Source organism: Oncorhynchus gorbuscha, linkage group LG08 (genome assembly GCF_021184085.1).
Source record: "Oncorhynchus gorbuscha isolate QuinsamMale2020 ecotype Even-year linkage group LG08, OgorEven_v1.0, whole genome shotgun sequence".
NCBI lineage: Eukaryota > Metazoa > Chordata > Actinopteri > Salmoniformes > Salmonidae > Oncorhynchus > Oncorhynchus gorbuscha.
In genome coordinates, this window is record NC_060180.1 from 22009728 (window position 1) to 22081816 (window position 72089).

At 41.3% G+C, this 72089-nt stretch overlaps 4 protein-coding genes across 5 annotated transcripts in view; 3 read left to right on the forward strand and 1 right to left on the reverse strand.

The window, feature by feature from the left end:
• vsx1 (visual system homeobox 1 homolog, chx10-like) overlaps positions 1-429 on the forward strand; it is a 2691-nt gene extending 2262 nt beyond the window's left edge. The window contains exon 5 of one of the 2 annotated variants that reach the window (XM_046357895.1): positions 1-429. This exon is cut by the window's left edge and continues 531 nt beyond it. The gene's annotated coding sequence lies outside the window, so the exon portion shown is untranslated. The other variant, XM_046357896.1, reaches the window with a different exon arrangement.
• A 20343-nt stretch (positions 430-20772) lies between these two features.
• acss1 (acyl-CoA synthetase short chain family member 1) lies at positions 20773-41371 on the forward strand. Its single transcript, XM_046358834.1, has 14 exons — positions 20773-21260; positions 21500-21596; positions 23130-23329; positions 25028-25203; positions 25668-25820; positions 26657-26804; positions 27670-27807; positions 28281-28373; positions 29313-29425; positions 33116-33242; positions 38571-38698; positions 38864-38927; positions 39550-39671; positions 40014-41371. Exons 1-14 carry the CDS (start codon positions 20900-20902, stop codon positions 40191-40193), a joined length of 2100 nt encoding a protein of 699 aa, XP_046214790.1. The 5' UTR covers positions 20773-20899; the 3' UTR covers positions 40194-41371.
• A 12768-nt stretch (positions 41372-54139) lies between these two features.
• Positions 54140-62721, forward strand: LOC124041347 (adipocyte plasma membrane associated protein). Its single transcript, XM_046358835.1, has 9 exons — positions 54140-54417; positions 55618-55734; positions 56651-56766; positions 57442-57534; positions 58001-58120; positions 58384-58558; positions 58807-58941; positions 59918-60110; positions 61820-62721. Exons 1-9 carry the CDS (start codon positions 54326-54328, stop codon positions 62027-62029), a joined length of 1251 nt encoding a protein of 416 aa, XP_046214791.1. The 5' UTR covers positions 54140-54325; the 3' UTR covers positions 62030-62721.
• Positions 62722-63808: 1087 nt separating this feature from the next.
• On the reverse strand, positions 63809-66193 carry LOC124040797 (cystatin-F-like). The gene is made up of 4 exons (XM_046357897.1): positions 66088-66193; positions 64914-65077; positions 64625-64747; positions 63809-64403 (listed from the first exon to the last, which is right to left on the reverse strand). Exons 1-4 carry the CDS (start codon positions 66125-66127, stop codon positions 64317-64319), a joined length of 414 nt encoding a protein of 137 aa, XP_046213853.1. The 5' UTR covers positions 66128-66193; the 3' UTR covers positions 63809-64316.
• Between the last annotated feature and the right edge of the window lie 5896 nt (positions 66194-72089).

Genomic DNA, 72089 nt, shown 5'->3' on the forward strand with positions numbered 1-72089 from the left:
TGTTTTATAACATTGTCTGGTTTTAAATAAGATACTATTTAATGTTTTATTCCTTTCTATACTTGTGTTACATTTTTTGTGGTATTGAAATAATATTTCAAGAAAGAAGAGAAAGGACCACCAGAAATACACATACACAAACACATTTCTCTGAAAACAATTACTGAAAATTACCAACCTTACATCTTATTTCATATTTTTGAATGTTGATGGTTAGGGTGTAAGCCCCACCGCCTGCATTTTGTATAAAACATCAACCAAAATACACAGATCATCGTTATCAATGGGCGAAATTAAGCACTTTAGTTGTGTTGATAGTGAATGTCATGCTGCATTCAGAGGCCAATTTCACTGTAATGACAGCGAAAATAAGAACAGCAATATCATGAAAACAGTCAAATAAATAAAACATTTTTTTAAATTATGTCTTTCTTTGAGTTGTTCGTATACCTTCATTCACTTGATGTACCATTTAAATGGGTTTAAAAAAGACACACGCTGATGCAATAAGGTACTAACTATAGCGTACACTGATATAACTAACTTCTATGAAATAAATTACATTCCAAAAGGTAGACTTTGCGTGTGCACTTAAAATGTTTTCTAGCACACATCTATGACACCTGCTACCGTTGCTATGTTGGTACACTTACCACTAACACACAGTTCCACATTGTTGCTTTTTTCCCATTTATTATTTATAGTCAAAAGTAAATATTGAATGTTGGGAAATTCTGACAGAAGAGGACAACCAACAGAATCAGTGTATCGATGAGGCTGTATAGTGGAGCGGGTCGATCGCTTCAAGTTCCTCGGAGTCCACATCACTGAGAAATTAACATGGTCCACACAAACACACACACAGAGAGACAGCGCATCTTTCAACTCAGGAGATGAGATTTCCTGTTGACCGAAAAACATCGTTTTTTTAGAAGAAAACAGAGATGGAGATAGGCCGACACAGTTGGTTCTCTCACCGCCTTATTCGCCCCAAAAATGTTAAGACTACATTAAATATTTAACATAAATCAAAATGACTCTTAAAAAAAAACAACTATTTAGTTCACGACATGGGTATCAAAACACAATGTTTTGCCAATGTTGAAAATGTAGGCTATTTATCTTTTTTTGTAATACAATAAAAGTATTAAAAAGATTCCAAAAACAAAATAGCACCCTGACCAATTTTGAAGATTGAAAGGCACATGATATTTCCTGTACATTGAACGTGTAACCTTTTAACCTCTAACAAGCAAACCAGACGGCGGTTGTTCAGTTGAAGCGCCGTAACAGCCCTGGATGCCTCATTGTATATGTATGGGCATAAGAGTAGCAGAAGACGATGATGATTGAAAGAGTTATGATGGTAATGGGAGCATCCTTGCAGTGGCTCTATTTAACGCACACTGTCCCAGGTTGAGCAGGTCACGGTCATTCCCACTAAGCACGGACCGACGCCTGGTCCTGTCCAGACATCTTTTTGGGGATGGGGTCCGAGCGATGAAATCTGAATCATAGGCGTTTATGTTTGGTTCAAATTGGGTCAGGTCTGGATGGGCCATGATTTCAACATCCACATCAACACAACCTCACATTTAATTCGTGCAAATATGTACAAAAAGTATTTCAGCAGATATGGGATATGGTCAGTTTTGTGTTTTTTTGAGTGTGGCTAATTCATGTGAAAATATATTTTTTTATAGTACAGTATAATGTACTATACTATATATACCCTCCTTTACTCTCATGCACTCTACTCTACTGAACAAAACTGTACTGTACTGTACTGAATTAAATTATACTGTATTGTAATCAAATCAAAATCCAATCAAAGTTTATCTGTCGTGTATACAGTTTAGCAGATGTTATAGCCGGTGCAGAGAAATGCTTATGTCACTAGCTCCTAACAATGCAGGAAAATGTTCAGCAAATACACAAATAATACATATATTTCTCTTAGTAATTTTTATTGTAACAACAAATCTTGGAATGTCGGAACAATTCCATTTAACCCAAATAGCTCTGTAACAGCACTGTAACATTAATAGATGCAATCTATACCTATACATACAGTGGGGCAAAAAAAGATTTAGTCAGCCACCAATTGTGCAAGTTCTCCCACTTAAAAAGATGAGAGAGGCCTGTAATTTTCATCATAGGTACACTTCAACTATGACAAACAAAATTATTTAAAAAATCCAGAAAATCACATTGTATCATTTTAAATTAATTTATTTGCAAATTATGGTGGAAAATAAGTATTTGGTCAATAACAAAGTTTATCTCAATACTTTGTTATATACCCTTTGTTGGCAATGGCAGAGGTCAAACATTTTCTGTAAGTCTTCACAAGGTTTTCACCCACTGTTGCTGGTATTTTGGCCCATTCCTCCATGCAGATCTCCTCTAGAGCAGTGATGTTTTGGGGCTGTTGCTGGGCAACACGGACTTTCAACTCTCTCCAAAGATTTTCTATGGGGTTGAGATCTGGAGACTGGCTAGGCCACTCCAGGACCTTGAAATGCTTCTTACGAAGCCACTCCTTCATTGCCCGGGTGGTGTGTTTGGGATCATTGTCATGATGAAACACCCAGCCACGTTTCATCTTCAATGCCCTTGCTGATGGTAGGCTTTGTTACTTTGGTCCCAGCTCTCTGCATGTCATTCACTAGGTCCTTCCGTGTGGTTCTGGGATTTTTGCTCACCGGTCTTGTGATCATTTTTTTGGTCCCAGCTCTCTGCATGTCATTCACTAGGTCCTCCCGTGTGGTTCTGGGATTTTTGCTCACCGGTCTTGTGATCATTTTGACCCCACGGGGTGAGATCTTGCGTGGAGCCCCAGATCGAGGGAGATTATCAGTGGTCTTGTATGTCTTCCATTTCCTAATAATTGCTCCCACAGTTGATTTCTTCAAACCAAGCTGCTTACCTATTGCAGATTCCGTCTTCCCAGCCTGGTGCAGGTCTACAATTTTGTTTCTGGTGTCCTTTGACAGCTCTTTGGTCTTGGCCATAGAGGAGTTTGGAGTGTGACTGTTTGAGGTTGTGAACAGGTGTCTTTTATACTGATAATAAGTTCAAACAAGTGCCATTAATACAAGGTAACGAGTGGAGGACAGAGGAGCCTCTTAAAGAAGAAGTTACAGGTCTGTGAGAGCCAGAAATCTTGCTTGTTTGTAGGTGACCAAATACTTATTTTCCACCATAATTTGCAAATAAAATTCATTAAAAATCCTACAATGTGATTTTCTGGATTTTATTTCTCATTTTGTATGTCATAGTTGAAGTGTACCTATGATGAAAATTACAGGCCTCTCTCATCTTTTTAAGTGGGAGAACTTGCACAATTGGTGACTGACTAAATACTTTTTTGCCCCACTGTATATACACCGGAATTGACACAAGATATACTAAGTATGATATGTACAGCAGTAAGTATATTAGAGTGAGCTATGTCAAGAATCCAGTATATAAAGAAATATGCAGTGCGTATAAACAGTGTAACTAAAAGGCAATGTACAGTATTAGAAAAAAATAGAATGAGCGAGAATACATTATTTAAACACACAGTACAAAACCCAATGGCAAAATTGATAGAATTGCAGGAATTTAGCTTCCAGACCAGAGTCCTGAATATAAATATACTGTATACAGTCAGGTCCATAAGTTTTTGAACAGTGACACAATTTGCATCATTTTGGCTCTGTACGCCACCACAATGGATTGGAAAGGAAACAATAAAGATGTGCTTTAAGTGTAGACTTGCATCTTTAATTCAAATGTTTAGTCAATGTTATGTAATTTGACAAACTAACATAATCATCAATTAAATTGCTAGTTTTAATAATTGGTTGCAAATTATTTGTGGTCAATGACTGCCTGAAGTCTGGAACCGATAGACATCACCAGATGCTGGGTTTCTTCCCTGGCGATGCTCTGCCAGGCCTTTACTGCAGCTGTCTTCAGTTCCTGCTTGTTCTTGGACCGTTTTGCTTTCAGTTTTGCCTTCAGCAAGTAAAATGTATGCTCAATTGGATTCAGGTCAGGTGATTGACTTGGTCATTGCAGAACATTTCACTTCTTTGCCTAAAAAAAGTATTGGGTTGCTTTCGCAGTATGCTTCGGGTCATTGTCCAGCTGCACTGTGAAGCTCCGTCCAATTAGTTTTGAAGCATTTGGCTGTATCTGAGCAGATAAATAGTATTGAACACTTCGGAATTTAAAAAATAAATCTAGTCTTCCTGCTTTTGAGGCTTGCCAATGGTTTAGATATTGTGGTAAACCCTCTGTATTTGCCCTAGTGAAGTCTTCTCTTGATAGTTGACTTTGACACAGATACGCCTACTTCCTGGAGGGTGTTCTTGATCTGGCCAATGTGCAGTTGTAAACCGTAGTCCGGCTTTTTTATGGCGGTTTTGGAGCAGTGGCTTCTTCCTTGATGAGTGGTCTTTCAGGTTATGTCGATATAGGACTCGTTTTACTGTGGATATAAGTACTTTTGTACCTGTTTCCTCCAGCATCTTCACAAGGTCCTTTGCTGTTGTTCTGGGATTGACTTGCACTTTTCACACCGAAGTTAATTCATCTGTAGGAGACAGAACGCATCTCCTTCCTGAGCGGTATGACGGCTGCGTGGTCCCATGGTGTTTATACTTGCGTACTATTGTTTGTGCAGATGAACGTGGTACCTTCAAGTGTTTGGAAATTTTTCCCAAGGATGAACCAGACTTGTGGAGGTCTACAATTTTCGTTCTGAGGTCTTGGCTGATTTCTTTTGATTTTCGCATGATGTCAAGCAAAGAGGCACTGAGTTTGAAACAATTGTTGGAAAAAGTACTTGTGTGAGGCACAAAGTAGATGTCCTAACCGAATTGCCAAAACTATAGTTTGTTAACAAGAAATGTTTTGGAGTGGTTGAAAAACGAGTTTTAATGACTCCAACCTAAGTGTATGTAAACTTCCAACTTCAACTGTATATTTTCCACACTATGAGGTTGGAATAATTCTGTGAAATTGTGAAAATGATGGTAATGCCCTTTTAGTTGAAGAGATATTTGAAAAGACCACCTGAAATGTCAGCCTGTTTTGGCGGGATGGAGTTTTGACATCACCATTTGGTATATTTGTTAATAGACCAATAAGAAAGAGAGTTCCAAACCTCTCTGCCAATAAAAGCTAGTTTTCAGTCCCCCCCCCCCCCCCCCACCAGACCACTTCTAGACAGAAGTAGCAAAATTTTTGCTTGAGAAATTGCTCTTTGCTAAAAAGCTACTTCTGTTCCTTTTTGGTCATTTTAATTGAAAACAATTACAGTAAGGTGCTTAATTCTTTTCCAGAAATGATTTGATATTGAGATAAAACGTATGCATTGGATCTTTCAAGTGACCAGTGTTCAATGACTCTATGTACATAGGGCAGCAGTCTCTAAGGTGCTTGGTAGAGTATCGGATTGTAGCCGGCTAGTGACAGTGCCTAAGTTTCAGGGCAAGGTACTGGGCGGAGGCCAGCTAGTGAATTAAACTCTCCTGTACTGTACTCTACTTGACTCCACTGAATGACACTATATGACACTCTACACTCTATTGTACCATACTCTACTGCAGTGGTTTTCAAAGTGGGGTCTGCATTAATCTGTTGTTGCACCTTAAATTAAATGCATTTTGGACAAGGGATCTGTGGAAGGTGAGTGTGCAGTACAATACAGTATATGCTTTGGACACTTACAAGAAAGCCCGCTACAACCTCCGACGAGCAATCAAAAATGGAAAATGTCAATATAGGACAAAGACAGAATCATAATACATCGGCTCCGACACTCATCGGATGTGAAAGGGTTTGCAGACTATTACGGATTAGAAAGGGAAACCTAGCCGTGAGTTGCCCAGTGACGCAAACCTTCCAGTCAAGCCGAATGTCTTCTATGCTCGTTTCGAGGCAAACAACACTGAGCCAGGTATGAGAGCCCCTGCAGTTCCGGGCGAATGTGTGATCTCGCTCTCCGTGGCCGATGTAAGACTTCTAAATACGATAACACTCGCAAGGCCACTGGGCTAGACGGAATACCAGGGCACATTCTCAGTTCATATGCAGACCAGCTGACAAATGTCTTCATGGACATTTTCAATATTTCCTTGTCCCAGTCTGTAATCCCAACATGTTTCAAGCAGACCACCATTGTCCCTGTTCATAAGAACTCAAATGTAACCTATTGTCCCGTAGCACTCACATCTGGAACCATGAAATGCTTTGAAAGGCTGACCATGGCACACATCAACAACATCATCCCAGACACCATGGACCCACTCCAATTCGCATACTGCCCCAACAGATCCACAGACAACGCTATCTCTATTGCACTGCACACTGCTCTCTCCCACCTGGACAAGAGGACTAGAGTGCCTTGCGAAAGTATTCGGCCCCCTTGAACTTTGCGACCTTTTGCCACATTTCAGGCTTCAAACATAAAGATATAAAACTGTATTTTTTTGTGAAGAATCAACAACAAGTGGGACACAATCATGAAGTGGAACGACATTTATTGGATATTTCAAACTTTTTTAACAAATCAAAAACTGAAAAATTGGGCATGCAAAATTATTCAGCCCCTTTACTTTCAGTGCAGCAAACTCTCTCCAGAAGTTCAGTGAGGATCTCTGAATGATCCAATGTTGACCTAAATGACTAATGATGATAAATACAATCCACCTGTGTGTAATCAAGTCTCCGTATAAATGCACCTGCACTATGATAGTCTCAGAGGTCCGTTAAAAGTGCAGAGAGCATCATGAAGAACAAGGAACACACCAGGCAGGTCCGAGATACTGTTGTGAAGAAGTATAAAGCCAGATTTGGATACAAAAAGATTTCCCAAGCTTTAAACATCCCAAGGAGCACTGTGCAAGCGATAATATTGAAATGGAAGGAGTATCAGACCACTGCAAATCTACCAAAACCTGGCCGTCCCTCTAAACTTTCAGCTCATACAAGGAGAAGACTGATCAGAGATGCAGCCAAGAGGCCCATGATCACTCTGGATGAACTGCAGAGATCTACAGCTGAGGTGGGAGACTCTGTCCATAGGACAACAATCAGTCTTATATTGCACAAATCTGGCCTTTATGGAAGAGTGGCAAGAAGAAAGCCATTTCTTAAAGATATCCATAAAAAGTGTCGTTTAAAGTTTGCCACAAGCCACCTGGGAGACACACCAAACATGTGGAAGAAGGTGCTCTGGTCAGATGAAACCAAAATTGAACTTTTTGGCAACAATGCAAAACGTTATGTTTGGCGTAAAAGCAACACAGCTCATCACCCTGAACAGACCTATCCCCACTGTCAAACATGGTGGTGGAAGCATCATGGTTTGGGCCTGCTTTTCTTCAGCAGGGACAGGGAAGATGGTTAAAATTGATGGGAAGAAGGATGGAGCCAAATACAGGACCATTCTGGAAGAAAACTTGATGGAGTCTGCAAAAGACCTGAGACTGGGACGGAGATTTGTCTTCCAACAAGATAATGATCCAAAACATAAAGCAAAATCTACAATGGAATGGTTCTAAAATAAACATATCCAGGTGTTAGAATGGCCAAGTCAAAGTCCAGACCTGAATCCAATCGAGAATCTTTGGAAAGAACTGAAAACTGCTGTTCACAAATGCTCTCCATCTCACTGAGCTCGAGCTGTTTTGCAAGGCGGAATGGGAAAAAATTTCAGTCTCTCGATGTGCAAAACTGATAGAGACATACCCCAAGTGACTTACAGCTGTAATCGCAGCAAAATGTGGCGCTACAAAGTATTAACTTAAGGGGGCTGAATAATTTTGCACGCCCAATTTTTTCGTTTTTGATTTGTTAAAAAAGTTTAAAATATCCAATAAATGTCGTTCCACTTCATGATTGTGTCCCACTTGTTGTTGATTCTTCACAATAAAATACAGTTTTATATCTTTATGTTTGAAGCCTGAAATGTGGCAAAAGGTCGCAAAGTTCAAGGGGGCCGAATACTTTCACAAGGCACTGTACCTATGTGAAATTGTAGTTCATTGACTACAGGTCAGCATTCAACACCATAGTCCCCTCCCTTTGTAACTAGATCCTGGACTTTCTGACGGGCCTCCCCAGGTGGTGAGGGTAGGTGACAACACATCTGCTACACTGATCTTCAACACGGGGGTCCCTCAGGGGTATGTGGTTGGTCCCCTACTGTACTCCCTGTTCACCCACAACTGTTTGGCCACGCACGACTCCAAAACCATCATCATGTTTGCTGATGACACGACAGTGGTAGACCTGATCACCGACGACAATGAAACATCCTACAGGAAGGAGGTCAGAGAGCTGGCAGTGTGGTGCCAGATCAACAACCTCTCCCTCAGCATCAGCAAGACAAAGGAGCTGATCGTGGGCTACAGGAAATCGAGGGGCGAGCACGCCCCCATTTACATTGACTGGGCTGTAGTGGAGCGGGTCGAGAGCTTCAATTTCCTCTGTGTCCACATCACCAAGGACTTTTTTAATTAAAACATTTTTTTTAACCTTTATTTAACCAGGCCAGTCAGTTAAGAACATATTCTTATTTTCAATGACGGCCTGGGAACAGTGGGTTAACTGCCTGTTCAGGGGCAGAACGACAGATTTGTACCTTGTCAGCTCGGGGGTTTGAACTCAAAACCTTACGGTTACTAGTCCAACGCTATTACCACTAGGCTACGCTGCCGCTTAACATGGTCCCCACACCAGCATAGTCGTGAAGAATAATATAATAATAATATATGCCATTTAGCAGACGCTTTTATCCAAAGTGACTTACAGTCATGTGTGCATACATTCTACGTATGGGTGGTCCCGGGGAATGAACCCACTACCCTGGCGTTACAAGCACCATGCTCTACCAACTGAGCTAAGAAGTCAAGACAGCACTTCTTCCCCCTTAAGAGTTTGAAGGACGGCCCAGTACATCACTGAGGCGCGGTTTCCCCGTCATCCAGGAACTCTATACCAGGAGGTGTCTGAGGAAGGCCCGGAAACTTGTCAATGACCCCAGCCACCCAAGCCATATACTGTACACTCTGCTACCACGCAGCAAGCAATACTGGAGTGCCAAGTCTGGAACTAAAAGGCACCTTGACAACTTAGAAATGCCTCTTGAGCTTAGTTCAACTGGTATACCCCATCAGAACCCAAACTACAAGCTTGTTTTACGGCAATGTTTCTATACAAACATTATATAGTCTCAAACCATGGTTAAAATTCTAATTTTGATATCATGGATGGTCAGTCCTTGCATCCATAGCTCTGTTTATGAATTTGAGAGTGGCTACATTTCTCCAGCCCCATCCCTCAGCTTTCTAGTGAAACAGTGGCAGGGAGAATGCTTTGTTATGTTTTAACTGCTGATTTCTGCTTTAAAACTGCAAACATTTCTCTTTGATGCCAAGAGGGGGGATTTTTAAATGTTCTTTCCCTGGGCCCGAGACTTGGTTAGTCCAGCCATGCACTGCAGAAGTCATTGTAAAACTTATTGTATTCAATTTAATCTCACTTTAAAGTAGAAGTTGTTTTCTGATACACTATATATACAAAAGTATGTGGACACACCTTCAAATTAGTGGATTCAGCTATTTCAGCCAGTTGCTGACAGGTGTCATAGACAAACATTGTCAGTAGAATGGCCTTACTGAAGAGCTCATTAACTTTGAACGTGGTACCGTCAAAGGATGCAAACTTTCCAACAATTCAGTTTGTGAAATTTCTGCCCTGCTAGAGCTGCTCTGAAGCAACAACGGCTCGGACCACCGAGTACGGAAGCGTGTAGCGTGTAGAAATCGTCTGTCCTCGGTTTCAACACTCACTAGACCATCAGTCCGACAGACAAATCAGAGTTTGGCGGATGCCAGGAGAACGCTACCTGCCCCAATGCATAGTGCCAACTGTAAAGCTTGGTGGAGGAGGAATAATTGTCTGGGGCTGTTTTTCATGGTTCAGGCTAGGCCCCTTAGTTGCAGTGAAGTGAAATCTTAACGCTACAGCATCAAATAACATTCTAGACGATTCTGTGCTTCCAATATGAAAATGCCCCCATGAACAAAGCGAGGTCCATACAGAAATGGTTTGTTGAGATTGGTGTGGAAGAACTTGACTGTTCTGCACAGAGCCCTGACCTCAACCCCATCTAACACCCTTTAGGATGAATTGGATCTCCGACTGCGAACCAGGCATAATCGCCCAACATCAGTGCCCGACTTCACTAATGCTCTTTTGGCTGAATGGATGTAAGTCCCTGCAGCAATGTTCCGACATCTAGTGGAAAGCTTTCCCATAAGAGTGTAGGCTGTTGTAGCAGCAAAGGGGGAGTGGAGGCGTTTATAGCAGCAAAGGGGGGACCAACTCCATATTAATGCCATGATTTTGTAATGAGATGTTCGACAAGCAGGTGTCCACATACTTTTGGTCATGTAATGTATTACGAGGGGGTCCCTGATGAATGTGCTATCACAAAATGGGTCCCCGATGCCAAAAACGTTTGTGAACCACTGCTCTACTGTGCTCTACTGTACTGAACTGTGCCAAACTGTGCTGTGCTGTTGAAACTTGTGAAACCAAATTTAGACGTCTATGATTTGTTCAGATTTGGTCTGGTCCAGACTGACCACATTTTCACTTGTTTGGGGGAAGAGCTCATTATAATAATACCTAGCATGCTTTGCAAGTGTTTGTTTTTACATTTTAATTTTGGTCATTCAGCATACGCTCTTATCCAGAGCGACTTACAGTCACTGTATTAAACTAAAGTAGATAAACAACAACATATCACAGTCATAGCAAGAAAAACATATTTCTGTCATCATTACTGAGAATGTTATTCTAGTTGAAGTGGTCTGTTGGTTTATTCTATGACAGGGGTATGTATAACTAAATCCATCCACCTAATGATGTTTTTTGTTGGAGTAAATGGTTGGTGGGGGGCTGGATAATAATTATAATAATTTCTCCAAAAAGAGATAGTGTTTGAAATGAACAATGATTTCATACCTTGATTACGCTGAGCTACAAATCACATAGGTCTCTTCATTTGATTTGTGTGAATACTTGGGAACAGGCTTCCTAAATTAAATTGACTGGTGATTTTACAGTCTTGTTTGACCAAAAACTAAAATTCCGCAAAACTCCATTCTTATAATGTTTTTAATTACTCGATGACCACCGCGGACCCCCTGTTGCTGACCCCTGTTCTATAGGTTGGACTACTTTGAACATAATCTCTGCCAGTTTTAAAGCTTTCGACAAGCTAACATAAGTGCATGTGACAGATGGGAGCTATAATAATTATTTTATGCTGGAATCTTCAGGTGGCTCCTCTTTCCCATATTAAATTAATTTAATAATTATTATTGTGATATAATGCTTACGCAAAAAGAGGTATTTTCAACGTCTGTAAATGATGTCTTTTCAACTTTCATTCAGAACCAAAAATGAACCTGATGTGCATTGCACCATCCCCCGAAAATCCCAGTACATCTGGGCAGAAATGAATAGGACTACAGCACAGAGAAGGCTATAACAAAGCATTGTAAAAGACCACAGACCACTGCTGTTCACCAGCAAAGTCAACAGAAAAAAAAATGACAAGAATAAAAAAGAGAAATGTTCTCTCTGAAGGGATTTGCCAGAATGATCAAGGTCCTCTTGAACAGTTTTCTTGTTGAGCTGGGTGAGATGGAAAAAGAGCACATGGTACTGGTGGCCTTTGTTGAAGCCATAGTGTAAGACTGACTGAACACATGTTGTAGTCCTTGGCGGGTGGTCCGAGGGGTCCTAGGCGAGAGCTCAGGTGCCCCCCCCCACACACACACACACACACAGAGCTCTCGCCTGTAGACACTAAATAAAGCTGAGGGACGGGGCAACAGAAATATAACCACTGTTGAGTACATGTAGCCAAGGATGCAATTAATGATAGTCCATGAGATCACCATCAACATTTTGGGTGATGGGGCAAGACTGTCCAGAGTTTTCTCTGCAGACTGCACTATTTTAAGCCTATGTGTGTTGCAGTGGAGGCTGGTGGGAGGAGTTCACTGAGTCAAACATGTGGCTTCCATATGTTTGACGTGTTTGATAACATTCTATTTATTCCGTTCCCACCATTACAATGTGCCCGTCCTCCTATAGCTCCACCCACCAGCCGCCACTAGTGTGTTGGGTAGTTTAACATCGTTTAATTTAAATGTGCAACAGTTTGCTCCCGTGACATGACAACCTTAAATGACCCGTGAAAATCAATAAATATTGCAGACTGAACCCTGAATAAGAACACTGGCTAGAGTTATCAATAATGATGAGCTGACAACTGGCAAACGAGCTAACTTCCTAATAATTTTCATCATTTGGATGGCAACTGGCAGGAAATCTGCTTATCTGCTTACACATGGTATTGGGTGTGTTTATTTATTTTAGAAGCTAGTGTAATGCTCCGGGTGTCGTGGGTGTGGAGTCAAACGCAGGAGACAGAGAGTGCAATGCTGGTGCGTCTTTAATAGCACCAACGCACCACAGGATGCTCACAATAGTAATGGCCCCAAACACAGGGAATGAAAAATGTACAACGGAAAAGTCACGACCAGGCACTAACACGTACCTCTACAACAGAGCCGAAGGTTACACTGAAATAATCCCGCACAACAACCAGGCGGGCCGGCTGTCTAATAAAGACAAACTAATCATACATAAACAGGTGCTACCAATAAACATACAAGGAGGGGGAGGAAAGACAATCAGTGGCAGCTAATAGGCCGGTGACGACGACCGCCGAGCGCCACTCGTGACAGCTAGTTTGAAATTGATTGACAACTAGTTCGATAATAGTGAGCTAGTTGCATGGACTGAGGAGGTTGGTGGCACCTTAAATGGGGAGGATGGGCTCGTGGTAATGACTGGAGTGGAGTCAGTGGAATGGTATCAAATATAGCCTCGCTCCTGTATGTAGCCTCACTACTGTTATTTTTCACTGTCTTTTTACTGTTTTTATTTTTTTACTTACATATTGTTCACCTAATATTTTTTTTTACTTAGAAATTGAAACTGTTGGTTAGAGCCTGTAAGTCAGCATTTCACTGTCAGGTCTACCTGTTGTATTCGGCGCGAGTGACAAATAAACTTTGATTTGATTTGAAACACATCAACCACATGGTCCTTGGATGCTCAGTGCATCTGCTCTATCTATTCTAGACCACAGACTCATCAGATGTTGGCCTATCTTTCTGATGTGCCTCATACTCAAAATGTAAGTGGAGATGTCTAACAAACACAACTGGCCTAATGGATCTCAAGTAATCCTCTCAATTTTCAAGCCCCTATAAGTACGTGAACCCCTCCATATTTTCCACATTTGTTGTGTTATGGTCTGAAAAGTGACCACATTTTATTTGTATATATATATTTTTTAACCTATGTACACAACTTACTCCACAGTTATCAAGTGAAAAAAACATGAGTGTTGTGTGAATAAGTAGGCCTATGTAAACCCCCGAGTGAGTACTTGATGAAAGCACCATTAGCAGCAATTAAGTATTTTCAAACAAATCTCTACCACCTTTGCCCACGAGATTCGGGAAATATTCACCCATTATTCTTGATAAATGACTCAAGTTTTGTGAAATTGGTGGACAATGATCTTCAAGTCTTGACTCAGTTTTAAGTCAGAACTGAGACCACCCAGGGACATTCAACAACTTAATTGTAACCCTCCGGTGTAGCCTAGCCTTCTATTTTGGGTTATTGTTCTGTTAAAAGGTGACAATGAAATCCCAGCATTAGGCTGAGGCAAAATGATTGGGTGAGGCGTTGTGGTAGGTTGGCCCCGGATTAAAAGCTTTATATTGAGAACAAATAAATATTTCACTATTACTAAAATGTTGAATTGTAACAAAACATGTTAGCTACTCAGTGGTAGTAGGCAGTGGTCAACCATGGTTATTGGACCTAGGCCTTCAGTGGGAGAAAAATAACACTGTACCAAACTCAAATATCAAGAAAAAGAACATAAACATACTGTAGCTAATGTGCCCAACTGAATCAAACGGGCCTGAGGCATGCTTCAGGGTTCCACTCACACAGAGACAGCACCAGCACGGATAATGCTACCAGCAACAACAAACACACTGCTTACACAACTTATCACCATCACCAAAAACCAAAGAAGAAATGGATGCTGAGGTGTTCATTTCACAACCCGATCATATTCAAGGTCAAGAGCAGAACTTTCAAGGTCAAAGGCAAGAAGTTGCTCATGGAGATATGCCAGAAGCAAGAGCACAAAAAGAACATCAAGCAGAGTCGTGACCAGCTCGTGAAAGAAGAATACCTGCTAGACTCCATAACTTTATCTTGACTTAGGGTCTTAGTTAAAGAAGGGGGAAATGTAGGACTGACTCCATAGCTCATAGTTTAGTTATAGGACCATTACCAATGTTCATATTAACAGAAGTAACTGTTAACATCCGAACTGAGACGAATAAGCTAGCTAAGGGATAGCTTAGCTGACAGCTATGAGCACTAACCATGTAACTTTCTAATACTTATTAAACCTTGTTATGATACTACAAGTTGTAATCATTAGCCTGAGAAATACTCCTACATCTGCCTTTTCAATATTTTTTGCCAGTAGTGTATATTCGACTGGCAGGAAATGAATGGCGGGGGATGGCTAATCGCTAAACCATTTTATTTTGTTATGCTCATAACATGTTTTCTGGGAGTGCAGTCATAAATGAGGACTAGTGATAATCTCAGGTCAAAATGTGGAGAATCCTGATTATGGAGAATGACTTATGAATACAGATTTATTCGAAATATTGTCTTTCATACCAAAGAAAAGTCAAACATGTTGAACAGTGAAATGCTATTACGTTATGATTGCTCATGTTTTTGCTCCTCTAACCTCACAGGGGGAGCTGAGTCCAGTTCGTATGGAGGAGGGAAGGTCAATGAGCCTCAGCACAATGAAAAGGGATCAACATCTCAGCTCACCCCTACAGAGAGCCTGGAGAAACCAGACACACTGCTGCCCTCCCCAGGCCCAACCTCAGACACCAAAGACAAGGATAGTGATACCGTAGAGCAGAGCAAAAAGTGCAGAAGCAAGACTACAGTCAACAAAGAAAAAAACGACACTCATGCTAACTTTGTGGAATGCATTTTTTCGGCCCAGGCTGATCTCAGGAATCTTCAGTGAATAGTACACCTATTTAAGGCCATATCATTCGTCTGTGGTTACTGTGGTACAGGATTTGTCTAAAGCGCCATCGCGCCAGACATGATATCAATCACACAAGAGAGACTGTGTGCCAATGTAATACACAGTTTAAGTCAGAAGTTTACATACACCTTAGCCAAATACATTTAAACTCAGTTTTTCACAATTCCTGACGCTTAATCCGAGTAAACATTCCCTATTTTAGGTCAGTTAGGATCACCACTTTATTTTAAGAATGTGAAATGTCAGAATAATAGCAGAGAGAATGATTTATTTCAGCTTTTATTTCTTTCATCACATTCCCAGTATGTCGGAAGTTTATATACACTCAATTATTATTTGGTAGTATTGCCTTTAAATTGTTTAACTTGGGTCAAACATTTCAGGTAGCCTTTCACAAGCTTCCCACAATAAGTTGGGTGAATTTTGGCCCATTCCTTCTGACAGAGCTGGTGTAACCGAGTCAGGTTTGTAGGCCTCCTTGCTCGCACACACTTTTTCAGTTCTGCCCACACATTTTCTATAGGATTGAGGTCAGGGCTTTGTGATGGCCACTCCAATACCTTGACTTAGTTGTCCTTAAGCCATTTTGCCACAACTTTGGAAGTATGCTTGGGGTCATTGTCCATTTGGAAGACCCATTTTCAACCAAGCTTTAACTTCCTGACTGAAGTCTTGAGATGTTGCTTCAATATATCCACATCATTTTTTCCCCTCATGATATCATCTATTTTGTGAAGTGCACCAGGCCCTCCTGCAGCAAAGCACACCCACAACATGATGCTGCCAACCACGTGCTTCACGGGGTAATGATGGTCATTATGGCCAAACAGTTCTATTTTTGTTTCATCAGACCCGAGAAAGTTTCTCCAAAAAGTACAATCTTTGTCCCCATGTGCAGTTGCAAACCGTAGTCTGGCTTTTTTATGGTGGTTTGGGAGCGGTGGCTTCTTCCTTGCTGAGCGGCCTTTCAGGTTATGTCGATAGAGGACTCGTTTTACTGTGGATATAGATACGTTTGTACCTGTTTCCTCCAGCATCTTCACAAGGTCCTTTTCTGTTGTTCTGGGATTGATTTGCACTTTTCGCACCAAAGTATGTTCATCTCTAGGAGACAGAACGCGTCTCCTTCCTGAGCGGTATGACGGCAGCGTGGTCCCATGGTGTTTATACTTGCGTACTATCCTTTGTACAGATGAACGTGGTACCTTCAGGCGTTTGGAAATTGCTCCCAAGGATGAACCAGACTTGTGGAGCTCTACAATTTTTTTCCTGAGGTCTTGGCTGATTTCTTTTGATTTCCCCATGACATCAAGCAATGATGCACTGAGTTTGAAGGTAGGTCTTGAAATACATCCACAGGTACACCTCCAATTGACTCAAATTATATCAATTAGCCTATCAGAAGCTTCTAAAGCCATGACATAATTTTCTGGAATTTTTCCAAGTTGTTTAAAGACACAGTATGTAAACTTCTGATCCACTGGAATTGTGATACAGTGAATTATAAGTGAAATAATCTGTCTGTAAAAAATTGTTGGAAAAATGACTTGTGTCATGCACAAAGTAGATGTCCTAACTGACTTGCCAAAAGTATAGTTTGTTAGCAAGACATTTGTGGAGTGGTTGAAAAACTAGTTTTAATGACTCCAACCTAAGTGTATGTAAACTTCTGACTTCAACTGTATGTGTAAAAGGTTTTGCCAATGTCCATTCCCTCAAATGACACCAGCACACTCAGCGCAGCATAAAAACTTTGGTTTTGGTTATGCTGCCCATCTGAACAGACATCTAGATACACACAAGGAGGAGAACACATTTGGCTATGAGACTTGTGGGAAGAGATTCTGTCTGTGGATAGCATTTCCACCAACCTTCCGAACTCAAGTTACACATGATTGTAAAACACACAGAGTGTCCCAGAAAGACACTGACCTGCGCAGCCTGTGGAAAGATATTCTATCATTCCTTTAGCCTCAAGCGACACATGTTTACTCACACAGGGGAAAAGCCACACCCTTGGGATGTTTGTGGTAAGCAATTCAGTCTCTGTTGGAATCTCAAGGAGTACCATAATGTCCACCCAGCTGAGAACACATACAAATGTGCCACCTGTGGGAAGGATTTTGGTTCACAGATGTCAATCTCCAGGCACAGCAGTATTCACACAGGTGAAATGCCCTTGTGGAAATAGATTACGTCTCTGCCAGGTATGAAGACTCATCATGAGACACACAAAACAGAAGATGAGGACTGCTCACACTGATGAAGAAGCTTGAAGAAAACCCACAGGCAGGTCCACAGTTTGAGTAGAATTGTTTTAGCTTTTCAGGTGAAGATATGTACAGTATGCCTACTATGGTTACTGTATGTTAAATTAGTAAATACTTTACATTACTAAAACATTACTACTATATTACTAAAAACAAAATAAAGTTAATTGTTTATTAAATTCAACCTATGTATATTTTATAGGGCCTAAGTGCATGTCAATAAACATTTTAATGAATTATTATTACTGTCACGACTTCCGCCGAATTCGGCTCCTCTCCTTGTTCGCGCGGCGTACGCGGTCGACGTCACCGGCTTTCTAGCCATCCGGGCTCAATTTTTCATTGATCCATGTGTTTTTGTCTTGTTTTGCATTTCCCAATCACACTGCATGTATTTATTCCTCTGTTCCCCCTCATGTCTTTGTGTGATTTGTGTTTACGTGTCATTTTTTTACGCGCCAGACTGGTGTTCATAGATTCCGTATCTTGTCACGAGGTATGTTTATTTGTTTGAACATAATTATTGTGACTGTTTGCGCGTTTTGCACTTTTGCCAATCAGCTGGAGGCTTTGACACAGTGGCGTCCGTCTGTTGGTTTCTCCTGTCTCAATAAAGTGTGCGCCTGTTCACAACTCTCTGCTCTCCTGCACCTGACTCCGCTACCAATACGCACACCATTGGCAATTACACATATTTAAATACAGTTTGTATTTTCAAACAGTCTTTTTATTTCAATATCCTACTTTTAGATACCCTTTTTCTGTGAGAAAACAGCAATACAATTAGTCAAACAGGTATCTTGTTGACATTGCTTTGCTTAGCCTATATGCCTCATCGTGATGGCTTGAGTGGGTATTGGAAATGCAAAACAACATCACAGTTGCCCTATTTGGTTAATGGTTCTTAAGATTCATATTAATATCTAGTTGTGTATTTCATGTCTAGTTTAAGCCTTAAAACCCTGCTTAATCACATATAATTCCCACTTAATGGTTCACAAACCATATAATTGCTCTACTGCCTTATCCTTATTTTCCACATTATAGTCTAATGGCCCACTGCCTTTAATCTGATATTGTTTTGAGATTACAATGTTTTTGAATAGCAAATAGGGTAGTAGATTTCCAAATGAAATTGTATTTTGGTTTGGGCTCAATAATGGTTTATTTATCCTGTAATATTAATCCCATGATTAACAATATCAACAACAACAGCTTTAATATGATAAATAACACACATTTCCAAACAAATAGTTATAAACAAATACTACTCAGATTGATTATAACATGATAAGGTGGGTGTCAAAAAATCCTGCATGTGAGTAATGGAGAGTTCATCAAACAATGCTGTTGTTCTGTTTCTGTCTGCAATTCAACAAGCAGAATACTTACGTTTACATGTTAGTTATTTAGCAGACACTCTTATCCAGAGCGACTTACAGTTAGTGCGTTCACCTTAAGATAGCCAGGTGAGATAGCCACATATCTCAGTCATAGTAAGTACATTTTTCCTCAATAAAGTAGCTATCAGCAAAGTCAGTAAAGTCAAGTCGGAAAAGGTCAAGTGTGAGTTCATGAAAGGCAAGGGTGTTAGTATATATATTTTTCAAATGTCATTATGTTATGTTTATCTCCACAGCCTCATCAATATAGAATACCTCTGAATGTTAGCAAACGTACAAAAACAATACAGCTAGGCTACACAGGCTGAGTAACTCAGAATAATATTATTCAGTACAATTACAACCACTGTATTAGTATTAGACCATTGATCATGTTCAGTGAACCAATCAGTGGTCACATTATGTGAGTGCTTTGCTTTTCCCATGGTTTGAACAAACAGATTAGCAGTAGGGAGAAAAACAAAGCACAAAGAGATTAGAGACACCTCATTGTTAAGAATGAGGGGTATTAAATCTATTAAAATGTCATCAATCAGAATTTATCCCACAAGTCACGTTCATACCTTTACATCCTCTCGCCCAAACTAAACTACAATTATATGATGGTACTATGTTAGGGCATTATAGAAAACAGGGCAAATAATCTGGCCTTTTGTTGGAATGGTCTGCTAATGGAAAACAGTGTTCGTTTATAGAACATAATTTAATAATAATATCTGTTGTTTTGTCAAGCAGGAACCACCTGTCAAATGTTTGTTTTACTCCGTTCACAAGCATTCATCTTTTATGGTGTGTTTTTATATCATATACATCATTTATAAAGAGATTATGGGCCTAAAGCGTATTTAGTAGATAGGCCTATGCAGTGTGTTTCTGTCTAAATTGGAAAGTCTTTAAAAAAAAACAAATGAAATATTCACTTTGGTTTAATTAGAATTCATACTATTAATGCAAGATCTGGAAATGATTGTCCATAGCATAATATATTAGTGTATTTTAGACAATATGACTATTACCAAACCCGATACAGTTTCATATTTCAACTGGGGATTTGAGTAAACGGTCTAATATTATCACACACTGAAGAGAAAAGTGTTGTTGAACAATGTGTTGGAGTTTGTTTGCAGGTTACATTGAAACTATTGCATTTGTTTTCCCCTAATCCAGATGATGGGATTGAGATTTCATTCAGCATGAAATAAAAATATAATTTCACCCTTCTGTTTGGTCCTCTAGGAGGCAGCATCATTCTTGAATTTGAGAATACATGTAATAACAGAGTAGCGGCCAATATGAAAATGTTTTAAGAGTTTAAATTGAAAAGTTGTTATTTTTTAATTATAGAGGACTACAAGAGATGGTTGTAGGATTTTCAAAGGAAAATGTACTATCACACATATGCAGAAATTCAATAGGCTAATCATGATTTGTTTCACACATATTGTTTTTAATATGATGAGTTTTGAGTCTTGTACCACAATCTACTAGGACATATCAATACATGAAATAGAAACATTTAAAAACACATACACAGACCAAAGAATAAGTAAAACCTGTCTTGGCAGCAGAGAGAAGGTTTAGCCGTTTTAAAGCACATTTCCTGCAATTCTATAAGTCCCTTATAATTTTGATATACTTTCTATTTGGTTTTAGTGGTTTAAGTTTACACACTGAAAGCGTTTTTCCATCCCAATTTTAACTATTCTTTAAAACATTTTTTTTTTACTTTTTGGGGTTGCAATGCACAAAAAATGTCCCGACTCCCGACCAACAGTTTGGAAAACAGTGGGCTAGGCTACACTTTAGTGATAGTGAGTGCTGAAACTAACTCTCCTCTGTCATGAACACTGACCTTTACATAATACATTTTCATCAACGACTTGTTCCCACCCTTTCTGTACCACTCAAGGAAGCTTGAAAGAAAAGGATCCTGCTCTGGTCAAGTTCTGCGTGCAGCAGGGGAGCAGAAAATGGCTGCACATAAAAACGGGAGTTTGATACATATAATAAATAGAGCCAGGGTATTCTTCAAAAACGGCAGCTACCGAAAGAGAATTTTATTGACCTCTCTGAAACCTGTTCAGTGTCAGAGGCGAACAGTCTCCAGTATCGGCGATAGGAACACGAACTTGACACCGCACTTGAGCTCAAATCTCGCTGGATGGTCATACAACGAGTTATACGAATTGTCTGTGAAAGATCCGGAAACCTTTTGGGGATCAATTGCTAAAGAGAGGCTTACATGGAATAAACCATTCGATCAAGTGAGGGACTGCGACATTACTAGTGGGAAAATCAATTGGTTTCTTGGGGGACAGTTGAACGTTTCTGGTAAGAAACGTTTCTGGCAACACTAAATATTTACTACCCCATTGCATTACAGCCTTTCTACATAGACTGGAAGTGCGTGATCAAGCCTTATTTTCTTCTAGGATTAAGTTATTGTATTGCTTTTGTTTGTGTGGATCTTGTTAAGGTTTGCTAACTATGTTTAATGTACATTATGCTTACTGGACAGCCCCCCAAATAATGGACAGTAAGTTACATTAGTACATCTATTTAATTGGCAGTGAATTGTTTGGATGTGCATGTTGCCAAGCATCCTGACAGAGTCGCCCTGGTCTGGGAGAGGGATGAACCTGGGACGGAGGTAAAGGTCACCTATAGGTAAGTTCATGCCTATGCAAGGACCTTCGACAGGGTGGGGGACTATTATAATGTAATGCTTATTTTGGAAAGCTTGAGATATGATATAGATTAGAGTCATCTGAATGAATCAATCCACATCATTCAGCAGAGGAGCTGGAATTTATACTGATCTGTGCAACAGAGTAGGAGGTATCAAACCAAAATACTTCACATTCCACACTGATGTTTAACCAAAGATGATTGCCTCCAGATGTAGGATCTTCATTTCAGCCAGTTTGCTACAGCATGAAAATAATCCTGCGGCAACAGGAATTGTGAATTATTAACCTCAAATACACTACAAGTTTAAAATGTCCTGGGTAATCAAATTAAGATCCTACATCTGTATCCTGTGAAAAGATAATCTTGTCCTCTGTCAAGTATCCATGTTAGGTTCTGTTTAAAAAAAAGTTTATGCTATACTGTAAAGGGTAGGAGGAAACATGGCAGAGATTCAGCAGTAATATCTAAATATTTACAATATTCCAAATAGTTCTCTAGATATGCACAGTGAGATGTTCAGCTGTGCCAAAGAAGAACTGGATAAGAACCATGTTCTGGATCTGCATGGATATATTGTTAACTTTAATATTGTATAGTACATAAATAGCATGACATTAAACCTTTATTGATACAGGGAATACCAATTGATACCAGGGTCTCTTTTTCAATGATGTCCTGTGTTACAACAATCAGCAAATCATGAAGGCTTCAATACTCCCATTACAATTTGCATTATGAATGAGACACCGTATGTACTTTATTGTTGATGAGATTAAATGATAAGGAAGTGCTGTTGAAATTGCAAAATTCTTTTTGGATGGGTGTCACAGTTATTGTGTAAGGTGGTAGTGTGAGATTTCAAAATGAGGCCGTTCTGCAATAACGACTAAAGCTGCTTCCTGGATCAGAATGTAAACAGGAAGCTGTGGGGTGTCCAACTGAACGTTCACTAGACATGAAACTGAAAGTGTACTGGAAGGTAATTTCAGTACTCCCAAAAATTATTAATCAGAGTTATCCATTGTTCAGTGCCTCAAAGAAGCCTCAAAGTCACTAATATACATCTTCCTATATGGCTTGCAAGGAGTAGGGATTTAAAGTAGTTCTCAAAGACTCTCATTTTACAACAAAATACTTATTCGGTTGTCACCATAGGAGAACCCTTTTAAGTTCCACGTAGAACTCCTTTGGGCCCTAGGTAGAACCCTTTTGGCTTCCATGTAGAACCCTCTGTGGAAAGGCTTCTAAATAGAACCCCAAAAAGTTCTACCTGGAACCAAATAAGTTCTACCTGGAACCAAAAATGGTTCTTCAAATGCTTCTCCTATGGAGACAGCCAAAGAACCCCTTTAGGTTCTATATAGCACCTTTTTTATCTAAGAGTGTACACTTCAGATAGTGTTTGATGGAATCAATACAGAACACATAACTTACATACGCAACAATAGTTGAGGTAACTATTGCTCCAAGTAATAACTTCTGTCTGAACTTTATACAACTTTTCTACAGGGAGCTACTTGAGACTACCTGCCGCCTAGCCAACACGCTGAAGAGGCATGGGGTCAACAAAGGTGACCGGGTGGCCATTTATATGCCAGTGTCGCCCATCGCTGTGGCTGCCATGCTTGCGTGTGCTCGTATCGGTGCTGTGCACACGGTGGTGTTTGCTGGGTTCAGCTCAGAGGCCCTGGCTGGGAGGATTCAGGATGGTGAGTGATACTGGGCCTGGACTCATGTTTGACTGAGATAAACTCTTTAGAAATGTTAGTTGCTGCAGGGGGTGCTGAGATGTTGGCCAGGGTAGGGCTAGCCAGGTGTAAAGCATGGCTAGCCGTGGAAAAATGCTTATTGAAATGATCGATTATCATAGATTTATTGGTGGTGACAGTGTTTCCTAACCTCAGTGCAGTGGGCAGCTGGGAGGAGGTGCTCTTATTCTCCATGGACTTTACATTGTCCCAAAACTTTTGGAAATTAGTGCTACAGGAAGAAAATGTCTGCTTGAAAAAGCTAGCCTTAGCTTTCCTAATCTCATGGTCCAGTTGGTAACCCAAGAATGCATTTCAAGGACGTTTGTGTTTTGTATACAGATGCTCCCTTTAAAGCCCAAACATGACAGGGGAAGGGCACAAGGCCATTTCAATTGTGCATGCATGTAGCTATTCAAGTTCAAATAAAAAATGAGAGATTTTCGAGGTTGTTATCTGTAATCATACAAAGCTGACATAATACTTAAGCTTTGCGCCTTTAAATAAAGCGTAATCATAGAGTTTACAGGAATTTCAGCTTTTCTATTCAAAGGTACAGGATAAATGTCTGATAGTTAAACAAGATATAGCTCCAATGGCCATGACCCCTAAAATGGCTCGACTGAATGGCTGCCAAGTTCTCAGCACTCCCAAGTGAGTCATTATGCATAGAGCAATGCCAGATTTTTAAAATTGAACATGCTCTTGGCCATTGTGTCTGGGAGACACCAGTCATCAAGTTTCCTCCCCTTTTTCCCAACTTAACTCCAGTGAGAAACTAAACTGTTTTACTCAAATGCTGCTAACATCATGAGACTAGGCAAGGGCTGTTTAATTTCAAGCTGCATTTTGTGGTCAGACAGAAACCAGGCCAATTTTAGAAAGATCAAACACAAGGCCAGCAGTTTAGGACACACACTGAAGGATGAGACAGAAAGCTAGGAGCAACATGTCATCTCAAACCTTTATAACATGTGCAGTACAGTACTGAGTGTACAAAACATTAGGAACACCTGCTCTTTCCATGACATAAACTATCCAGGTGAAAGCTATGATCCATTATAGATGTCACTTGTTAAATCCACTTCTTGAAGGGGAGGAGACATGTTGAATAAGGACTTTTAAAGCTTTGAGACATGGATCATGTATGTGTGCCATTCAGAGGGTGAATGGGCAAGGCAAAATATTTAAGTGCCTTTGACTGGGGTATGGTGGTAGGTGCCAGACGCACCGATTTGAGTGTGTCAAGAACTGCAGCTCTGCTGTGTTTTTTACCCTCAACAGTTTCCTGTCTATATCAAGAATGGTCCACCACCCAAAGGACATCCAGCCAACTTGACACAGCTGTGGGAAGCATTGGAGTCAACGTGGGCCAGCTTCCCTGTAGAACGCTTGTAGAGTCCATGTCCTGACGAATTGAGGCTGTTCTGAGGGAAAAACGGGGTGGAACTCAATATTTGGAAGGTGTTCCGAATGTCTTGTACACTCAGTGTATACCTCAAAGAGAACCAACAGATAGCAATTAGGCCTATTGACATCTTGCAATTGTTAGAAGCTGCTTGCATTTTCTCAAAGTACTTCATATTCTCAATTAGACTGTGTAGTGATGTGTCCGCATGATCTCAGATCTCTCAGACTGTGTTCCCCATCTCCCTGCAGCCCAGTGTAAAGCTGTGATCACGTGTAACCAAGGTGTGAGGGGAGGCCGGTGCATAGACCTGAAACCTACAGTAGATGCTGCAGTGAAGAACTGCCCCACTGTCCAGCATGTGTTTGTGGCCCAGAGGACCACTAACCCAACTCCCATGGGCAAACTAGACATCCCATTGGAGGAGGTAATACTTGTTCTTCATACTTCTTATTGTGCCATGGAGGAGGTAATATTGAGTCTGAGTAGCGGGACAAGCCAGTGGCAGTCCTGTAACGGGATCAGATTGTATTGCAGCCAAGCTCTGCTCACAGATGGAAGTGGTGAACTGAAAGAACCGTTTTGCGATGTTATCTGTCATGTTTATATCTGTTATGAAAGATCTCCTTATCTGTCTGTCATTTCATCTGCCATTGTCACTGACAAGATTAAACACCTTGAGGTGTTTTGTTTTTAAGAACAACCTGTGTACAGTACCGTTGAACAAAGCACATATACAGACCTACTATGAGAGTATCATGATGACATAACACACATTTAACTTGAAGCAAATCAAGTGTAATCCCACTGCATTTAGTAATTCCACTGCCAGAAACATTCATATCACCAAACCATACCTCCAGTCTCCCACTCTTTTCCACTCTGTCTCAGGCGATGGCCAGTGAGTCGGCACAGTGTGCTCCAGAGCCTATGGGCAGTGAGGAGATGCTTTTTATGCTCCACACGTCAGGCAGTACCGGCAAGCCCAAGGGCATTGTCCACACACAGGCTGGCTATCTGCTCTATGCTGCACTGACTCACCAGGTATGTCTTCAGTTAATCCCTCTACGGAATACTTCTTACTTTAGAGAAGCAAATGCAGGTATGGTGCCTTCCTTAAAATGGTTATGTGGCAGAAAATATGCATTTGTTTTGCTGATAAATAGAACCAACTATAAAAGGAGGAGGAAGGCCCAATTACTGTGTTGTCTGAGAGTGTTTTGATGAGGGCTACAGACAGGGCAGTTTGAACAATATAAATATTCTGCCACATGGTTTGGCATAGCTTAGATCAGAACAATGAATTCAGTGTTCCCCTTTCGTGAGAGAAGCCCCATTCCATATTCTGGGTCAAAATTAGCCCCCTTTGACTGACAAATAAAAACATCTGTTTTCTCCCTGCTTTTCGATGCTGGTGAGCATGTTGTGCTTGGTGGGATTGACAGACACAAAGCTGACATGCTGTTAGTGATAATAATAGAATGAAAACACAGCTATGAATCTGCACGAGATGTGCTGCTAATTTCTAAGTAGCTTACCAGCTCAGGCCCAAACAGACGTTTGGCAATTGCTCGCACTGTCTCTTTTTGGCATGTTGGCTGTTTAGATTCAAATAACAGACAAAGCTGCTTTATATCTGTAGCCCCCTGACACAGACTGGGCCTCTTGGGACCATGCCAAAGAGAGACCTGTTGCTGTTGCCAGGCTGTTAAGCAGTTCTGCTCAGAGAACTATCAATGTGGCAGCCAGGTTGTGTGGGAAAGCCTGTATACGTTTGCCAGAATTTCGCAATCTTGTAATTTTGATGATTTCATTGTCTGGAAAAGTACAGCATTGCTCAATGGACCTGGTCTCTAACTTACGTGTTCTTGTTCTTGCAGTATGTCTTCGACTACCATCCGGGCGACGTGTTTGGCTGTGTGGCAGACATTGGCTGGGTGACTGGTCATAGCTATGTGGTGTATGGTCCTCTGTGTAATGGTGCCACCACGGTCCTCTTTGAGAGCACTCCTGTGTACCCAGACCCCGGTGAGCTATAACAGTACAAGTACAAGGGCTGCACCCTGACAATATCTGATTGACATAATCGTCCACTATTAATCATTAAGAGGTGTCTACAACTGTTACATACTTTGGCAGGAGACTTTGACATACAGCATCAACGTTTGTCCTTTCTTTTCTGGTGCTTTTTACTCACTTGTCCTCTTTACCAGAGGTCATAGAGTATTACAGGTCGTATCCACTGAGAGATAGCCAGGTGACTTGTTACCAGCTGGGTGGGTGTCACAGCTTTTGGCAGTATTGGAATACTTATTCACTGGGCTAGGGGCAATAAGGGACAAAATTCATTATTGTTTTTGATTCTATTTTTATAGACAAGTTAGAAGTTCTATATTATTTATGCATGTGTTAAGACGTTCTGTTGCTATGTGTGCTAGAACTAATGTATAACTATTACCGCAATACGCAATATTTTTCTTTCTATAACCCGCGGATAACTTGTATATGTAGTATTTGGGACAACAAGAAAACCTTAGAAATGTGAATAAAGTGGATCACTGTAGTTTTAACTGGCTTCGCTGGCATTTCTCCAGTGTTGCGTGACTCATTAACTGTCTCGATGACAATTTTGTTCTTTGTTTATTACCATGGCTTGTCGACTGAAGGAGTGCTTCAAAGTGTTATAAGTTCATTGTTAAGGTTTGCTGTCAACTTCGTAGTGATATGACATTGGCCAATGCCCTCTTATAGCCTTGGCAAAATAGGACATTTCCTGTTCTTGTTTCTGTGTCACTATTTAGTGGATTATGGAAACAGGCAGGATATATTTTGCTGATATTTGCGTGCGTGTGTATTCCTTTACCATAATGACCATGTGCCTTTGTCCCCTCAGGGCGATACTGGGAAACAGTGCAGCGTCTGGGCATTAACCAGTTCTACGGTGCTCCTACTGCCATCAGACTGCTGCTGAAATATGAGGAGAGCTGGGTCAAAAAGTATGACAGGTCCTCCCTCAAGACCCTCGGCTCTGGTGAGACACGAGATCAGTGCCCCCTGCATAATCATTTGCCAATGAGCACACAGTTGATCCTACCAGATGAATGAAATAACTGATCATCTGCTATGTATGCAACTGAGTTGCATTGTTGCAACTCAATTGCAAATTCAAAGTCAGTGGCTTTGCGCGTTATGGAAACTTGACTTGGTTCCAGTGATTCCTGTCAGTGTTACAATGACCTTAATAAGCAATTCATCTCAGAGTTCTTGGCTATAGCTATCATCACATTCATAGGGCAACATGATCATAAGTCATATCAGTTCAAAGCATTTCATATCTTTATTATTATTTTCTTATTACTGAAATACTCTACCAGTAAAAAGGTAGCCCAATATCTAAATAATACAGAATGTTTATGCCGAGAGTACATTTCACAATATCTTAAAATAGTTCTGAGTGTGCCCAGAGCTGGGTGTACTGTATTGAATGTGCCGGTCTTCTTGCAGTGGGGGAGCCTATCAATCACGAGGCATGGGAGTGGTTCTACAACGTGGTGGGAGATGGAAGATGCCCCCTAGTGGATACATGGTGGCAGACAGGTAACATCAGGGCGGCTGAATGTCTTGGCCAACGTTGTCTGATGTGGTAAATGCTTCAACTTTAATTGCCTTAGAGATTTTATAATGCACAATTAAGCTAACATTTTTTATTGCACTACCATGTAGGACATCATAATACGCTACATTATATGACATGGAACAAAGGGCTTATCAAAGGCATATAAAAATCAGGTCAAGTTACATTTGTAAGAAGGATACAATCATGACTTGAAAAGCAAGCTTATTTTGTGCATCAAATGAATGCCAACGCCTGTGCTCTGATGTTGCATGCTGGTGGAGGAGAAAGCTCTGCCTCTAAGGCGCATCTTGATTTGTTATGGTGGTTTCTGTGCTGATCTAGACAATAAGTCTGTCTGATACTCTGTTTACTGGTGGCTTAACCCTAATTTGCGATTAGCACAAGGTACATCTGCACTGAAAATGAATTAAAATAATCCCCCCCTCACCCCCAACACACTTACCCCCTTCTCCCCGACTCTCCCAACCGCCAGCGGGTGGAGGCTCTCCAGTGAGGACTGGCAGGAGTGAAGTGGGGAGGGTCATGACCTAATTCCTCAAAAATCACTTTCTGGGGTTTTCTCCATGGGCGTATGTGCTAAGTCTTTTGAGGGGGGCTGGAGAGTGGGGTTCTTCCAAAGGCTTAATATCAAAATGAAGTGTAATTTTCTTGTACAGTACTGCAATTCCTTTTTTATTAAGGTGATTATCACTTATTACTAATTTGCCATAGCCACAGGGGTTCAACCCTCACCCTCTTCCCCATCAGCAAAACATAGACAATCTGTAGCGCAGCCAGACTTAGGTCAAATGCAGTACATATCAACTACTCTCCAATATGTCAGCTGCACATCCCTTTAACCTTCCTTATTGCACTTCTCCGTGCATCTCCTTTCTCTCTCTCTCTCTCTCTGTCCCCAGAGACGGGAGGTGTGTGTATTGCTCCAAGGCCAGCTGAAAAGGGTGCTGAAATTGTTCCGGCCATGGCCATGAGGCCCTTCTTTGGCATTCAGCCTGTTATCATGGAGGAGAAGGTGATCTGTCTGTGCTGAATTCAAATCAATTCAACTGTCTTGCTTTTTCTGAATGAAATGGTCAATTTGTATTTTTTTTTTTAAACAGATTTTACTTAAGAGAAAACTTAAGAGAAAAATATCAAATGTAATTGTTCTATGTTCATCATTAAGACACAACCTTAAATGTTTTACTTTCCATTTTTGTGAATCAAGTCCTTGTGAAATGTAGTCAGTGGTATTTACCGCATTCTCCTCTGACGGCATTCTGGGACTTTGGACTCTCGTTCTTCAGAAGCCATAAAAAGTATAACAATTCAAGCTGGACCATGTCCAACTGCTCCAAGGACATTCCACTCTTCCCCTTCTCAACTGTGTGACCTCGTTCTCCGTTCAAAAGTTGAAAACAGGTTAACAATCACCAAGCCACCAGGGTACATTCTCAAAGCATGCACAGACCAGCTGGTTCGTGTCTTCACAGACATTTTCAATCACTCCTTGTCCCAGTCTGTAATCCCAACATGTTTCAAGCTGACCACCCTCGTCCCGGTTCCCAAGAGCTGCAATGTAACCTGCCTAAATGACTACCACCCTATAGCACTCAGATCTGTGATTATGAAGTGCTTTGAAGGCTGGTCATGACACACATCAACACCATCATCCCAGACACCCTAGACCCACTCCAATTTGCATACCGCCCCAACAGATCCATAGATGACACAATCTCAATTGCACTTCAACACTGCCCTCTCCCACCTGGACAAGAGGGGAAATAACAATGGGAGAACACTGTTCATAGACTACAGCTCAGAGTTCAATACCATAGTTCCCTCCAAGCTCATCACCAAGCTAGGGACCCTGGGACTGAACCCCTCCCTCTGCTACTGGATCCTATACTTCCTGGCGACTCGGCCCCAGGTGATGAAGGTAGGCATCAACACCATCGCCACGCTGACCGTAAAGACGGGGGCCCCTCAGGGGTGTGTGCTTAGTTCCATCTTGTACTTCTTGTTCACCCATGACTGCGTGGCCACGCATGACTCCAACACCATTATCAAGTTTGCTGATGACATGACGGTGGAGTCCTAATCACCAAAGGCGATGAGTCAGCCTACAGGGAGGAGGTCAGAGACTTAGCAGTGTGGTGCGAGGATGACAACCTCTCCCTCAATGTCAGTAAGATCAAGGAGCTAACCGTGGACTATAGTGCAAAGAGGGGAGAGCACGCCCCCATCCATATTGACAGAGCTGTTGTGGAGCAGGTCGAAAGCTTCAAGTTCATTGGCGTACACATCACTAAGGACTTCACATGGTGCACACACACACACACACACACACAGTTGTGAAAAGGGCATGGCAAAGCCTCTTCCCCCTCAAGAGGCTGAAAATATTTGGCATGGGTCCTCGAATCCTCCAAAAGTTATACAGCTGCACCATCGAGAGCATTGTGACTGTCTGCATCACTGCTTCGTATGGCAAATGCACCGCCCTTGACCGCAAAGTGCCACAGAGGGTGGTAGGGACATCCCAGTACATCACCGGGGCCAAACTCCATGACATCGAGGACCCCTATAACAGGCGGTGTCAGAGGAAACCCTGAAAAATTGCCAAAGACTCCAGCCACCCAAGTCATAGACTATTCATTCTGCTACCGCTTCTACCCCCAAGCCATAAGATTGCTATAGCCAGACTTCTAAATAGTAAATTAAATGGTACCAGAACTATCTGCACTGACTCTACGCACACCCACTAGACTATATATACACACCATATATACACTCACTCACACACACTACCATGACACTCCCACACATTCACATACACTACATACGCACACACACACAACACAAACACACGTACACATTACACACACACGCACACTCACACACTTTTACACTCATCATTTGCTGCTGCTGCTCTGTTATGTATTTTACTCTTATTATTATTATCTATCGTGATGCCTAGTCACTTTACCCTGCCTTCATGTACATATTTACCTCATACCTCTTCACATTGACCTGGTATTGGTACTCCCTGTATATAGCTCTACATTGATCTGGTACTGGTACTCCCTGTATATTTACATTTACATTACATTACATTTAAGTCATTTAGCAGACGCTCTTATTCAGAGCGACTTACAAATTGGTGCATTCACCTTATGACATCCAGTGGAACAGCCACTTTACAATAGTGCATCTAAATATTTTAAGGGGGGGGGTGAGAAGGATTAATTTATCCTATCCTAGGTATTCCTTAAAGAGGTGGGGTTTCAGGTGTCTCCGGAAGGTGGTGATTGACTCCGCTGTCCTGGCGTCGTGAGGGAGTTTGTTCCACCATTGGGGAGCCAGAGCAGCGAACAGTTTTGACTGGGCTGAGCGGGAACTGTACTTCCTCAGTGGTAGGGAGGCGAGCAGGCCAGAGGTGGATGAACGCAGTGCCCTTATTTGGGTGTAGGGCCTGATCTGAGCCTGGAGGTACTGAGGTGCCGTTCCCCTCACAGCTCCGTAGGCAAGCACCATGGTCTTGTAGCGGATGCGAGCTTCAACTGGAAGCCAGTACTCCCTGTATATAGCTCTACATTGACCTGGTATTGGTACTCCCTGTATATAGCTCTACATTGACCTGGTATTGGTACTCCCTGTATATAGCTCTACATTGACCTGGTATTGGTACTCCCTGTATATAGCTCTACATTGACCTGGTATTGGTACTCCCTGTATATAGCTCTACATTGACCTGGTATTGGTACTCCCTGTATATAGCTCCACGTTGACCTGGTATTGGTACTCCCTGTATATAGCTCTACATTGACCTGGTATTGGTACTCCCTGTATATAGCTCCACGTTGACCTGGTATTGGTACTCCCTGTATATAGCTCTACATTGACCTGGTATTGGTACTCCCTGTATATAGCTCTACATTGACCTGGTATTGGTACTCCCTGTATATAGCTCCACGTTGACCTGGTATTGGTACTCCCTGTATATAGCTCTACATTGACCTGGTATTGGTACTCCCTGTATATAGCTCCACGTTGACCTGGTATTGGTACTCCCTGTATATAGCTCCATTCTAGTGCATTGTATTACTATTAATTTGTATCATTATTTTTAAACTCTGCCTCGTTGGGAAGGGCTCGTAAGCTAGCATTTCACGGTAAACACAAGTTGTGTTCGGCGCATGTGACAAATAAACTTAGATTTTGATTTGAACTGTTTTTTTAAAGCACTAAGAACTGTACGTTAGACACTAATTGTGGGACAGTGGTAGTTTGGTCACACCCGCCTTACACATTGCAATTAAAACTAGCAGCATATGCTTCCCTTTCCTTGATTAACATATTTATTAGGGCTTTGTTGGAGTGGTAACGTGACCTCGAAACTTAATTTCCCCTCTCCGTGTCTTTTACTAGTAATTTCAGTCAACAGTAAAACTACACGCAGTACTGTATAACTTGCATGCACTGAATTTCTATGTATTGTTGTTAGCTATGTGTTTTACTGTAGAGGTTGATCTTTATGAACAGACACATTCATATTGTAATTATTGGTGTTGTGACATGCTTGCTGCATGATTTTTTTTAACGCACTTGTAATGTTTGTGTTTACATTCTATACTGATGTGTTTTATTAATTCAAATGTTTTATTGTGTGAGAACCTAATAAGTTATTAAAATGTTTGATTCATTTTCCTTTTATCACCAACAGGGTAAGCCTATATCAGGAAATGATGTCAGTGGAGCCCTTTGTATTGGCCAACCATGGCCTGGAATGGCCCGGACCATCTTTGGGGACCACAAGAGATTTGTGGATGCATACTTCAAACCATATCCTGGTTAGTTGGCCTAATTCCATTTCCCTGTGGGCTCCTCTCTTTTTTTAAATGTATTTTATATCACCTTTATTTAGCTAGGTAGGCCAGTTGAGAACAAGTTCTCATTTACAACTGCAACCTGGCCAAGATAAAGCAAAGCAGAAATGTAGAAGAGTAGGGAGGTAGGCAATAAATTGGCCCTATAGAAGAAAATAATTACAATTTAGCATTAATACTGGAGTGATAGATGTGCAGATGATGATGTGCAAGTAGAGATACTGGGGTGCAAAAAAGCAAGAGTGTAAGTAATAATATGGGGATGAGGTATTCGGGTGTGCTATTTACAGATTGGCTGTGTACAGGTACAGTGATCAGTAAGCTACTCAGACAGCTGATGCTTAAATTTATAGAGGGAGATATAAGATGCCAGCTTCAGAGATGTTTGCCATTCGTTCCAGTCATTGGCAGCAGAGAACTGGAAGGAAAGACAGCCAAAGTAAGTGTTGGCTTTGGGGATGACCAGCGCAATATACCTGCTGGAGCGTGTGCTATGGTTGGGTGTTGCTATGGTGACCAGTGAGCTGAGATAAGGTGGGGATTTACCTAGCAAAGACTTATAGATGACCTGGAGCCAGTGGGTTTGGCGACGGATATGTAGGGAGGGCCAGCCAACGAGAGCATACAGGTTGCAGTGGTGGGTAATATATGGGGCTTTGGTGATAAAATGGATGGCACTGTGATAGACTACATCCAGTTTGCTGAGTAGAGTGTTGGGAGCTATTTTGTAAAGGACACCACCAAAGTCAAGGATTGGTAGGATAGTCAGTTTTACGAGGGTATGTTGGCGGCATGAGTGAAGGAGGCTTTGTTCAGAAATAGGAAGCCAATTCTAGATTTAATTTGGGATTGGGGATGCTTAATGTGAGTCTGGAAGGAGAGTTTACAGTCTAACCAGACACCTAGGTATTTGTAGTTGTCCACATGTTCTAGGTCAGAACCGTCCAGAGTAGTGATGCTAATCTGGCGGGAGGGTGCAGGCAGCAATCGGTTGAAGAGTGTGCACTTAGTTTTACTAGCATTTAAAAGCAGTTGGAGGCCACGGAAGGAGTGTTGTATGGCGTTGAAGCTCGCTTGGAAGTTTGTTAAGACAAGTGTCAAAAGAAGGGCCAGATGTATACAGAATGGTGTCGTCTGCATAGAGGTGGATCAGAGAATCACCAGCAGCAAGAGCGACATCATTGATATATATATAGAGAAAAGAGTTGGCCCGAGTCAGTCATTTGAGAAGCCAAGGCTATTGAGTCTGCCGATAAGAATGCAGTGATTCACAGAGTCGAAAGCCTTGGCCAGGTCGATGAAGACGGCTACACAGTACTGCCTTTTATCAATGGAGGATAGGATATCGTTTAGGACCTTGAGCGTGGCTGAGGTGCACCCATGACCAGCTCGGAAACCAGATTGCATAGTGGAGAAGGTATGGTGGGATACGAAATGGTCGGTGATCTGTTTATTACCTTGGCATTTGAAGATTTTAGAAAGGCAGGGCAGGATGGATATAGGTCTATAACACTTTGGGTCTAGAGTGTCTCCCCCCTTTGAAGAGGGGGACGCCCGAGGCAGCTTTCCAATCTTTGGGGATCTCAGACGATACGCAAGAGAGGTGGAACAGGCTAGTAATGGGGGTTGCAACAATTTCGGTGGATAATTTTAGAAGGAAAGGGTCCAGATTGTCTAGTTCATCTGATTTGTAGGGATACAGATTTTGCAGTTCTTTCAGAACATCAGCTGTCTGGATTTGGGTGAAGGGGAAGCGGGGGGGTTGGGGGTTGTTCAAGTTGCTGCAGGGTGTGCTGAGATGTTGGCCAGGGTAGGGGTAGCCAGGTGGAAAGCATGGCCAGCCATGGAAAAATGCTTATTGAAATGATCGATTATCGAAGATTTATCGGTGGTGACAGTGTTTCCTATCCTCAGTTCAGTGGACAGCTGGGAGGAGGTGCTCTTATTCTCCATGGACTTTAGTGTCCTAAAACTTTGGGGAATTAGTGCTACAGGAAGCAACTTTCTGCTTGAAAAAGCTAGCCTTAGCTTTCCTAACTGACTGAGTATTGGTTCATGACTTCCCTGGAAAGTTGCATATCGCGGAGGCTACTCGATGCTAATGTAGAACGCCACAGGATGTTTTTGTGCTGGTCAAGGGCAGGCAAGTCTTGGGTGAATCAAGGGCTATATCTGTTCTTAGTTCTACATTTTTTGAATGGGGCATGTGTAACGGCGTTCTTCGTTTGTAGAATGAGAGTCGGACCGAAATGCAGCGTAGTGGTTACTCATGTCTTAAATAAACAAAGATCGTGATACATGAAATAACTTATACATATACAAAAACAACAAACGGAACGTGAAACCTATTACAGCCTATCTGGTGAAACTACACAAAGACAGGAACATTCACCCACGAAATACAAAGCGAAACTCAGGCTACCTAAATACGGTTCCCAATCAGAGACAACGAGAATCACCTGACTCTGATTGAGAATCGCCTCAGGCAGCCAAGCCTATACAACACCCCTAATCAGCCGCGATCCAAAATACTACAAACCCCAATACGAAAAACATATAAACCCATGTCACACCCTGGCCTAACCAAACATATAACAAAAACACTAAATACAATGACCAAGGCGTGACAGCATGCTTATTTAAGATGGATAGGAAAGCACTTTTGAAGAGCAACCAGGCATCCTCTACTGATGGGATGAGGTCAATATCCTTCCAGGATACCCGGGCCAGGTCAATTAGAAAGGCCTGCTCGCTGAAGTATTTTAGGGAGCGTTTGACAGTGATGAGGGGTGGTCATTTGACCGCGGACCCAGTACACACACAGGCAATGAGGCAGTGATCACTGAGATCCTGGTTGAAGACAGCAGAGGTGTATTTAATCAAATCAAATCAAATCAAATGTATTTATATAGCCCTTCGTACATCAGCTGATATCTCAAAGTGCTGTACAGAAACCCAGCCTAAAACCCCAAACAGCAAACAATGCAGGTGTAAAAGCACGGTGGCTAGGAAAAACTCCCTAGAAAGGCCAAAACCTAGGAAGAAACCTAGAGAGGAACCGGGCTATGTGGGGTGGCCAGTCCTCTTCTGGCTGTGCCGGGTAGAGATTATAACAGAACATGACCAAGATGTTCAAATGTTCATAAATGACCAGCATGGTCAAATAATAATAAGGCAGAACAGTTGAAACTGGAGCAGCAGCACAGTCAGGTGGACTGGGGACAGCAAGGAGCCATCATGTCAGGTAGTCCTGGGGCACGGTCCTAGGGCTCAGGTCCTCCGAGAGAGAGAAAGAAAGTGAGAATTAGAGAGAGCATATGTGGGGTGGCCAGTCCTCTTCTGGCTGTGCCGGGTGGAGATTATAACAGAACGTGGCCAAGATGTTCAAATGTTCATAAATGACCAGCATGGTTGAATAATAGTAAGGCAGAACAGTTGAAACTGGAGCAGGAGCATGGCCAGGTGGACTGGGGACAGCAAGGAGTCCTCATGTCAGGTAGTCCTGGGACATGGTCCTAGGGCCCAGGCCAGTTGAAACTGGAGCAGCAACATGGCCAGGTGGACTGGGGACAGCAAGGAGTCATCATGTCAGGTAGTCCTGGGGCATGGTCCTAGGGCTCAGGTCCTCCGAGAGAGAGAAAGAAAGAGAGAAGGAGAGAATTAGAGAACGCACACTTAGATTCACACAGGACACCTGAATAGGACAGGAGAAATACTCCAGATAAACAAACTGACCCTAGCCCCCCGACACATAAACTACTGCAGCATAAATACTGGAGGCTGAGACAGGAGGGGTCAGGAGACACTGTGGCCCCATCCGAGGACACCCCGGACAGGGCCAAACAGGAAGGATATAACCCCACCCACTTTGCCAAAGCACAGCCCCCACACCACTAGAGGGAAATCTTCAACCACCAACTTACCATAATGAGACAAGGCCGAGTATAGCCCACAAAGATCTCCGACACGGTACAACCCAAGGGGGGACCCAGACAGGCCGACCACAACAGTGAATCAACCCACCCAGGTGACGCACCCCCCCAGGGACGGCACGAGAGAGCCCCAGCAAGCCAGTGACTCAGCCCCCGTAACAGGGTTAGAGGCAGAGAATCCCAGTGGAAAGAGGGGAACCGGCCAGGCAGAGACAGCAAGGGTGGTTCGTTGCTCCAGAGCCTTTCCGTTCACCTTCCCACTCCTGGGCCAGACTACACTCAATCATATGACCCACTGAAGAGATGAGTCTTCAGTAAAGACTTAAAGGTTGAGACCGAGTTTGCGTCTCTGACATGGGTAGGCAGACCGTTCCATAAAAATGGAGCTCTATAGGAGAAAGCCCTGCCTCCAGCTGTTTGCTTAGAAATTCTAGGGACAATTAGGAGGCCTGCGTCTTGTGACCGTAGCGTACGTGTAGGTATGTACGGCAGGACCAAATCAGAGAGGTAGGTAGGAGCAAGCCCATGTAATGCTTTGTAGGTTAGCAGTAAAACCTTGAAATCAGCCCTTGCTTTGACAGGAAGCCAGTGTAGAGAGGCTAGCAATGGAGTAATATGATCAAATTTTTTGGTTCTAGTCAGGATTCTAGCAGCCGTATTTAGCACTAACTGAAGTTTATTTAGTGCTTTATCCGGGTAGCCGGAAAATAGAGCATTGCAGTAGTCTAACCTAGAAGTGACAAAAGCATGGATTAATTTTTTCTGCATCATTTTTAGAGGGCAGGTTGGTCAGGATGATATCTAAGAGGGTGCCCATGGTTACTGATTTAGGGTTGTACCTGGTAGGTTCCTTGATGATTTGTGTGAGGTTGAGGGATTCTATCTTAGATTATAGGACGGCCAGGATGTTAAGCATGTCCCAGTTTAGGTCACCTAACAGTTCGAACTATGAAGATAGATGGAGGGCGATCAATTCACATATGGTGTCCAGGGCACAACTGGGGGCCGAGGGGGGGTTTATAACAAGCGGCAACGGTGAGAGACTTGTTTCTGGAAAGGTGGATTTTTAAAAGTAGAAGCTCGAATTGTTTGGGCACAGACCTGGATAGTATGACAGAACTCTGGATGCTATCTCTGCAGTAGATTGCAACTCGGCCCCCCTTGGCAGTTCTATCTTCTCAGAAAAAGTTGTAGTTAGGGATGGAAATTTCAGGATTTTTGGTGACCTTCCCAAGCCAGGATTCAGACACGGCTAGGACATCCGGGTTTGCAGATTGTGCTAAAGCAGTGAATAAAACAAACTTAGGGAGTGTCACTGTTTATTACCCAAGTGTGAGCTTTGGAGATGATTCTATTCCAGGTCATTACTTCACTGGGGATGGAGCATATCGGTCTAAAGAAGGCTACTATCAGATAACTGGGCGTATGGATGACGTAATCAACATTAGTGGCCACCGATTGGGTACTGCTGAAATTGAGGATGCCCTGGTAAGAACTAACACACCTAGACTATTTGTTACATGAATGGCAGCTGTATGTTCAGTTGACTCACTAATAAAATCAATATCATGATTATGAGAAAGAGTCACTGTACTGTTGTTGTCAATGGGGATTTCTTATACATTTCTTGAATGGTTGTCTTCTGTCTTTTAGGATGAACACCCAGCAGTTCCTGAGACTGCGGTGATTGGTATTTCCCATGATATCAAAGGAGAGGGTAAGAATAAAAATATAGACATACAGTGCAAAACCTCTATCATCCCACATTAACACGCACAATACACATTTGTTACAGTATGTATGTGAATTGGATATTTCTGGAGCTTTGAAATGGCTTCTAACCCGTTGAATAACAGTACACCAGGAAATGGAAAGCTTCTTAGCTTTGAGTCAAATCTATCCTTGAATCTAGCCACTGTTCCCCTTTAGTGGAATAGGCACTAGCCTTCAGGTGTGTCAATACTAGTGTAATATACCCAAAACTAAACGAACAGCCTCTTAGTACGAATTGTTACTGAGTTCAATGATAAACCCTGAGAAAGTCCTTAGAAGTTTGTTCTTGGTAAACTCTTGATACTCAGCACCACCTTGTGGCTATAAAGGGGAATAACAAGGAATATGTGGTGTTCTTCATGAGATTAAACCAACCCACATACTAACCAAAAGAAGATCAAGATTGCTAAAATTACATATGTATATATCTATGTACACTGAAATGACATATGTGTACATCTATATGACGATCAAGTGAATTGAAGCTTATTTACAACTTGCAATTCATAGTTATTGGCACATTCTATCAACGCTTTGTTGCATGTTTTCCTTCCCTTGTACAACAGTTCCCTTTGCCTTTGTGGTTTTGAAAGAAGACCCTTCCCTGAACCACACAGCAGTCGTTAAAGAGCTGAGAGGCCTGGTGGCCACTAAGATAGCAAAGTATGCTGTCCCTGACCACTTTCTGGTGAGGATTAATCATGCTGCTTGTGGTTACTAAACTGTGCATTTATGATAGTATGTAAAACTGCTGTTGTTGAAGATCCTAGTATATGCCCTGAACCAGACAGCAGTCGTTAAAGATCTGAGAGGCCTGGGGCCACTAAGATAACAAACAAAGTATGCTGTCCCTGACCACTTTCTGGTGAGGACATTCACGCTGTTTGTGGTTACTAAACTGTGCATTCCTGTTATTCAAGGCAGTATGTAAAATTGCTGTTGTTGAAGATCCTATTATATGGAAATGGCATTTGTTTTAAACTAATAATAGATGGTTTCTTTCATCTTTCTGTCGTTTGACCTCTTTCAGGTAGTGAAGAGACTTCCCAAGACACGCTCTGGGAAGATCATGAGGAGAATCCTGCGGAAGGTGGCTATGGAGCAGACAGGAGACCTGGGCGATGTGTCCACTCTGGATGACCCATCTGTTGTCGCAGAGATCATCAAGGCCCATGCCCAGTACAAGAGCCTGACATCTCAGAATAAATAATGAAGTAGGCTTTATCACTGCTAAGACGTTGTGTTGGCAACTTGGCACTGGTCACTTGAGTAACAGCTCACTTCACTCACTCCATTCTGAATTTTATACTGTGCTGAAGCTGAGTCAGTTTTTTGACCACAGTCCTTCAGTTGTTCATTATGTATGGCTCATTTATATAAGACACAAGACACTCAAGATACACAGTACACCCCTTTCTTTCCCTTTAAGAATCATTATCATAAGGCTAATCTCTCATGAGAGATTAAGATTATCAAACGCGCAGTATTTTTTTACATTGTTTTTTAAAGAGCCACGCCAATTGGCACGGGTGTTTTTCTGTTGCTCATTAGAAAAACAAGATTTCAGTCTGGGATGTATGTTTCCTGACCGTTGTTCAACCCATGTTAGTAGGCCAATGGACGTTTTAAAATCAAAACACAACCTTCATTTATTTACATGTTGTGATGCACCGATGTTCCAAACTCTGTTTTAGAAGAGACTGACTTTATGAACAAAATTATCAGATTTACACTTTGTAGTCCATTTTGACACTAGAATAACTGTTTCTTACTCATATAGATGTCACATATGCAGTTTTCAAATGGATTCTTGCTTTTTAAAGGCAGTTCTCTTTAAAGCTGCAATATGTAAGTCTAAGTGGTATTTCTTCTTTGTGCGCTATTTCTATGCTTCCCCTTCTTAAGTTTCGTTTTTGGGTCTTTTAACTTTCAGTTTTGTTCACCAGCTTCAAACAGCTGAAAATACAATATATTTTTATGAAAAGTATATTTCACAGGGGTTTAGATGGTAAAATTACTTTACCTACTTGTTTTGTCACATCAACTGAAATTAGGCGAACAATTAGACTTTTACCAACCAGAAAATGGCGATTTCTGCATAGTACATATTTTAAATAAGAAAAGGCGCTGTAATAAATTATGAATTCATCCAGAATAATGGTGTTTTATATATGTTATCTTTATAAAGGTCCTATTTTAACAAATGTTATGAAATAAAAATAAATTGCTCAAGGACGTGTTCACTTGATTGAAACACTTACTTAAGAATTCACTTTTTCTTCCCCAGATGCATTCTTCATAATATCAATGCCATATTTAAATTATAACAGAATGAATTGACTTTACGTTGTAAATTCTTACAAAAAATAAAGCAAGTAACAAACATGAGCACTGTTTTTTTGCTTTGTCAATTGCTGTTGCACATGTATTGCATATATAAGGAAAAACATATCGAATAACTATTTTGCCGTCCTTATTAGTGATTATATTAATTGACATAAACGATCATTTTTGTTCAGCAATTTCATGACATTACATGTGTTACAGTTACACATATGCAGCGGAGGAAACGACTTCTCCGCAACAACAACAAAAAACAACTCCAGTCCTTGCTGGTATAAATAAATATCTGCAATCTGCATGCCAATCATTTGATCTCAATCAGTTTCATGAAAATATACATTTAGATCTTCTTAATGAGTTATATACAGTGATACGCGAATTTTTGAGCAGATAATGTAAACAAACTCTAGCATACTGGTGCTTTGGCCAAGTGCATCTGCGCTCTCTGTTCAGTGCTTAAGCAGCGGTCTCTGCTCAGTTTGGCAACAGCGCGAGAGTGAGAGGGAGGTGACCGTGTGCTTCGCGGTTTACCGGATCTTTTTCTATGCAGTTTTCTTGAAGATTGCTCAGAGATACACACGATGCAGCGCTGTCGTTCAGGCGGCAGATTATGTGCTGTCAGCCACTGACTTGTCATTCCAACACCGCTGTCATCAAATGGACTATGATGTCAAATGGATAATAAAAAGGATTTAGAATAAATAAATTACATTTAAATGATTTTTTAAAAATGGAGTCAAATGGATGGTAGCCACAAGTTCTGACTGAGCTCAATTGTCATGAAACGCATACACAGCTACGAGTTTCTCTCTCTTTCATACACACTTATAACGAGGAGCGTCCACAATGTGTTTTGTGTGTGGAAGTGCTTAGTCATGAGTCTCGTATTACGAACAAATTAATAAAACGACACGTCCTGACCAAACATCCACAGCATGATGGTAAACCCAGGGAGTTCTTTCAGAACAGTGAAGAATGCTTCAGGAAACAGTGCCTCGACAGTGGAAAAGTATGTCCGCTAGCAAGGCATTGTTATTTTATAGCCGGTGATGATAAGCAGAACTAAGGGAGTACTAACTAACTCTCATAGTAGTAGATGTGAGTTTATCTTTCAAACAATCCCCTGGCCTTGTACACAGCTAACAGCTAACATTCGCCAAAGCAAGCTAGCTACTAATAGTGCAACCGTAAGTAACAGTACAGATGAAGATGAAAAATGATCAGGCCTACTGTACATCTTATTGTAGAAATTATTGTTGAAAACTAGTCTAGGTTGGAACTGTTGCTGTTAAAATACAATAATAATAACTGGAATAAACTGTGGCAAACACACTCCCACAGTTCTGGGTTGCTCATCTACAACAGGAAGCGGTCTCCTGCCTGCCTGAGAAAGCAGTAGATGTTCTGGTCCAGTTTGTCACCACATACCTATGTGAGTCATGGTTCTCAACTCTGACATACTTAAAAAACAAGTACAGAAATAGACTCAATGCTGAGCATGACGTCTGTGTTGCACTGTCAAAAACAGCCCAGAACAGCATGTTGCTGTTAAAATACAATACATCTTTTTTATTCTGAACTGGAATAAACTGATTGATCACATCACACAGATATAGACCAGAAAAGGACTGTGTGTGTGATGTGATCAATCAGTTTATTCCAGTTCAGAATAAAAAAAGATGTATTGTATTTTAACAGCAACACTTCCAAACTAGACTTTCTTTCAACAATAATTTACACAGTAGGCCTAATCACATTGAATCTATACTGTTACTTAGGGTTGCTCTATCAAAGAGCCTATGTGTGTGTTCTGTTATTCATCTGTGTGATGTGATCAATCCGTTTATTCCAGTTCAGAATTTAAATTATTTGCATTTAAACAGCAACAGTTCCAACCGAGACAGATATGTGAGTGTTTTAATTGGGGAAAATAAACATGAATAGATATTTATATGGATATTTAATTTAATTGTTATTTGTTTTTGTTTACAGTCGTGGCCAAAAGTTTTGAGAATGACACAAATATTAATTTCCACAATGTTTGCTACTTCAGTGTCTTTAGATATTTTTGTCAAATGTTACTATGGAATACTGAAGTATAATTACAAGGATTTCATAAGTATCAAAGGCTTTTATTGACAATTACATGAAGTTGATTCAAAGAGTCAATATTTGCAGTGTTGACCCTTCTTTTTCAAGACCTCTGCAATCGGCTCTGGCATGCTGTCAATTAATTAATTGCTTGGAGTTTTTCAGAATTTGTGTTTGTTGGTTTTTGTTTGTCCACCCACCTCTTGAGGATTGACCATAAATTCTCAATTGGATTAAGGCTGGTGAGTTTCCTGGCCATGAACACAAAATATTGATGTTTTGTTCCCCGAACCACTTAGTGAACACTTTTGCCTAATGGCAAGGTGCTCCATCATGCTGGAAAAGGCATTGTTCATCACCAAACTGTTGCTGGATGGTTGGGAGAAGTCACTCTCAGAGGATGTGTTGGTACCATTCTTTATTCATGGCTGTATTCTTAGGCAAAATTGTGAGTGAGCCCACTCCCTTGGCTGAGATGCAACCCCACACATGAATGGTCTCAGGATGCTTTACTGTTGGCATGACACAGGACTGATGGTAGCGCTCACCTTGTCTTCTCCGGACAAGCTTTTTTCCGGATGCTACAAACAATCAGAAAGGGGATTCATCAGAGAAAATGACTTTACCCCAGTCCTCAGCAGTCCAATCCCTGTACCTTTTGCAGAATACCAGTCTGTCCCTGATGTTTTTCCTGGAGAGAAGTGGCTTCTTTGCTGCCATTCTTGACACTGGGCCATCCTCCAAGTCTTCGCCTCACTGTGCGTGCAGATACACTCACACCTGCCTGCTGCCATTCCTGAGCAAGCTCTGTACTGGTGGTGCCCCGATCCCGCAGCTGAATCAACTTTAGGAGACGGTCCTGGCGCTTGCTGGACTTTCTTGGGTAACAATTGAACCGCTCTCCTTGAAGTTCTTGATGATCCGATAAATGGTTGATTTAGGTGCAATCTTACTGGCAGCAATATCCTTGCCTGTGAAGCCCTTTTGTGCAAAGCAATGATGACGACACGTGTTCCTTGCAGGTAATCATGGTTCACAGAGGAAGAACAATGATTCCAAGCATCACCCTCCTTTTGAAGCTTCCAGTCTGTTATTCAAACTCAATCAGCATGACAGAGTGATCTCCAGCCTTGTCCTCGTCAACACTCACACCTGTGTTAATGAGAGAATCACTGACATGATGTCAGCTGGTCCAGTTGTGGCAGGGCTGAAATGCAGTGGAAATGTTTTTTGGGGGATTCAGTTCATTTGCATGGCAAAGAGGGACTGTAAATGAATTGCAATTCATCTAATCACTCTTCATAACATTCTGTCAAAATTAATATTTGTGTCATTCTGAAAACTTTTGGTCATAACTGTATATTGCATTTGTTTTACGCATAAGGGCAATGAAATGTACAAATATTTATGTATAGTTGCATATTTTCCTAAGCTTGGGCCCCAGGAAAAACACAGAATTTCTCATTTGGGTCCAGGCTGAAAAAGTTTAAGAACCCCTGTCATAAAATATAAGGTGCTTTTTTTGTCTCTTACAGTAATGTTATACTATGCAATTATGTACGGTTGGTTATATGTACAATACTATCATAATGTGATCTTGCAGACATTGATTCAGCTTTGATCTAACTTTATTTAACAACCATCATTCGCCAGAGTAGCCTGTTCTTTAAATCTTCTACATCTGCATTTCTTGCTGTTTCAGGCGGGGTTTCTGTTTAAGCACTTTGTGACATCTGCTGATGTAAAAAGTGCTTTATGAATACATTTGATTGATTGACGCTCGATGAGTAGAGTAGACTGCGTAAGTAGAGAATATCTAAATAGAGAATTCCGCAAATGCGCATAAACGGAGAGGGATAACTGGCAGAGATACTTTTGAGGAGATGGGACACTATTTGTATGGTACTGAAGCCATTGTGTGCGTTGCCAATGCCTCGTCAATGGATCGCGCGATTAATTCTGGGCTATGCTGGCACAAGGAGAGCTCTCCTTCGTGGAGTAAATGGGAGTCAATTGGGAGCTAGCTCAAAAACGCAACATTAGCATGTATTTTGTCAACAAGAACTGCAACATTACAAATCATTTCCTAGATATGAAACAATTAACTGGTTCTCTGTGATATGGTATAAGCTTTTGAATCGTGACATTACGTACTTTCGATGAAAATAGGCAGGTTTCTCAACTCATTCACTGACTTTGTGGGGATTGCGTGACGATTGTTTTAGCAACCATGTGACGCAGCATGATAACGTGATTGGTCGATAGAGTGCTGGATGAGGCGTTATACGTTCCTCAATTCCTTACCCAATGGGATTCCTATCTTCTCCTTTCTCTAATATCTCTGATTTGAGTACCTGGCCCCAAAATCTTATTCTCCAGCAGGTGGCGTTGCTTGCGCTCATCAAGCGATTGGTTTATGTATGGAGGTCAATTGAGTGTCGAATTTGGTTTACAAAAAAATGTAATGGCTTATTTTCTAAGTGTGGCTTATTTGAACGAATATAAGATTCGTAATGCTTAGGTTGTTGTGAGAGTGTACCGATATAAGTACGACACGTGATATTACGTAAACTTTGAGAAAAAACACTTTATATCAGAGTTGTGCCTGTTGTTCCACACACTCTCATTGGCTAGAATGGTCCCACCTGATATTACCTCTGCCCGACTGCATTCCATTTTTTAAGACATTTATTTTCATTGTTAGAGCAGCCACTAAATATCTAGTCAATATAATTAAATAATCTGTGGCAGAAGCTTCGGGAGGAAAGGTCCAGTAAATCAGTGGAACTCAGCTTTAAACTTACTCTTGATTTGTAATAGTTGCAATAGTAGAATGCACAAGGTGCAATTTCGAAATGTGGAAGTGCATCATCAGTTCCTCTTGTCATGTTAGTCGTTGCATACCTTAGAGAGCTATTTATAACTTGTCAGAAATGTCAGAAATGTCCAGATCAACTAGCCGGATTAGCGTTTATCGTCGAAGGAATGAGCGTTACACTGAGGCCTGTACTCTGGAGAGGGATCGATTTGGAGGTGGAGGGTCCATCATGGTCTGGGGCGGTGTGCCACAGGATCATCGGACTGAGCTTGTTGTCATTGCAGGCAATCTCAACACTATGTGTCACAGGGAAGACATCCTCCTCCCTCATGTGGTACCTTTCCTGCAGGCTCATCCTGACATGACCCTCCAGCATGACAATGCCACCAGCCATACTGCTCGTTCTGTGTGTGATTTCCTGCAAGACAGGAATGTCAGTGTTCTGCCATTGCCAGCGAAGAGTCCGGATCTCAATCCCATTGAGCACATCTGGGACCTATTGGATCGGAGGGTGAGGGCTAGAGCCATTCCCCCCAGAAATGTCCGGGAACTTGCAGGTGCCTTGGTGGAAGAGTGGGGTAACATCTCACAGCAAGAACTGGCAAATCTCTGTGCAGTCCACTACAAGGAGATGCACTGCAGTACTTAATGCAGCTGGTGGCCACACCAGATACTGACTGTTACTTTTGATTTTGAACCCCCCTTTGTTCAGGGACACATTATTCCATTTCTGTTAGTCACATGTCTGTGGAACTTGTTCAGTTTATGTCTCAGATGTTGAATCTTGTTAATTTCATACAAATATTTACACATGTTAAGTTTGCTGAAAATAAACGCAGTTGACAGTGAGGGGACGTTTTGTATTTGCTGAGTTTAGTTTACTATAATAGTTAGCTACTAAATCAAAACGTGACAGGATCAATTGCATAATCCTAACGTATTATTTGTGTAAATGTTTACTTTTATATCTCAAGGAAAATGTCACGTTTAAATCAAATCAAATCAAATGTATTTATATATAGCCCTTCGTACATCAGCTGATATCTCAAAGTGCTGTACAGAAACCCAGCCTAAAACCCCAAACAGCAAACAATGCAGGTGTAAAAGCACGGTGGCTAGGAAAAACTCCCTAGAAAGGCCAAAACCTAGGAAGAAACCTAGAGAGGAACCGGGCTATGTGGGGTGGCCAGTCCTCTTCTGGCTGTGCCGGGTAGAGATTATAACAGAACATGACCAAGATGTTCAAATGTTCATAAATGACCAGCATGGTCAAATAATAATAAGGCAGAACAGTTGAAACTGGAGCAGCAGCACAGTCAGGTGGACTGGGGACAGCAAGGAGCCATCATGTCAGGTAGTCCTGGGGCACGGTCCTAGGGCTCAGGTCCTCCGAGAGAGAGAAAGAAAGAGAGAATTAGAGAGAGCATATGTGGGGTGGCCAGTCCTCTTCTGGCTGTGCCGGGTGGAGATTATAACAGAACGTGGCCAAGATGTTCAAATGTTCATAAATGACCAGCATGGTTGAATAATAGTAAGGCAGAACAGTTGAAACTGGAGCAGGAGCATGGCCAGGTGGACTGGGGACAGCAAGGAGTCCTCATGTCAGGTAGTCCTGGGACATGGTCCTAGGGCCCAGGCCAGTTGAAACTGGAGCAGCAGCATGGCCAGGTGGACTGGGGACAGCAAGGAGTCATCATGTCAGGTAGTCCTGGGGCATGGTCCTAGGGCACAGGTCCTCCGAGAGAGAGAAAGAAAGAGAGAAGGAGAGAATTAGAGAACGCACTCTTAGATTCACACAGGACACCTGAATAGGACAGGAGAAGTACTCCAGATAAACAAACTGACCCTAGCCCCCCCGACACATAAACTACTGCAGCATAAATACTGGAGGCTGAGACAGGAGGGGTCAGGAGACATTGTGGCCCCATCCGAGGACACCCCCGGACAGGGCCAAACAGGAAGGATATAACCCCACCCACTTTGCCAAAGCACAGCCCCCACACCACTAGAGGAAAATCTTCAACCACCAACTTACCATCCTGAGACAAGGCCGAGTATAGCCCACAAAGATCTCCGACACGGTACAACCCAAGGGGGGGGGGGACCCAGACAGGCCGACCACAACAGTGAATCAACCCACCCAGGGACGGCACGAGAGAGCCCCAGCAAGCCAGTGACTCAGCCCCCCGTAACAGGGTTAGAGGCAGAGAATCCCAGTGGAAAGAGGGGAACCGGCCAGGCAGAGACAGCAAGGGCGGTTCGTTGCTCCAGAGCCTTTCCGTTCACCTTCCCACTCCTGGGCCAGACTACACTCAATCATATGACCCACTGAAGAGATGAGGATCTGATAAAGGTGATAAAGGATCAACTGGTCACCGTCATGGGGCTTTTAGTATATGCAGTAGTGATGGAAATAAGTCAATTATTTGACAAGTGCACAAGTCAAAACGTTGACACCTATTCACAGAGCAGAGCATTTGCCCTGGGACTGAGGTTGGTGCTATATGGTCTACTATGCGTTAGTGGGTTTACAAGTAGTGTTTACATTTGTCTAGCTAGCCAGCTAGCTTTGTGTTGGCACAGAGGTGTGTGTAACATGGAAGACATTGTATGGGTAATTGTTACATCTCATATTCAGAACTTTGTTGAAATTAAACGCTGAACCTGCAGCACAACAGCAGTGATATTCATCTTTAACCTTCTGCTGCCCAGATGGAGAATCCAGGACAGTGGCTGGGGAGAATGCTACTATTCACCACAACTTGAAGGAGGAAATCACTACACCACTCTCACCAGCAGACACCAAAGACGACCAAGACTTACAGCCTAATGCACCTACAGACATATCCAGTGATGCTAAGATAGTGGTTCTCACCGTAAGACAAAGGAGACTGAGTGTGGTGAGACGCACAAAGTGCCAGAAATCTGTAAAAAGAGACAATCATTTAAGCTGTGTACAGTGCGGGAAGGCATTTAGTAAACTATGTAACTTGAATGCCCACCAGGTTGTCCACATGGGTGAGAGGCCATTTAAGTGCACACAGTGCAGGAAGGGCTTCACAGCCAAGTGCAGTCTCAAACTACACCGCATTATAGTACACAAAAGGGAGAAATAATTCAAGTGCATGTACTGCGGAAGGGTATTTGGCACCCAGAGCCAGGTTAAAGAACACCAGGTGGTTTTCAAAAGACATAAAGAGAAGGTGTTAAAATGTACGTTGTGTGCTCAGGTTTTCCAAGGCAAATGTAGCCTAGAAGCTCACATAATAGCTGTACACAGAGGAGAGAAGAGATTCAAGTGCTCTCAGTGTGGGAAGGTTGTTGCCAGGCAGAGAGTCCTGATAATACAATGTGTACACACAGGAGAAAGATCATTTAAAATGTACAACATGTGGGAAGTCTTTTACAGCTGGACGCAGTTTAAATGTACATGTGCTGACTGTACACAAAGGAGAGAGACCTTTCAGCTGTGACATATGTGGCAATAGATTCACTCAGAGAAGTGGCCTCAAGACTCAAAGGACCCATACAGGAGAGGAGCCCTACATATGTGATCAATATGGAAAAGGCTTCAGCCTGAAAAGTGCACTTAATTCCCACCACAGAGTTCACACCGGTGAGAAAGGATTTCGCTGTGAGATCTGCGGCAGATGTTTCAGTTTAGCACCCAACCTCCGCAGACACTAACAGACTCACTCTGGCCTCAAATCATAGTCTCATGGAGGAAGATACAGCTTCTCTGTACCACTCTTAGACCGCTGCACCACTCGGGAGCCCTAAGGCACTGCATGACAGTGCTAGAGGTGTCACTACAGACCCTGGTTCGATCCTGGGCTGTATCACATTCGGCCGTGATCGGGAGTCCAATAGGGCAGCGCACAATTGGCCCAGCATTGTTGGGTTTAGGGGAGGGTTTGGCCGGGGGTGCTTTACTTGGCTCTTCGCGCTCTAGCGACTACTTGTGGCGGGGCAGGCGCCTGTAGGCGCATTGGTGGTTTGAGCGGGTGTTAAGCGTGTGTTGGGGGGGTCATGTTTCGGAGGACGCATTGGGGAGCTGCAGCGATGAGACAAGATTGAAATTGGGGAGAAAATGACTGACTGATCTACAAATAATGATGTGTAGTTATTTATGGTGATTTGTAGATCATCAGTCGGCAGTCGCCTGCAATGTCAAGCGTGTATAAAAGTTGTATTTTATAATGTCGAAATAAACATGCCTCCAACCCCTATCTATATCACATACTCACAAACTGAAATCAAATGTGTGTACATTTTACAATAAATTAGTGGGTCTCATATCAAATTCATTTATACACTTGAGTGTAAAAAAATATTAGGAACACGTTCCTGATATTGAGTTGCACTGCCTTTTGCCCTCAGAACAGCCTCAATTTGTCAGGGCATGGACTCTACAAGGGATGCTGGCCCATGTTGACTCCAGTTGTGTCAAGTTGGCTGGATATTCTTTGGGTGGTGGACCATTCTTAATACATACAGGAAACTGTTGAGGTTGAAAAACCCAGCAGCGTTGCAGTTCTTGACACGCTCGAACAGGTACGCCTGGCATCTACTACCATACCCCCCGTTCAAAGGCACCTAAATATTATGTCTTGCACAGTCACTCTTTGAATGCCACACACAATCCATGTCTCAGTTATCTCAAGGCTTAACAATTTTTCTTCAACGTATCTCCACTTCAGCTACACTGGTTGAAGTGGATTTAATAATATAATATCATAGCTTTATAATATCATAGCTTTCATCTGGATTCACCTGGTCAGTGACAGGGCGGCAGGGTAGCCTAGTGGTTAGAGCATTGGACTAGTAACCAGAAGGTTGCAAGTTCAAACCCCCAAGCTGACAAGGTACAAAAAATCTGTCGTTCTGCCCCTGAACAGGCAATTAACCCACTGTTCCTAGGCCGTCATTGAAAATAAGAATTTGTTCTTAACTGACTTGCCTAGTAAAATAAGGGTAAAAAAAAATGTTTTGTACACTCAGTGTAGATGCCACTGTAATGTTAAAGCCTGTAATTTGACTTGTCTGTAACATTGTTGTCAAACAAATTCAACTATTGTTGATTGTCTTAAGTGTGAATAAAATGTAATACATTTATACACATGGGTTATTGTAGGGGATTTCTACATTGCCAATTTTAGAGTGAAGAGGTTTATATCGTAATATTGTATCCTACAGCTAAATGTTATATAAAATAAAATGTTGTTTCACTTGAATGGATTAAATGTGATGCAGATAAGACATTAAGGGACAGTTTCCCGAACATAGATTAAGTCCTTAAGAGTCTATAAGTAACATATTTTAAAAATCCCCATCAAACTCTTCAATGCATCTCAATCCACCGCATCCGCCTAGGCCGGCCTTCCGCATCTGCAGTGGATGGTGACCAGACTACAGCAGTCAGTTTGTCAGACCATGAGACATCTGGAAAATCAGTCTTCTCAGGAATACATGTCTGTAGCGTCCGAACGGTTTGGCCTACAAACTATTATGACCACTCTTTGGAAAGGGGAGACTCTCATGAACACAATGTTCTCCGATGGTGTTCTCTGTCAAGGGACTGTCTGAAGGTAACCCATACAAACAAATGGAGGTAGTTTTATGCCAACAAAAAGTAAGGGGTTAAATGTGTGTACAAAAATACAAATATAAACTCAGTAAAATAAGAAACGTCCCTTTTTCAGGACCCAGTCTTTCAAAGATAATTCGTAAAAATCCAAATAACTTCACAGGTCTTCATTGTAAAGGGTTTAAATGATGTTTTCCATGCTTGTTCAATGAACCATAAAAAAATGTATGAACATACACCTGTGAAACGGTCGTTAAGACACTAACAGCTTACAGACGGTAGGCAATTAAGGTCACAGTTATGAAAACCTAGGACCCTAAAGAGGCCTTTCTACTGACTCTTAAAAACACCTAAAGAAAGATGCCCAGGGTCCCTGATTATCTGCATGAACGTGCCTTAGGCATGCTGCAAGGAGGCATGAGGACTGCAGATGTGGCCAGGGCCATAAATTGCAATGTCCGTACTGTGAGACACCTAAAACACTGCTACAGGGAGACAGGACGGACAGCTGATCATCCTCGCAGTGGCAGACCACGTGTAACAACACCTGCACAGGATCGGTACATCCGAACATCACACCTGCGGGACAGGTCAGGATGGCAACAACAACTGCCCGAGTTACACCAGGAACACACAATCCCTCCATCAGTGCTCAGACTGTCCGCAATAGGCTGAGAGAGGCCGGACTGAGGGCTTGTAGGCCTGTTGTAAGGCAGGTCCTCACCAGATATCACCGGCAACAACATCGCCTATGGGCACAAACCCACCATCGCTGGACCAGACAGGACTGTCAAAAAGTGCTCTTCACTGACGAGTCGTGGTTTTGTCTCACCAGGGGTGATGGTTGAATTAGCGTTTATCGTCGAAGGAATGAGCGTTACACCGAGGCCTGTACTCTGGAGCAGGATCAATTAGGAGGTGGAGGGTCCGTCATGGTGTGTCACAGCATCATCGGACTGAGCTTGTTGTCATTGCAGGCAATCTCAACACTGTGCGTTACAGGAAAAACATCCTCCTCCCTCATGTGGTACCTTTCCTGCAGGCTCATCCTGACATGACCCTCCAGCATGACAACCCCCCTTTGTTCAGGGACACATTATTCCATTTCTGTTAGTCACATGTCTGTGGAACTTGTTCAGTTTATGTCTCAGATGTTGAATCTTGTTAATTTCATACAAATATTTACACATGTTAAGTTTGCTGAAAATAACCGCAGTTGACAGTGAGAGGTTGTTTCTTTTTTTGCTGAGTTTATTTCCTGAGCTTTCTTATATCTCCTAGATGTAGGACAGACACTTCAAAACCTTATTACTTATGCTATATTTTGTGACTGTATTTCTTGCCATTTATGAATGTGTTATTCAAAGCATTTCTATAGTAGTAATGGCCAAATTCAGTATTTTACCACCCATGCGTCAATCAAAGTAACATCATTTTAAAAAGGTATCTGTGACCAACAGATATATATCTGTATTCCCAGTCATGTGAAATCCATAGATTAGGGCCTAATGTGTTTATTTCAATTGATTGATTTCCTTATATGAACTGTAACTCAGTAACTTTTTGGTCATGCACTCACTACCTGGTTATATTTTGAGAAAATCATCACAAAAATACAAAACAAGTCTTGTGAATGTTACAAAAACCTTGGTCTGGTATCTAATCATGATACTTATCATGATATTCATTCATTTAAATCATGTAGGCGAAGTAGAATTTCAATAGCATACACTTCAATTTAAAACTTGCACAAGACAGTTCACAGAATTATCTTTTTTTTATTTTTATGTAGCCAATTTATTAATTACAAAATGTGGTAAATACAGGCGAATATATTGATAAAAGTCACCTTGTATTAGAGAGGTTGACACTGTTGTCAAAACGTCAGGCCGGGTAAGCTTACACTAAACACAGCCATTATTTTAAGTGTTTCTAAAATCCCATTTGGGAAAAAGAAATTGGTTTTTGGGGTATTATGACTCGTACTGTGGTACTCTATAGACCACCCTGTGTTCTCCTTGGACCAATTTAGACCTTCCTCAGATCATATGACCAAAGACGGTGGCTAAATTTAGATCGTCAACTCAGGTGGTAAACCATTTGAAAAAGGCAGTGGCTCTCCATAGACTCCAATGCGATAGCAGCAGGGTCTGAACTTCCGTTAAAATAGAAACAATGAGGGAGTGGGATGTCTCGCTTCCTCTTTCGTGTTTGATATGACCTTTAAAAAAGGTCTGTAGCGCACACTCCGCAACAGCAGGTGGCGTTGAATATCAATGATTAGAGACGGCACCTGTCGTCTGACGTAGAAAAAAAAGAATGCGTATTGCGTAAAAACTGTCCACGGCCGGGAAAGCCCGTCGTTGAATGCTGTAGCTATCGCTACGATGTCCTGCATGTGTCTGTCTTTACAAGCAATCGAATTATCAACCTTCTCATGTAGCAAGCTGCTTACCTGAAACCTAATTTTTGGATAGAGTGATAGTAGAAGTCTCATTTCAGTATGAATGAGCCAGAGGGACTGCGGTTCAGGAGGCTGAACAGACCACAGATTATCACAGACGAATTACAGGAACCCCAATACAAGGGCACCAGGTAAACTAGCCTATTCTAAATAATGCACTATTCATATTAACATCAGATACTGCTTTCCTTGCTATGTAGTATGTATTGCCTTTACGCACAGATGCAGTCAACCACTGTGTTTCAGACTGCATGATTCGCATTTCCACTTGCTAGCTGATGACAGATGCAGAGGTAAACACAATCCATTTCTAGGTCAGTTTTCCACTCACTGACAGGTATAACAGTGGATGAATTACTTTGCATTATGCGTGCATGGTATGAACCAAACCAGTCAGCGGAGAGAGCATTGGCCAGCATGCGCTGAGTGACGGTAAGGCTTATTCAGGTTTTTGTCGTAGATGCATTCTCTCTGGAAAAAAAATATATGCATTTGCATTCTGTGTGTATGTTTGTGTACTGCATCATCCACTGTTGACCTGAGTTGACCTCATGGATCTCTTCAAACACCCAATTACATATTGATATTATTAAAACTACAGTTTGAGATCTGGAAATCTGTTCAAAATACCCATTGATTCTTGAAGAATTTCACTTAGGCCTATGATTCAGGAGTTTAACACAGCAATCAAACCTGTATTTAACCAACAATATAAAGGTTATAAGCCTACTCCATTGTTTACAAACAACAAGAACATAAGCTATGTACAGTACCACTCAAACGTTTGGACACACCTACTCATTCCAGGGTTTTTCTTTATTTTTTATATTTTCTACATTGTAGAATAACAGTGAAGAAAATAACTATGAAATAACACATTAACTCATGTAGTAACCAAAAAAGTGTTAAACAAATCCAAATGTATTTTATATTTGAGATTCTTCTATATTTGAGTAGCCTCCCTTTGCATTGATGACAGCTTTGCACACTCTTGGCAATCTCTCGAAGAATCTAAAAATATTTAGATTTGTTTAACACTTTTTTTTGTGAATAATACATGATTCCATATGGGTTATTTCATTGTTTTGATGTCTTCACCATTATTCTACAATTTAGAAAATAGTAAAAAAGAAAGAAAACCATTGAATGAGTAGGTGTGCCCAAACTTTTGACTGGTACTGTAAAGCATCCTAATATTTATCATGTGGATGCCAGTCCTTGCATCTAGAGTTTTCTATGAATTTGAGAGGTTACATTTCCTCAGCCTCATCCCTCAGCTCTATAGAAATGTGTCGGGCGGGTTTGATTTATCTATGTTTTGTTTTTCCCAGTACCTACAGTGGAAAGGTATTCCGTGTGACCCTGGTGACCCTGGGAGGATGCCTGATCCTTCCATTGCTTGTAGTCTTTTTTCTGCTCGAGTCTCCTATTCACCCTGAGCTGCTCAGGTGAGATGCCAAGAATTGAAATCCTTCTCTCTTTTTTTTTCTCCTGGTCTTTAGAATCATGTTAACTCTAATAGCTCAGAAATGTATGGACTTCAAGGAATGTTTAGACTCATCAGCTTTACTGCAAAATACTTTAGTCAGTCTGCATAGTCAACATTTCTGCTTACTTTTCAGCTTTTGGAAATAGTTTTGTGGAAACTGTTCTGTACATTTCTACCACAAGTCCCTCTCACAGATGTTACGCCACTGAATGGCTAGGCTTATACTACTTGTATAACAGATTATGTATAAGATACATTGTATAACATGCATACGTTAGTATGTAGAATGGTTTCAATCGTCCCTAAGCAATATAGTTCATCATGTAGTGTTCTGATGCAAATACAAAATGCTTAGCCAAACATGATCTTATATCAATCATTTATTAATTTTTGATTGAGGAAAGATTGATAAGGCACTCTGCTCATAGCCTGAATGCACAGGTGCGATTTCCTTTTAGGCGCCTCCAGTCAGTTCAGACCAGTCAGTTCAGAATCCCCCTTATCCACTCCTCTGCCACAACCCTGGTCTCTCCACAACTGTATAGCCGTATTTCTCCGTACTGCATTCTCTACTAATGCTATTAGATTGAGCGATTTGCTGCCCCAACTTGCACAGTGGCTGATCTCATTTGTCACCAGTGTCTGCCCCTCAGAACAAATAGCATGCGACTCCCTGTCCTCATTAGAATTCATTTCTAAATTCTGCATCCACAGTTAATGATCCATTCTGAGGTCTTGGGGCCAAGGATTTCCTCTCTCCCTTTTCTCCACAGCACTAGGCTTCAGGGTACAGGCTAGTCTAGGGCAAGGGTGTTGATCAGTGATTCATACTGATTCTGTTTCCTAATTTGTTTTCTCTTGTTTTGTTTTTTTAGCCTCAATGAGCCTCCCCTTATGTCTGGGTGTTACGAGCCCAACATTAAGCTGAGGGAAGCACAGCGGCTGTTTGAGGACCAGCTTGTTGGCCCAGAGTCCATTGCCAACTTCGGAGGTCAGTATGGGGGTAAAGCATTCCAGCTGGAGTCTCGCCACATGACAATGTCCTTCACCCAGTTTGTTTGGGCTTGTGTAATGTATGGTGTGACCACAGTAACGCAGCCTGATATATCAAAAGTGATAGGGCAATGCAGTCTGAATTGCAGACACGCTGTTGACCAATAATAGCAGATGTTTACTTTTTCCAAATGAGCTATGATAAGCGTGGTCTTATCACTGGCCACTTTAATAATGGAACACTTAGTCACTTTAATAATGTTTACATATTTGGCATTACTCATCTCATATGTATATGTTCTATTCTACTGTATCTTAGTCTATGCCGCTCTGACATTGCTCTTCCATATATTTATATATTCTTAATTCCATTCCTATACTTAGATTTGTGTGTATTGTTGTGAAATTGCTAGATATTACTTGTTAGATATAATATCTGCTAAACATGTGTCTGTGACCAAGAACATTTTATTTTATTTCTTAGTGACAGATGGATATTTGAGATGACACATATATTCACACATGACATGACTTGTGCTTGACTGGTATTCCTCTGCAACTGTTTTGCTTTTCTGAGGTCATAATGGTGAACCGTGTCCAACATATTGCCCTGGTGTTTTTTTTTCCTTCCGTTTCTAAATGCTAATTGTTATTGTCTATCTCCTTTCTCTAGATGTCATTTACACAGGTACGGCTGACGGGAAGATAGTGAAGATTGAAGGCAAGAGCATCACTGTTATAGCCAGACTTGGCAAGCCACCGTGTGGTAAGTGAGCAAGGACTAGAGCTGTGATTGATTCCTCACTCATTGCGTTAGACCTGATTTCACAAGCTTTCATTTCACAATGATGTCTCAACATGACATGATTTAGACAGAAATGACCCAACAATTCAATCATAAGCAACTCTTAGCAGTTACATTTCACACATGCCTTTTTATGGATTGTTTTTATACTTGCACAACAATGATGGCTTAATGCACAACAAGGATGGCTTAATGCACAACAAGGATGGCTTAATGCACAACAAGGATGGCTTAATGCACAACAGGCCTAGCAGTGTGGCTCAAAACTGAAATGACATGTCAAGAAAAGGCCGAGCTCGAACTCGAGTATTTGCTCATATTAATCAGATTAGACTGTTCAAAATGATTGAAATAATAAATAGCACCCAATAAATAAGGAATTACTTCAGATACCTCATATCCACTGGGATTGTGTGGTATGTTTTAGATGGATCCCGTGAGCAGGAGCCTAGCTGTGGACGACCCCTGGGTATCAGAGTGGGTCCTAACGGTACCCTTTTTGTAGCTGACGCCTATCTGGGGCTGTTCGAGATCAACCCTGTCACAGGTCAGCAGCACACGCAGCCAAGGGCAAGCTTCTACATAGCAATGGCTCTATTTCCTTTATAGGATATATTTTCATATCAGTAATGTGACATAGACCGTTTTTTGTTTTGCGAGGAATTAAATATTTGTTTTAGAATTTCCCAACAATTTCACCTTTTACTCAGTATAATCAATTTCGTTGCATATAATATCTTCCAAATAAAAGTGTGGTATTATGCAAGACATTTTAGTGATGTAACTCTCACTCCTTGACTCATTGTAAAGGTGAGGTGACCAACCTGGTGTCGGCTGGGCAGATGGTTGGGGGCCGGAGGCTCTCCTTCGTCAATGACCTGGATGTAACACAGGATGGGAGAAAAGTGTACTTCACAGACTCTAGCAGCAGGTGGCAGCGCAGAGACTACCTTCATCTCATCATGGAGGCCACAGCAGATGGACGGTAACTGTTACCACATATCTTAGGGAGAGCTTTGAGCACATTCTAATAGCAAGGTCTTGTCTCCTTTTGTAAATAGTTTATATCGATAGTTAATTATAGATTTTAGATCAGTATGGGGCCTTAAAAGCAAGTGTGTTCATACATGATGTGGGTACCTTTTTTTTCATTTTTAAGAAAAGGAACAGTTTATAAAGACAAAAACCGAAAGTCTGAGAAAAGCTGTCCATATGTAACCCTCTGTCTTTCAGTGTGTTAGAGTACGACACAGAGACCAAGGAGGTAACCGTGTTGATGGAGAACCTTCGTTTTGCCAACGGGATCCAGCTTTTCCCTGATGAGGAGTCTGTGCTGGTGACTGAGACTACCATGGCTAGGATTCGCAGGTACTGTAGTTGATCCTCCTGAGCAACACGACCAGCCTTATTTAACTAATTCACTGAACGAAGAAATGCTACCCACAGGGGATCCCCCCCGTATCTCTCTCTCTCTTCCTCCTTTGGAACTATCTCATGTTTCATCAGATGCTAAGTTGTTGTGGTGGCCGCTTTTTGAACGTACTCAAAGTGCGCCCACAAGGTTTTTTTCTTCTTCTCTGGTTTTCATTATTTTCCACCGTAACAATATTTCATGGGTATATTTCGCCTTTATAATATCACACTTTTTAAAACCTGCAGGGAACATAGTCAATTCTCCCAAGCCTCACCTGGATAAATGATGCAAGCAGACTGTTGCCTTTGTAACGGAGCCCCTTCACCAAGCTGCCTGAGTAGAAAGACAAAATTAGCTTGTCCTTTCTTTTGTAGTAATGCTAGTGTGGGTAGAGGGGGGAGAAAGGGGGAGGCAGCTCCTTCGTGCTGAATTTGTTTTGGGGGTGAGGGGGAATGAGTGGGAGGGAGGTGATAACTCTTTGTTCGTTTCAGCCTGTATGGTAATACAGACTGTTTGGGGACGTTTTCTATTTGCTGACCCTGCAGAATGGAGATCAGTAAATTGATTTCTTGAAAAATGGGGCATTATTTTGTATTTATTTGAAATGTTATTTTCAGTTTTCTCAGCAAGTAGATTCTTTCCTCCCTCCCATAACTAGTTTATAATAATCATAAGTCATTTTTATTTTGCTTTATCAATGCAGGCAGTTTGCTGAGAGAAATACCCTGGTGCTGCTGAAAACTCTGAATCTGGGTGGTCTTTCCATAACACAGACTTCGTACAAGAGTTTTTTTTGTCAAATGTTTTGAATTGTTTCCCAGAATACCTCTCTCTGTCTGTCACACATACCGCAAGCATGAGGCAATGGACTTTCTTTCCCTCATCTCCTGAATTTCCATTCAATTGACTGTGTGTCTGTGTCCCTCCTAGGGTCCATGTGTCAGGTCTAAATAAAGGAGGAATGGACACATTTGTTGACAACCTGCCTGGTTTCCCTGACAATATCCGTCGCAGCTCTTCTGGAGGGTACTGGGTGGCCATGTCAGCGGTGCGGCCCAACCCTGGCTTCTCCATGCTGGACTTCCTGTCCCAGAAGCCCTGGATCAAGAAGCTCATCTTTAAGGTAGATGATATGACAAGACGTGATATCATATGGTGTTATATTATATAAAACCAATAGCTTTGTGCATTTACATGGAAGTAAAAAAAATACTACAGGGAGAACAATTTGCATGTCCAATTTACTGTTACTGAGTCTGGTATTCATTCGTTAGTCTGATTTTTTGGGGTGTTTTTGCATACAAGGGTTTACAGTGCCTTGCAAAAGTATTCATCCCCCTTGGTGTTTTTCCTACTTTGTTGCATTACAGCCTGTAATTTAAATAGATTTTTATTTGGATTTCATATAATGGACATACACAAAATAGTCCAAATTTGTGAAGTGAAATGAAAAAATTTCCATGTTTCGAAAAATTCAAAACAGAAAAGTGGTGTGTGCATATGTATTCACCCCCTTTGCTATGAAGCCCCTAAATAATATCTGGTGCAACCAATTACCTTCAAAGTGACATAATTAGTTAGATTGCACACAGGTGGACTTTAAGTGTCACATGATCTCAGTATATACAGTATACACCTGTTCTGAAAGGCCCCAGAGTCTGCAACACCACCAAGCAACTGACAACATGAAGACCAAGGAGCTCTCCCAAACAGGTCAGGGACAAAGTTGTGAAGAAGTACAGATTAGGGTTGGGTTATAAAAATAAAAAGAATATCCGAAATTTGAACATCCCACGGAGCACCATTAAATCCATTATTAAAAAATGGAAAGAATATGGCACTACAACAAACCTGCCAAGAGAGGGCCGCCCACCAAAACTCACGGACCAGGCAAGGAGGGCATTAATCAGAGAGGCAACAAAGAGACCAAAAATAACCCTGAAGGACCTGCAAAGCTTCACCGCAGAGATTGGAGTCCATAGGACTACTTTAAGCCGTACTCTCCACAGAGATTGGCTTTATGGAAGTGGAAAACAAGTGGCCAGAAAATATGTTTGGTGTTCGGCAAAAGGCATGTGGGAAAATCCCCAAACATATGGAAGAAGGTACTCTGGTCAGATGAGACTAAAATTGAGCTTTTTGACCATCAAGGAAAATGCTATGTCTGGTGCAAACCCAACACCTCATCACCCCGAGAACCCTATCCCCACAGTGAAGCGTGGTGGTGACAGCATCGTGCTGTGGGGATGTTTTTCATTGGCAGGGTCTGGGAAACTGGTCCGAATTGAAGGAGTGATGGATGGCGCTAAATACAAGGAAATTCTTCTTGGAAACCTGCTTGTCTTCCAGAGAACCCATCCAACTTGAAGGAGCTGGAGCAGTTTTGCCTTGAAGAATGGGCAAAAATCCCACTGGCTAGATGTGCCAAGCTTATAGAGACATACCCCAAGAGACTTGCAGCTTTAAACACTGCAAAAGGTGGCTCTACAAAGTATTGACTTTGGGGGGGGTTGAAGTTTTCTTGTCTTTTTTTTTTTTGTCTTGTTCCACAATAAAATATATTTTGCGTCTTTAAAGTGGTAGGCATGTTGTGTAAATTAAATGATACAAACCCCCCAAAAATAGATTTTTAAAAAATGCCAAGGGGGGTGAATACTTTCGCAAGCCACTGTAGGATCTTGCCAGCTGGAAACTTGCCTAACAAATATTAAAGGGATACACACACCTCATTCATTGTGACCATGAGACCAATTTGTTTGTTTATGTGTGATGTTGTCTATTTCAGTTGTGTTTTGGTGCTATGACTTATTCCTTTCTCCCCTCTCCCTGCAGCTCTTCAGCCAAGACATGCTGATGAAGTTTGTGCCTCGCTACAGCCTGGTGATAGAGCTGCAGGAGAGCGGGACGTGCGTGCGTAGCTTCCATGACCCCCACGGCATGGTGGCGGCCTACGTCAGTGAGGCACACGAGCACGACGGCCACCTCTACTTAGGCTCTTTCCGCTCCCCTTACCTTTGCAAGCTGGATCTCAGCAAGGTGTGAGCTGAGAGCTGAGCACAACCACTTTCTCAGACACGACCCATATATGAGACTGCTGTCTGCCTACCTAACACCTCACTACCTAGTCTGTTTTCCAATAGCAGCAAATACATCAGAATTGAAAAGAATGGCTTCATGCTTGATATGCTGCATTTGCATTGCTTTTCACCAGCTTCAGGAAAAAATGGACTAGTCTTCATTAAGTATCTGCACTATATTAAGGCGCATTTGACTGGGATGCATATCCATCCTTTCTAGTCTTATCAGCCTACAATGAACTATTAACCCTTTAATTTCTGTTGACAGTGCATCTCAGTAGTTTCTCAAGGAATGTTTTTTATTTAACCAGTCTTTGGGCCAAATAGTTTGCCCAAAAATCCCCATGTAAGTACATTGTCTTTTAGGTCTGTGTTTTAGGTTGTTGAAATTTGCCAAATTTGTCCTTATTTTTGTTTTGTTTGTTTAAACCATTCAGTATCTCAAATTTTAATTTCATTTTTGCACTAAGCTCTCATCTCACCCTTAAATATAACTGACAATGTTATTATTGTACTTGGAGAATTTCAAAGAGTTAATTTTATCCTTTGAAATACACACCGAGTATTATTTTAGGAGTGCCACTTTGAACGGATTTATTTTGTGTATATTTAGAAATCCAAGATATTGTTCATCATAATAAAGGTGATGCAAAAAGATTCCAAAATAAGTATGAATCATTTCCCCTTGTTGTGATACATTTCATCTGCTTTTGTATATTGCACTGTCAACTACCTTACGTAATGTAAATGTTTTGCTCGATGTTGAATGCTGCTGGCCTTCAGCTGAGTTTCCTTTGAATTAAAACAGTAATGTTTTAAAACGGGCTTTCGTCTAATATGAAAAACATGGTGCCACATTTCTACAGTTTGTTTAGCCACTTACCAGTGTTTACATACTACTGCCATAAAAGATTAGCCTGTTACTGACCGACTACATGTCTTAAATGAGAGACCAGTGTCGGTGTACACCTCAGCAATGTATAGTACAGGAGACCTCTACATGAGAGCAGATCGAAACCCGCCCCTGCCTCCGAGCCAGTGAAGCTCATTAAAAGAGGGTGCTCAGAGCGCTGCATCAAAGAGGGTGCTGGGAGCTCTGAGAGGAGAGTGCCGACCCCAAGAGCTGCCAGCTGCTACTGTTGTCAGCCTCTTCTGCTCTCTACTCGCTCCTCAAGATCAGATGCTGCTGCACTGGTTTCATAAGAGCCTTTGAATAATTAAGGTGTATCACAGACTATTAGACACAAGGTCAGGGTTCAGGTCACTGAGTGCTGAGGAAGAATGATAACCCTAGCTGTTAAACCAGCCCGGTGGAGCAAGCCTTCAGATGGATACTGTAGAAGGTTTATGTTTACATGGGCTTATATAATCGTGCTTGGTTGTCAAATCCTTGTTCATAAGTTTTTTTTATTTTTATCGGAGCTTGTTGATTAGAGTCTGTGCAGACCCTAACTCAGGCCAAAACGTGATTATTTATAATTCGGTATATAAATTGCAAGGGTCAAAGCAGTCTACAATTTTATTATAGGATAAAATACAAGGTTACGTGCCTTTCAGTTGTTGTAGCTGTGTAAGTTAGACTTGAAAGGCCTGAAAATCACATTGCTACTCAAGACATGGAAATTGCCATTGTTTGACTATACGTTAATGTTCACTATTTTACAACTTGACGTTAGATGGTTCCTCACCCTGAAAGTAGTTTATGGGACAAGAGAAACTGTAATCCATGGTTCTGTTTTCCTTAAACAGCCACTACAAACTTCAGCTAACCTTAACCAACCCCAAGCTAACAATCAATTGAAGTGATGGAAGATTCTTTAAATGTCCAAATTCAAATCAACTCCATATTTGTTCTGATGTTACTTAAAGGTGATTTGGCCAGTTCAACAAACAAAAAAACATGCTCACATGACCCCATCACTTCCATTGATTGTTATCTTGTAGTGGATAAACTTAGCTGAAGTTTGTAGTGGCTGTTTAAAGAAAACTGAACCATGGATTACAGTTTCTCTTGGCCCGTAGACTACTTTCAGGGTGAGGAACCAACTAACATCAAGTTGTAAAATAGTGAACTACTCCTTTAACGTATAGTCAAACAATGGCAATTTCAATGTCTTGAGTAGCAATATGATTTTCAGGCCTTTCAAGTCTAATTTACACAGCTACAACAACCGAAAGGCACCTAACCAGTTTAGTAATTTCCTCAGAATATTGAAATGAGGAAGGATTGGGTTTCATGAAGAAGTGGAAGGTCAGTCAGATGGACTGCAAACAAAATAGGTTGTCTTCATGAAGCGGAGCCAAGGCATAGTCCAAACCTCAAAGTCACAGTGGAATGTCTGAAAGACAAACATGCCCTCTATTAAAAATAATAATCTACAATGTTATGACTTTTAGCCATGATCCATTCCACTTGTCAGCCAAAATGAGTGCTGGTTTTTACCCAATTGCTATACATACAACTTTGACATACTGTATCATATTTAAATTCAATCCACACTGCGGTTCTTCCAACATTTGTTAATTCTGCACTAAAAACATAATGTGTACCGTACAATACCTGCTGTAACAAACCATCTGGTTGGAACTTGCAGTTGGCCAGGTCTGCTTCTTTGTGCCCCTTTTTGAGGCACACAGTCCGTGAGAGGTCTACTTCCAGAATGTATTTGAACCCCTTCACAAGCTGTAACAGAAACAGAAAGCTTTGTTGAACTGAAAACGTTTATGCCTCGCTGGTAAAGTCCAACTACAGTATATTATATGCCACACATTTTATATATGATCACTAACAGTTTTTTTAGCCAAAGAGGTTCAGCATGAAGGTCAAAGTTATTGTCTGCCCCCCATACCTGTCTTTCTGCTTTCTCAATTGCAGATGGCTTGAAGAGAAAAGCATCATTGGTCTGGTTGTTAAATGAATAGGCCCCGTGAAGCACCGCCTTTAGGACCCCCTTGTTATCTGTGCTGATGTTATAGGGAGAGCCAGGCACAGACGTATACCTTTGGCAACTGACTAGAAACAAATAAAAGTGCTTACTCAACACCATTCACAAATGTTTGTTAAATTAGAGTAACAGTCTGTTTACACTCCTACAAACAGTAAATCATTTGTATATATATATTATATTTTTGTATTTAATGCTTTTAGATCACAACAAAATAAATATACAATTTCCCCCCTGCCCCACCCCAAAACAAGTATAATAATTAGCCTGAAAAACAAAACATAATAAACAAAAATATTTTTTAAATAAGCAAAACATAAGTAAACAGGCCAACAATCAGCATATTGAAATATAATTAGTAACATGAGACAGGTAATTGTTGACCCTAAGAACTAATACTAAAAAAAGACTAATACTAAATGAAACATTAAAATAAACAAGGTATCCATTGTTTGGTGTTGGCTCGGGCAGTGGACATGTACTGTACCAGACGTGTTATTGTATTCATTTATATACACCTACTTGTTTTCTGTTGGTTGTAACTCATCTACGTGGTGTTGACATCCCTATCTAAAATGCATTTTCACAGTCTTTGCGCGAGAAACACGCACACACACACACACACACACTAGACTGTGTGCTACTACTGAGAGTAAGAACTGTAACCAAAGACAAGTGGCACACAGTATATTTTTCTCATACTGATAAATAGTCAGTCAACATGAGCAGAGAAATCAGACTCCTCATAAACAAACTGAAGCCAAACCATAAGGGCCTAAACCCGATCACAGAAATCAAGCAGGATATAAATCCATCACATTGCATAAGAATGATCATTAACTGTCATGCATTGCTACTGATCAAATAGGCACTTCATTATTTAACTGTTTCGTAATAACAGATATTGGTGTAGTTATGTTATGGTAAAGTAATCAGAAGTGTTAAACTGAAGAAGTTGACAAAATCCTCAGATCCTCAGAAAAGCAAGACAACCAATTGGCTTCACAAACTTGACACGCAAAACTTCCAACTTCAATTGAACACACACAATTTCATCCTGTTAATTAAAAGAGCTTACCAATAGAGCACAGGCACAAGCCAGAGAAGAGCAGAAGCATGTTGCCAATACCTGGAGCTTTCTCAACACTGTTCTGTTTATTTGACTTCCTGTAAGGCAACACATTCACCACACATTGCAGCCTAGAGTAAAACTTACCATGCCCCCCCCCCTTCCCCAGCAGGACATGACCTCAACCAATTACAACTAGCAGGTACAGTCAATAGTGAAAACTGAACAAGATAGTTGGATTATTTCATTATCTTTTGATTGACATTCTCTGATCTTTTTGCAACAGAACATTATTTGAATGAATTGTGCTTACTTGGAAAGGAGAGTACAGTAAGTACATAAGAGAAGAAACCCACTTGGCACAGATGTCTATTCAACGTCTATTCCAAGTTGGTTCAACAGAATTTAATTGAAGTGACGTGGAAACAACGTTGATTCAACCCGTGTATACCCAGTGGGAAAGCACCACAAACAATTTTGAATTGGCTTTAAATTGGTTTAAAGCTGTCTTTTAACAGAGTCCTGTGTGATAGCATCACTATGAAGACAGCAGAAGACAGCAGAAAGGCAGAGCCTGGGTTGGTTGACATCACTTCCTGTGTTAGTTGAACTGAAAGCCACAGAAGTACTACCAACAGTCCAATAGGAGACTTTAATCTGAAATGACCCAGCTAGCACATAACGTTCTGAAAATCATATGTTTCTAGAGTTTGGTAAGAGTGGGGTTCTCCTATGGTGATTTTGCATACAGCCGTCCCACAACTTTCTAGGAATGGTAGAGAATTGTTGCTTGTCTTTGGAGCATTCTTCACAAATTTAAGGAACTTGACAAAATAAACATTATTTTCTTGGTATTTCATTACTTTAACTAAACGTTTCCTAAGAGTTCAAACATGGTTATATTTAATGACATTTTTGGTAATGTTCTAGAAACTTTTCCCAAATGGTTTGACATTGGGAATTTTCTCAAATAGTTCAGAGAACGTTAAGAAACAGTGTTCTTCTGTGGGAATTACAGTACTTAAGCATAACATTTCCTACAAGTTTCCTCATGGTAACACAACGTGCCATTGGAACACAGGAGTGATGGTTGCTGATAATGGGCCTCTGTTCGCCTATGTAGATATTCCATAAAAAATCTGCCGTTTCCAGATACAATAGTCATTTACAACATTAACAATGTCTACACTGTATTTATGATCAATTTTATGTTATTTTAATGGACAAAAAATGTGCATTTCTTGAAAAACATAAGGACATTTCTAAGTGACCCCAAACCTTTGAACGGTAGTGCATGTAAATTTCTAAAAACCTGCCTTTGCTTTGTCATTATGGGGTATTGTGTGTAGATTGATGAAGGGAAAAAAATATTTAATACATTTTAGAATAAGGCTGTAACGTAACAAAATGTAGAAAATGTCAAGGGGTCTGAATACTTTCCGAATGTACATTATTTGTTGTACAAATTACCACCAGCAGGTGGTATATGTAGCTCGCTTTTGCATTGAACTGACAAAAATAATGTATTATTTTCCACAAGGAGGTAGGATCCAGATGTTGTTCATTAGAAATACATGTTGGGAAATGGCACAGCTTTAGCTCAACTTTAGCACTTTAACGATAACACTGAGTGGGGGAATCAGGGTAGGCCATGTCAGAGTGACTTAAATTGAGACATTTCTGTTAACTATACCCTGTAGATAAATCTTTGCATGGAAACGGAACATTTGCTGTCTTCAGGATTACAGCCCAATTTTGAGTGACCAAGCTGCACTCCTCAAAATGTGTGATTACTTTTTTTATTTGATGTTTATTAGGCTATTTCCACAGGCTTGTCTATAAAGAAGTGCACTGCACTTTCAGTATGTCGAAGTAAAATCAAGTTAATTCTAACGTTAATACTGAACTCATAATACTTTCAGTCAACTGGTGATTTGGTCCCATACATTGGATATAGCATGGGAACCTCTACGCATTTTGTTATGTCTGGCATATTTGGGCTTCATTGTCTGTATCATCATTGTCTCATCATTCCCTGTCACATCACTTGACCATGAATTGCATTCTGTTTTTGACAACTTTGTCATTGTGCGGCAAAAGAATCAGCTCTCTAGATGTTCTACTGCAGAGAAGAGAGATGCTGATGCACTCGAGTTGAACCTCTGTCATCGAAGTCCCTCCCCGTCTGTTGTTGCTCACACACTTGACAGAGAACTTTGTCTTGTTTTTCACAGCTGCCCCCTTTCAGGGAAAATCCTGATTTTCACTCTTCGGGTTGGAAGAAATTGGTCTAAATTCACCGTGCTACTGTACAACACTCCATTTCTCCTAGCTTCAGTGGCTTTGGATGTCAAACATTACTGAAGCCTTGTTCACACTGCATGCCTTAATGCTAATATACTATAATATATACATATCAGTATACTGACTGTCCAAACAGAATACTGACTGTCCAAACAGCAAGTTACAAGGAGAGTTGCCAGGTCTAGCTTTAATTTCAAGCCCATTGACCACTAAACCAGCCCAAAAGGCCTGAAAACTAGGCCAACAGCAAGAAAAGGAGTTGCCATTTTTATACAATAAACCATTTTTCCATAACGCTGTTGAGGCAAATAAAAAGGAATATTGTAGTTAATGACGTTAGAAGCGAAATGAGGTTTTCCTCAAAATATTAATAATTACGAGCTATGACATGATGTAATAAAGGCATTTGAATATGTCGTAAGAGAAAAGACAAATCGCCCTTATTAAACTCGTCAGATCGTTTTCCATCATTGGATGTCAATTTAACTTAACTCATTTGGCTGCTATAATGAAGCAATACGGCACAAAGGGTTATGATATATGGCCAATATTCCACGGCTAAGGGCTGTTCTTAAGCATGGCCATATATCACAAACCCTCGGGGTGCCTTATTCATATTATAAACGGGTTACCAACATAATTAAAACAGTAAAACGTTTTTTTTTTGTCATACCCGTGGTATATGGTTTTATATAACACAGCTTTCAGCCAATCAGCATTCAGGCTGATTTATAGTTGTAAATAAATCCCCTTTGCGGATGTGCATAACTATAGATCAATCTGAAAGGAGAGTTTGAAGTTATGAAAGTTGGACAGAAGATCTCGAAATCTCTGAGCAAAAAACCCTTGGAAAAATATTAAAAAACGAATGTTAGGCTGTTTTCTGGCAATTGTGCTGTTATTATGTGCCAGATGTTAAAACTTTAAACAGTTATAAATGGCCCATTTGCGAGATGAACTTGTCATTTCAATAGCCATAGACTACAGACTAAAATCTGGGTTTGTGATTGTAATTCAACTTTGCCATGGTTTGCTTCGAAAAAGGCAGATAGTTTATAGCCCCTGATAGGCCTACATCTCATTTCACTCATTTCAGATAGTCTGCAGTAGGCTAGGCAAGATGTAGGCAAGATGTGAACTCAACGACTTAGCAGCTTGCTTAGTTCATATTAACAGACACATGTATTCGACATGATTAGCAAGGTGATTACGAGGTAAGAATTGCTTGTGTTCCCCAATAGCCTGCTGGAATAGGCTACTGAGGATGGGGTCGTAATTTTGCTCCTGTAGCCTAATCTGTCTACTGTTATAGTCAATCTAATGCTTTCTAACAACTGATCGGCAATTGCGATAGATCTTTGATAACTTCCAATTTAATTAACAAAACATGTCCATTATAATTGCATAATAACATAAGGCTACGACAACAATAAACTGAAGTTATAGGCTATTTATTAAATTGGTTTGCCAAGGTAGGCTTCACAAGTGGCAGAGTTGATTTGCAATGACTCCAGTGATATTGCATTTGCATATACAGTAAATTAATAGGCTAATTGATGGACAACAGATGCAAATGTGTCATTCTCCACATTTAATGTCAGTTTCATTGCAGAATTTTCCCCATAAAAAAAAACCCAAGGGGGATGTTCCTTAACTTCCATTTCCAATTTCCACTCGATCAGCCCCCAGACCCAAAAACTGAGCATGCATGAAACACTTTGCTTGATACTGTTTTCCTTATGCATAAAACGCTTGATACTGTTTTCCTTATGCATAAAACGCTTGATACTGTTTTCCTTATGCATAAAACGCTTGATACTGTTTTCCTTATGCATAAAACGCTTGATACTGTTTTCCTTATACATAAAACGCTTGATACGGTTTTCTTTATGCATAAAACGCTTCGCTTGATATTGTTTTCTTTAAGCGAAGTCAACATTAGAATGCAGTTTAAACCACCTCTCTGATTGAATTTATGTAATGTGCGCCAATTGGTGAACAGTACATTTAGAAAGTATTCAGACCCCTTGACTTGTTCCACATTTTGTTACGTTACAGCCTTATTCTAAAATGGATTAAACACAAAAAATCCTCAGCAATCTACACATAATACCCCATAATCACAAAGAAAAAACAGGTTTTTAGAAAATTTTGCAAATGTATTAAAAAAAAAATAATAATAATAACAGGAATATCTTATTTACATAAGTATTCAATCCCTTTGCTATAAGACTCGAAATTGAGCTCAGGTGCATCCTGTTTCCATTGATCATCCTTGAGACGTTTCTACAACTTGATTGGAGTCCACCTGTGCTAAATTCAGTTGACAGTGCATGTCAGAGCAAAAATCAAGCCATGAGGTCAAAGGCATTTTCCGTAGAGCCCCGAGACAGGATTGTGTCGAGGCACAGATCTGGGAAAGGGTACCCAAAGATGTATGCAGCATTGAAGGTCCCCAAGAACACATTCTTAAATGTAATTTTGGAACCACCAAGACTCATCCTAGTGCTGGCCGCCCGGCCAAACTGAGCAATCGGGGGAGAAGGGCCTTGGTCAGGGAGGTGACCAAGAACCTGATGGTCACTCTGACAGAGCTCTAGATTTCCTCTGTGGAGATGGGAGAACCTTCCAGAAGGACAACCATCTCTGCAGCACTCCACCAATCAGGCCTTTATGGTAAAATGGCCAGACGGAAGCCACTCCTCAGTAAAAGGAACATGACAGCCCACTTGGAGTTTGCCAAAAGACACCTAAAGAATCTCAGACCATGACAAACATTCTCTGGTCCGATGAAACCAAGATTGAACTCTTTGGCCTGAATGCCAAGCGTCACATCCGGAGGAAACCTGGAACCATCTATATAGTGATGCATGGTGGTGGCAGCATTATGCTGTGGGGACTGGGAGCGCTCAGGACGTCAGACTAGGGGCGAAGGCTCACCTTCCAACAGGACAACGACCCTAAGCACACAGCCAAGACAACGTAGGAGTGGCTTCGGGACAAGTCTCTGAATGTCCTTGAGTGGCCCAGACAGAGCCCAGACTTGAACCTGATCAAACATCTCTGGAGAGACCTTAAAATAGTTGTGCAGCAACGCTATCCATCCAACCTGACAGAGCTTGATAGGATCTGCTGTTGCTTTGTCATTAAGGGGTATTGTGTGTAGATTGATGAGTAAAATGTTGTATTTCATCCATTTTAGAATATGGCTGTAAAGTAACAAAATGTGAAAAAAGAGAAGGGGTCTGAATACTTTCCGAATGCACTGTATACTGTAGTATAAATACCACCAGCAGGTGGTACATGTAGCTTGCTTTTCCAGGCGCTTTGTCTGCATGTATTAAGGTGTCTGTAATAGAATACATACGTCAAAAAACGAATGTAGACATTAATAGATGCTTCCAAACTAATTTTTACAATGGTGGAGGAGTGAAAATACGGAGGCACGGTGGCTTCAACACAGCGTCCCTCCCAGTCATTTAGTGTATATATTAAGCATTGGTTCAGACAACAGTAATTTACTGACGTGTCTACGCTAGTTGTCATAGAAACGAGGGTGTGTGCTCAGCAGTGTAGGCTGATTGGTGGTGCTCGTATGTCCTATCACTCAGTTATGCAGCAAGCTACGGTGGCAATGCCTGCAATGAACGTTTCCCCTTTGAATGTTCAAAATCATAGTGTAAGAACACTTAAAACCTCAAAGGATA

Excerpts from the sequence above, each read along its gene's own strand:
- acss1 (XM_046358834.1), top strand. The coding sequence starts at position 20,900 with ATGGCTGCACATAAAAACGGGAGTTTGATACATATAATAAATAGAGCC. Across the intron at positions 25,821-26,656 it reads ATGCTGCACTGACTCACCAG|TATGTCTTCGACTACCATCC; the intron begins GTATGTCTTCAG and ends TTGTTCTTGCAG. Across the intron at positions 33,243-38,570 it reads ATACTTCAAACCATATCCTG|GTCATTACTTCACTGGGGAT; the intron begins GTTAGTTGGCCT and ends ATTCTATTCCAG.
- LOC124041347 (XM_046358835.1), top strand. The coding sequence starts at position 54,326 with ATGAATGAGCCAGAGGGACTGCGGTTCAGGAGGCTGAACAGACCACAG. Across the intron at positions 55,735-56,650 it reads ATTCACCCTGAGCTGCTCAG|CCTCAATGAGCCTCCCCTTA; the intron begins GTGAGATGCCAA and ends TTGTTTTTTTAG. Across the intron at positions 58,559-58,806 it reads GAGGCCACAGCAGATGGACG|TGTGTTAGAGTACGACACAG; the intron begins GTAACTGTTACC and ends TCTGTCTTTCAG.
- LOC124040797 (XM_046357897.1), bottom strand. The coding sequence starts at position 66,127 with ATGCTTCTGCTCTTCTCTGGCTTGTGCCTGTGCTCTATTG. Across the intron at positions 64,748-64,913 it reads TTGAGAAAGCAGAAAGACAG|CTTGTGAAGGGGTTCAAATA; the intron begins GTATGGGGGGCA and ends TTTCTGTTACAG. Across the intron at positions 64,404-64,624 it reads CAGATGGTTTGTTACAGCAG|ACATTCCACTGTGACTTTGA; the intron begins GTATTGTACGGT and ends TTTGTCTTTCAG.